The sequence below is a fragment of the Pterocles gutturalis genome, unplaced genomic scaffold (genome assembly GCF_000699245.1).
Source record: "Pterocles gutturalis isolate BGI_N339 unplaced genomic scaffold, ASM69924v1 scaffold24596, whole genome shotgun sequence".
NCBI lineage: Eukaryota > Metazoa > Chordata > Aves > Pterocliformes > Pteroclidae > Pterocles > Pterocles gutturalis.
Genome location: NW_010106356.1, coordinates 1 through 54,880, shown reverse-complemented (window position 1 = coordinate 54,880; position 54,880 = coordinate 1). Strand labels below are relative to the sequence as shown.

The 54,880-nt window shown below is 36.0% G+C and overlaps 1 protein-coding gene across 1 annotated transcript; it reads right to left on the bottom strand.

Moving 5' to 3' along the window:
* Positions 1-6,989: 6,989 nt before the first annotated feature.
* AEBP2 (AE binding protein 2) lies at positions 6,990-37,856 on the bottom strand. Its single transcript, XM_010087760.1, has 7 exons — positions 37,651-37,856; positions 34,361-34,468; positions 25,669-25,855; positions 19,472-19,596; positions 13,044-13,111; positions 9,189-9,302; positions 6,990-7,567 (listed from the first exon to the last, which is right to left on the bottom strand). The coding sequence occupies exons 1-7, from the start codon at positions 37,840-37,842 to the stop codon at positions 7,537-7,539; spliced, it is 825 nt and encodes a 274-aa protein (XP_010086062.1). The 5' UTR covers positions 37,843-37,856; the 3' UTR covers positions 6,990-7,536.
* Positions 37,857-54,880: the final 17,024 nt, after the last annotated feature.

Genomic DNA, 54,880 nt, shown 5'->3' with positions numbered 1-54,880 from the left:
CTGCTGAACTAACCTTCACTGAAAGATAACGGACTGACACTCCTGACATCACTGAATGGACAAGTCTTGTCCATATTGCTCAACAGTCATCTGGAAGGTTCACACCCCCTCAAATTCAGCCCTTTTCCTACGACTATCACCAAATAATGCCAAATTCAAGCCACCTAAAGACAAAGACAACTATTCACTCTCTGGTGTTTCTTGCTGTCTCTTGGAGTGTTAACTTCTAGGCCTGACGAGAGGATAATGTACTGAAGATACCACTTCCTGGAAAAATAGGGTGAGGGTTTGCTCACTTTTATTTCTAAATAATCTCTGAATATGGTCCTTCTATTCACTTGCAGTCAATTCCAGAAGCTATGTTCCCTTTTCTGCTTTTATCTTCTCTGGGTTACCCATGAATAATCAACTAAGTGTTAACTTACACTGTCTCATGTCATCTTAACAGGAAGGGATTTTTAGATCTCCAATGTACCACATGCTCTCATGTGCATTTTACAAATGCAAATGGCTTTCACAAAAACCTTGCAAAAATGCTGTGCTTGGGTCTATGCTTTTTCTAACAGAAAATAGCTTCCTGAGCCCCAGCAATTAATGATGCAGCAGTTTAAATGTTTGTGCCCTCCTTCCTCCCAGAAAGCACCTGTACCACCAGGGGCAGATACCACTGCTATATTGATGTGGCTACAAAAGTAATATTGGCTTTTTAAGCAACATGTTGCTTAAAAATCATGCATAGAAGCTAAGATGCAACAGTCACCTCAGTGGGTCCTAGGACAATTTGATTTGAAATTTGCATGCTATCTTCTCAAATGAAGTTCTCCACAAATAGCTTAATCCTATACCATAATGATTTCATGAACTTGAATTTACCCATAACTGGCTGTCAACAAACAGCCCCCTTTTAGTATGCAATCAATACAATTTAACTGTCTTCACACTTAGAACTACATTTCTTTATTCTGCTGTAAGTTACACCGTGACAACAGACACCTTGATTTTAACTGTTCTGTAGAAAAGAACTAGAGATGGAAGTGCAAGTATGTACCTGGAAAAGAAGGGGAAATAAACATGAGAAACCTGATGTACAGCTGACAGCAAAACAGCACTGGACCAGAACAACAGCCTAGTCCAGAATGTTGCTGGGCTTTGTTTGTTTGGTTTTTGCTTTGGGGTTTTTTTGGGGGGGTTTCTTTTGTTTTTTCTTGTTTTTTTTTTCCTTAAAATATCAGAAAACAGAAAAGAAAAAAAATAAACATAGTATTTTTAGAAGAGATATCTAGACCACAGTTCCTTCCAGCCTAGAGCTGAGCACAGTATTACTAGCTCTCAGTCTTCAACAGCTACCAAACTCACAACTAGTATCTCCTTTTCCCCCTATTGTTCCAAGTCTACATGAAAGATAGCATCCACTACTGGTCTGAGTTACTTTATTAGCTCCGACAGGAGAGCTCAGCACAGCAAGCCTTCTGGATATCAACAGGTAACTCCCAATTCTGCTATCACCTCTGAAAATGATGGTAAGATGCTATATACTGGAATTGGAATACATTTTTAAATCATTTAAGAATTACAAGAAAAGTGCTTCAAGATGGAGTTGCAAGACAAGTTTTAAAATATTAGGGCATGCCAGGATTATGTTTTTTTTTACTTTGGTCCACCTCTGTACTTGTAGTACTGTGTGCTATAATATAGTGTAAATGGATTAGCATGGAAAGTACTGGACAGAAAACATAAGCAAGTTGGTTAAATTTTAAGGATTACAAGATGCAGACAACAGTATTCCAACTATACATTTCATTTAAACAAAGAAAAAAACAAAGCAGTGATTACAGAGGATTTTGATAAAATTACATCAAAACCCAAACATACATACTCCGTAGATTACTGTACAGAGTACTGTATACTGTAGTATGAAAATTAAGTCACCTTGGATATATACTCTGGGGAGATTTTTCCACTGTGAAGACAGCTGCTGTAATACAGCAGTAAAGCAAATTCTCAGTATTGCCATTTCCAGTCAAAAGCAAAAAATACAGGTTGCAACACTGGTCCACACTCACCAGCACAGTTTCTTACCCAGAAAGGGTAAACTCACAGCTCTTGTCTCCTGGAACCAATGCTCTGCTTTAAACACAAAACATTAATCTCTGTTTCTCTTCCCCCTCCGGGACATAACCCAAGATTTGAGAGCATATCTAAACCTATTTGTTTTTTCTAGTTTGTCAGCTATATTCAGACAAACATAACAGAACATATGTTTGAAAAAAATCCTAATCTTCTATGAGTATGAGGTTTTATTGTTGGTCAGATTTTAATTTATCCTGCATTAGAAAAAATATTACAACACATATTACAACAGTGAAGCTCTTCAGCATTGTAATAATTCTTCTCATAAATATACTTTGAGAGATTCACCTCTAGTATTTATACCTGATTTTCTTCATTATAAACACTAAGGGATTACTGGTGCGTAATATTAAGTGTTCGCTCCTTGTACTCCCAATTTGGTTTATATAATTGCAAGCACACAATTTCAGAAGAAATGGCCTTATTGAAAAAGCATGAACGAATGGATATTCTTGATTTTAAAATATATTTCCCATTGCACTGCTTAAAACAGTAGTGCAGGTGGGGATTTTTTTCCCCCCAAAATACGTAATTCGGAAATTTTTATTAAAAGTTGAAGCAACATAGTTTACCAAAGAGTATTCCTTGCTGGGAATAAGTAAACACCAGGATAACTAACAGGTCTAAGGGCATCTTTACTTGACCAAGAAAATCCATGGGATGTTACGACCATCTTCTGCTGCTGTAATGTTTTGTTTAGAATATCTTGTTTTAGGGATCAAACTGTTTATTTTACTTTCACAACCATGTGCATATATATAAGAGTCATTCACAGAATGGCTACTTAACGAATTACAGAAAATGAAGAAACCATAAATTCAGGTGCTTTTTTAAAAGCCAGCTTTCCTGATTATTCTTTTTCTGTTATACTTGTTATACATTAATGTGACAAGAGAAATACTTACAACAGACTCGTATGCCAGTTTAAAATGCCAAGGCAAGAAAGCATTAAGTGAGGACATATCATCAATTTTAGACTGGAGTATTAAATCAGACTGGTTTTCTATGATAATCAATGCACATGCTGCATTGAAAAGCTGAACAGAACAGAAATCAACCACTTAAATTCCTATTATTAGAAACAATGTGTTGCTCCCAAATGAAGCTTGTCCAGATTTATTATGTAATCTAAACCTGAAACTACTGATATAATTATTTCATAAAGTCAAGAAAAATATACAGTGTTGCATATTATGCATTTTCGCCAAAATCTGCAAAAGTCGCAGTAACTTCAGAGAAACTTACATGCCACTTAAGTATTAGAAAAGAACTGATGTGTTTCTGCTCCATCTATTAAAACACTTTAGTAGATATAATGAGATCTAGTATCAAACAATCAGCTGCATGCTATGCCCAAATGCTAGGAATTCTTCCCAGACAAGAATTTCCATTCACTTAAGCAAAAGGCAGATATGTTCTTCATTTCCAAAACAGCACTCCTCACTCAAAACTCCTGTTACTCAGCTTTAGAAAACTGTAAAATTCAAGCCAACACATTCCAAAAGGACTGTTGACTTTGGCCACAGATGTTTGGGTGCACTGCAACTCCAGAAAAGTGTGACTATCAAAGAGCTTGATTCGGCACTTCCCCTTTAAAGGTATCCCCAAAGTAAGATAACCCAAGACACTCAGAAACACATTTGAGATTTCTGAAATCCCTTGCTGGTGTCACCTGACAGTGAAGGTGTGAACATTCCATCCCATGCCCTTTTCTGACCCACATTCTCAAGCATCAGCATTTGCCTTAAGGTGATAGTGCCAGTGTAGTTCAAGTGTACAGTAGGCCAAAACAAACATAGACTAAAGCCCCAGACCCAAGTTACTGCCATGGATGGTCAGTTTTCAACTTAAACAGCTCCAATTCTAGCCATGATCATCGAACATACGAACAGCTGGCTAATGGGATCTAAACATAGCTGATGTCTTCCTGAGCACGCAGGCTGGAAGAGAAAGCCTACAAAGTCCAGAATCACAGAAACACAGAATAATTCATGTTGGGAGGGACCTCCAAGGAAGCACCTGGTTCAATCTCCTGCTCAGCACAATACTAACAACTCTGAATCCAGACCAGGTTGTTCAGGGACTTGTCTGGATCTTGAAAACTGTCAAGGACAAAGACTTCTGGGATCTCTGGGAGTAATCTGTTCCACTGCATGACTATCCCCACAGTGGAAAAAAAAAAAAAAACCTCCCATTTCAATTTATGACTACTAACTCTCATCCTCCTGCTGTGCAGTTTTAAGTGAACTTGGCTCCACCTTCCTGGTAACTTCCTAGGTACTGGAAAGCTGCTGTTAGGTTCCCCCAAAGCCTTCTCTTTTCCAGGCTGAAACCTGTCCAACTCCCTCAGCTTCTCCTCAAGGAGTACACACTCCAGTGTATTTTGCCACAATTTAACTTTAAACTGTAAAATTAGTAATTTTCTTTTGCTCACCTTGTGTAATGTGTTAAAGATAATACAAAACCTCTAAGCAAAAATGTATAAAATTAGGATATTTATATAGTTACTCTTTAAAGCAGCCTGCAACAGACTGCAACAAAGGGTAAAATAACTACAGGTTTGTCTTGGTGACAGTTGTCTACACAGAAAATAAACACTCCAGCTGGGAGAGAGTGCATTCTGTAGGTATTTGGAAAATCTATTTAAAAAAAAAATATTCTCGAGAAAGACAGGAAGAAACCTCTTTATGTTACATCCTGAAAGAAAACACATGGAACAACTCCAAAGAGGCAGGGCCAAGTATTTAACTAACACTTTTCTAACACTAAGAGCAATAAGATTTTTTTCAGAACAAAGTGATTAATGCCTCCCAGCACAAAGTGTCTGTTCCATGTATCTGGTACTCTAACAAATCTGAAATTCATCCAGGTACACACACAAAAACTGAAGCAGAGTTTTAGAGAGACCTGACTGTCATTTGAAACATAAAACATTACCAAGTAATTACACAATTTGTAGAACACAACTTTTAAGCAAAAATACTTTTAGCAATTCACCTTAATAACTTCAAGGCAAAAAGCTCATTAAAAATCCACTTACCTTTTGACTACTATGGAAAGTTTAATTACTTCCAATGTATCCACTTGTTCACAAATGTTTTAAATTTTAACTGATTTTTCCTTCCAAGGCAGAAGCTGTACCATGAGATCATCAGACAATATTTTTCTCAAATCCAAGAAAAGATAGTCACAGTTTACATGAACAATAGATGACTTGAACCCATGAATGCCCAGTTGTGTAGAAGTACGAATGTTACTACTTACAGGGGAAACAGCAATATTTTTATATTTATCTTTGAAAACTTCATTGAAATCTTACAATTTTGAAGCTGACAAGGTTTGTTTGCTTTGTTTTATTAGAAAAAATACTCAGGCAAGGTCTACAATCATCTGTCAATTATAAATGACTTACAAGAAACTCATGAAGCAATAAAATTAAAAAAATACAAATACAAACTATATCTGAAACACTTCTATTTGGCAATTTTATAACAAATCCAAAAAAGAAACAAAGATTACGGATTACTTTATAGGTACAGAAAAAGCAGTAGATGAAGTGCTCAAGCAAAAAAAACAAAAAACAAAAAAAAAAACACAAAAAACCAAAACACTGCATTTTTTTCAAAAATAAAGTCACATCACTACAGATTTTATGAATAATACCCTTATTAAACAACCATTCCAGAACATCTTATATTAGCAGTGCTTTTAATCTGCACTTCATTTTGTTTGATAAGATTTTTTTTGTGTGTGTATATAAGTAACATTTTTAACCCATCGGAGCTAAGCAAGACTCTCATGTCAGTACCAATGCAGAATGCATTTGTATTATATTAGGATATGCTCACTTCTGCAGCCAAAGGGTTACTTTAAGTTTTATTCTATTTAATAAAAATTTAGTGTAAAAACTGCTGGTTATTAGTTTCACTGTAGTAAATTCCTCCCCAAGAAGGAGGACTAACTCTGCAGTTTGACTGCATATATCCATACAAATTTTACATATTAGTTCCTTCCAATAGTAAGGAAAAAACTAATTTCATGTTCACTATTAGAAAGGAGCGCCATGAATTAATTATGGGTACTATTCATCCCTCTAAGATTTCTGGGAAGGATGTTCAACGTATTTTTGTTCTTACAACAGATATTAACAGTAGTATATAGAACCTTAGGTATGTAAAAGAAGGGGTTTTTATTGTTAAGGAAGGTGCTTTTTTTAAACAATTCTTCTGGCAGCACTAGTGAATTACAATATCCTTCAATATTATTTCTACCGTAATATATACATTTTAATTTTCATGCCTCTAGAAAAACATCTACAGTACATTTCATAATATAAAAATATATTACAAATCTGCTGAAATATTTACAAGCAATGTCCTATTATCTATATGCAACATTTTTGTCTCCATACAAAGACTAACAGGTTAGACACATCTCTATTTGTCAGTTAAAAAAATCCATGGCTTCTTACTTATTAAGCAAGAAAATGATTTTACTTTCCTTTTCAAAGCCAACTTTGGTGCATAAAGGATTGATTTTCTAGATTATTTTTTTTTAAAAATACCATTTTCTTTACATCTAGAAAACATTAGGCCAAATAAAAAAGTATACTTTACAAGCAAATGGGGATCCTAAAGGGTCAAAAAAAGTAAAATAAAACACCAGTAACACTAACTGCTTAAGTAGAGGTTTTTCAAAAACCGTCCATTGATATGGATCACATAAAAGCAGATCTCATTAACATACTACACTAATCCTGAAAAGGGGGTCAGACAAACTGCAACACTCTTAACATCTTTAAACCGTACTATATGTATTCATAATTGATTGGAAAAGACAAGCATTCCATCAACATTTGTTTAAACATTAAAATCCAACATATTTTAGGGATCTGCAAAAGGACACGAGATAACAAATGACGAATGATTACTATCCACCATACTCAAAGGGCAACAGGATAATCCCTTGGTAGCTGTTTTATTGTCTGGCATGTGTTATATTTAGTTAACATTTACAAGAAGCCTAATAGCTTGTTAACAGTTCTCCTGGAAATGGTGAGTAAATGGTGATGGTTACTTTTTCTTTTCATCAGATATAAACTATTGTATTCACTAAAGAAAAAAGCAGCTTAAAGAAGCAAGCATGCAAAGCCTTTTAGTTGTTCCACTAAGTTGCCAGAAGAGTGTTTGCTCAGTCTCCCACTGTACCATTCCATGAAAATGTGGATATACAGTAATATATTAATATATTCCACAGAAGCATCAACTTCATTCACAGAATGTTTACACTAAGCATAAATATTTATCTAAGAAAAAAAAAAAAGGATGGGATTTGACTAATGTGCAACTTTATTTCTAAATCCATTGTCAGTGACTAAGACTGCAGGTGTCCCCATTTGCTTGATTTTTACCTCTTCAACCTCTTCTGGGGCATCGTTCTGTAAAAGATGATGAAGACCCTCAGATGTACATTCAAGTCAGCTAGAGTATACTATGAAATAATGACTACGTAAGATCTACTTTAACTTAATTAAAACTGAAAGCCATTTTAGATGATGCCATAGTAGTGTACACTTCAGATAATTATTTCAAACTTTCTATTGAAGTCATCATTTTAGCATGATATTAATAGTTGTCACTGAACTCCCTTAACCACTTTTTTTCCCTTGCAAAATTTTGGTCTTCAACTTTATTTCTTTGATCTCCCACAGTTTGTCCCAAAGCTCTTTTTAACCACACACTGATCCATACTGCTAAAAATCTAGTACAACATTATGTGAGAGGACCTTAATTTTATTTGGGAGCGGTAGAAAGAGTTGCTCATTTTTCTCCAAGGACTTAATCTCAAAGATCATCACATTTTTATTTTACAACATTATTTTTTCCTTTTCAAATCAAACTGATACATTAAGTTCTGGAAAGGTAATCAATATGAAGATGATTAACACCTAAATTAGGTTATAAAACAGGTACTGTGTTAAGCAGTTTTAAAACACACAACTCAATTTCCTCATAATATTTTTATGATAAACAGTTAACGTCAGTAATTTATATACTAAAGTAAGTATTTTAAATACTTACAAGGATAGCAGATATACTATGATGATTTATTTTCATATTGTAAACCCAAGTTTTCATTATTTTGATTAGTGAAATGCACTGAATATTAAAGGTGAACTGAAAGGCTTATTGCATATCAAGACCTCAGATTAGTGTTCTGTTTAGACACTAGGTCATTGAATATTAAGGAAGAAACACAGGAACACTGAACTTTGGTTATGATAGAAAAAACGTTTTGATTTTTTTTTTTCTCCCGACCCATTTTTACAAATTTTTAATATAAGCCCATAATCATCAATCTTTGGACGTTTAAAAACTTGAAGTTCACTAAGCATTTCAGATTACCTTTAAAAACTGTACACACACAGAACTGTGGGTACTGACAATTACGTAAGCACACTAATAAAAAGGGGGAGAAAAAAAAATCAGGAAATTATTAGAAACAAGATGGATTAAAAGCTAACCTGAAGTCCTAAAAACACAAATGTGAATGCAGCTTAAAGACAAGTAACATGTACTGTCCCCTTCTGTACCCCTCTAAAGAATCTTGTATTAAAAAATAATAGTACTTGCATACAAGTACAGATTTCAAGGTAATACTGCATGTATTACAGTTGAATATAAAATATGTAAGGATAAATTTGGACTTTAAAAAAATTGGTATACAAACCAGTATGTGATCTTAACAGAAGTGATCTTTCAGGATTCCACTGTATGTACCTCCTTTACTAGATTTTCTGTACACCAAGCACAAAAAAGTAAAATACACTTGGTAAATACACACATTCCCCGTTTCTCAGTAACTAGAGTTCAGTTCAAGAAGTTAAGTAATTCTGAAACAACTTAAGACCTCAGGACTTAACTCCTGGACGCTGGCAGGATCAAGGCTCCCTGCTCTGGTGTATAATGCATTACCAATCCTGATTTTCCAACGTCTAAAAGTTAAGTGAGGCTTAAGACTATATTTAAGTAAAGAAAGTTTCAAAACTAGGACATTACCTGTATATGTTTGGGTCCAGAAGCAAGGCAGTATCTTTTGGTAGTTTTGATAAATGAACTACTTTAGTTTTTAACTGATGTCGCTCACTTTCATTTACCCACACATCAGGCAGACTATGAATAAATAAAATAAAAATATTCAAAAAAGATCAACTGTTTTGCTTACCATAAAGTTATGCGGTAAACTAGTACATATTTAAAGTTATCTTCACATTTCACTGGTTAAAAAGCATCTTCACTGGAGTGAGGAAAAGACAGCCAATCCTTACACATTATACCTCCAAATTTTTTAAATTCTCAGTGTGAAAAGGATACTCAATATAATATAGATTATTCCAGAAAAATACTAAAGCAAATATACAATGATAATGGCACTACATTCTCCATTTTAACAATTTAATGGGAAAATGGGCAGCAAGAAAAAGCCAGACATTCTTAAAAAGACTTTGTTTTACCAGGCATAAAGTTCTGTGATGATGTCAAAAAAGTAAGTAAAGGCCAGCACGTACTGCAGGCACTGAACTTCAAGTTACACAAATTTGCTGGCTCCAAGTTCAAAGTTCTCAATATCGAAATGCTCCAACTTTGCTGATGTTAATTGTTTGATTATCTTCCGAGGAAATACAGGCAATCACCACAAAATATTCTGACTATGTAAAGTTTCAACTGTGAGATAGAATAAAACTTGGTCTTTATACATTAAAGGGAATTAATTGTTGCTTCAGGGCCACTTGCAGTGAAACTTGGGGAAGATGGCTGGATGTAACATACACAACTGATCTATGTTTTGTACGTAAATTCTTTGAAACCAAACACGCCTACTTCAGAGTGGCTCATTGTATTATTGCGTCTTTTACTGAAAGCACATTGGGTTTTTAAGGCCCTGCTGAGGCTTTCAGGTAACATATTGTTAAGAGAGGCACTGGGCTTGCAGAGGTCAATGTCTTCCTGAAAAGCCACTTTTCTGTCTCCTTCCAAAAGTTAGCATTGACCAAGGTTGTGCAGAACAAACAAGTGATCCATTTTGCTTCCACTACTGGGCGGGGAGGGGGGAAGAAAAAAGCCTCCCTGCTCCTTCCCCCCCTCCCCCCCCCAAAAAAAAGAAAAAACCCACAACCCCCTGAGTTCTTTCTCTGACCAAAACTATATGCAATTTTACAGACTTCTGAAAATTATTAAACTGAATCTCTATTTTTCAGCAATGAAAGTTAGCTGTAGCTCAAATTAATTTATTTGGGCAAGCCATTCAAAAAATTAAATTAAACTGATAACTTCTATCCCAGTAGGAAAAGGAGTTTCTCCAATGATACTCTTCCCTTTTCAGAAGAAGGTAGAAGAAAAAAGACAAAAAAGGGAGGGGGCACATCCAGGGGGCAACCCATATATCTACTAAGGTTTAATACAGATCATGACAGGTGAAAAAACATCATAAGACTTTTTTTTAAAATAAAGTCAAAATCTGTTTTTCTGACAAGCAACATTTGGAAGACGTTCCTAGTAGAAGCTATATGCTGAAGATGCAAATTGATACAAACAGCAAATAAAACTTTACACATGCAAAGACTATCTGAAATATACATAAAGACAACAACTCAGTAAGCTAAGAAGTACTGGCACAAAGTATAAACTCCTGCTCTAAAAAAAAATTAAAAGTTATTTTCCTCTTGTATACAAGTGGGTTAAAGATTAGTATTTACCTTTCCTGAAAAAATACTTAATGTATAGAGAACCTGGAACAGTTTAACTGTTTCTCAAGATGACTCAGAGTAGAAAAAGTTAAATCATTACTATCTCCATATGAAAGGCTGATGAACAGCTCAGCACAACAGAAAGTAATCATTATTGCTTTCAACTTTTCTAAAGTGAGTAGATCCGCTGTAAGACAGATGGATGATATCAGCCATGACACCTTGCATTTCCTGCTCTTAACTGTAATAATCAAGATGAAATTGAACCTATTGAATACTCAATAATTCTCAAGTACCCTATTCTAAATATATGCTCTAACCCAACAAAATGCAAAAAATATCAATATAAAACACCTTATTCCTTTCACCCAACCAACCAAATCTACATTCTGTCAGGGATGTCTTAACATTACTGAATAATTTGTCTTCTCTAATGCAGAGATTCTAATATTGTACTCATCTACATAAGCAAAAAACTCATTTGACTCTATCAGAAAAAAGTACTCTGATTTTTTTTATACTTACTTTCCACATTCTCAGTGTATTCTATGCTTTTTTATCTTTAAATTGAATTAACTGTCTTTACATGTAATATTTTAATAAGAATATTTTCAGAATGCTATTATAGTATTACCAGCTGTCCTGAAAGGAAGTCAAAACTACACTTTTTACTAGAACATTTTTGTTATTTTCTCTCAAGTTAAAACAAAACTTGACATCTACAGGTGCTACAATGAGCAACAAAAGCTACAGACACTTTAGAAACGCACTAAAATGCCAAACATTGCTGTGGATAACTTACCAGCAAGCCTAGTCCTCTCCAAATAAAAGCTGTAATAGATTCACACTCCCAAGTTCACACTACTGCATGTGACTAATTTGGGACATACAAAACTGAGTAATTTAAAACACTTCACCACAGCAAAGGTAAATTTCTGTTATGCTAAGGCTTTGCATCACCATCCCACTCAATCACTTAAAAGCAGCACTGAATCTAAAAGATCCCCTTGTTCTAAAAGTTAATTGCACAATTTATTATTATTTCATCTGAAACTTACTTATACTTACCAAATGAATTCTATCAATTTAGAGATAACTTCCTGGTAAAACTGAAGTTCCTTTTAAGAAAGAGAATCTAAACTTGCATGTCCTACCTAATTATACAGTATCTTAGTGTGAAATAAATGTCTCAGTAACTTCCCTCTTAATGTGAGCTAAATGTCCCAGTAACTTCATTTGAATGCAGGACTATGGATCCAGGAATTGGTATGCAGGAGTATGGATCCAAGAAATAAATTCTATTACAATTCTTACCTTTAACAGGAAAAGTAGTTAATAGCCTTAAAACTTGTGGTAAACATGGAGCATACAGCTACTACCTCTCCTAAAACTACTCTGCCTACTGCTCTCCTACAGGCCAGTGGAAGCCAAACATTTATTGTACTTTTCCATATAATTAAGATTAAAATATTTACATGTAAATTATTTTTTTCTGTCGGAGAAAAGAGCTGAGATCTCAGCTATTTCAAATAAGTAGATAAAGTATTTCTAAAGTACACTTCGTATGTCCCAAGCCTACCTGAGGACAGCACCTTCACCCTGCACTACACACACAGCTATTCATTTGGAACAAGGCAAACTTTGAAAAACCAAGAGAAAAAAGCAGCCAAACATGCTGGAAGATTATTCCAGTCTTCAGTGGGAGAATCAAGAGAAGCAGCAATACGAGATGGATATCTGAAAGGGCCAACTGTGGTTATTATACTTTTAAATTGTGGCACCTAGGCAAAGATTCTTGTGGTTCTACTGTTACACTGATGACTGTACATTTTTCATTACCTAAAAGTATTTTAGGATCATAATGATTCAGTGGGTAAAACAAAGTTGTCTCACTGATAAGTTTCCTTCAGTATATGGCTTGAACTCCCCATTCAATAATTAGAGGACCTTATTATTAATACCCATAGTAACAAAATGAATCAAAAATACAGCTTCAAATTTATCTAAATTGGTGTTAGAGTCTAAAGACTAAAGCATGTTTTTAAAACATTAACTTGAATTTGAAAATTGAAAGGCATAACATAATTTAGTGACAGATAGTTCATTTACCCCACTGTAAATCCTTCCCCATTTAAATCCTACATCGTATCACCAGCAGCATACTCACATGTCCTCTGGTGTCCAATGAAGCAAGAGTTTTATCTTTCCAGAATCTTCTTTTCTTTTAGCTATTACCTGATAATAATTACATAAATCATAATTAAAACCAAAGCTGAAGATCTTTTGCTCAGAAACTGTTGTTTGTGTTCAACTGGACACTCATAAAAGGCAAACTGTTTTACTGTCTGAAAGTTGTATTAATTCTATATAAAGGTGGAATCTACATATCATTACTGAAGCCATTCTTTGCAAGCATTAATACTTTCCTTTAACATTTGCCTACTGGTCCCAAAAAAAAAAAACAAAAAAAAACCAAAAACAAACACACAAACAAAACCCAAAAAAACCCAACAAACCAAACATCCTATAAGTAGTCTTAATTCTTTTAAAATAGTTCACATTTTTAAGCAGCTGCTCCAAAAGGTTTGAGGAACATCCATTCCCATACCCATATGCCCATGTTGATCCATACAACATCTATAGAACATGTGAGAAACCGACACAGCTCAAAGTTTAATTATAGCATGGCATAAGAATAAAATCTTTTTGCACAAGTGCACTGACATCTGGATACGTCATATATATAACTTCCTACGTAACCTCTACTCATTCCTTTTCAATACCTAAACCAAGCACTGAATGAGGCAAGGACAAAGGCTACTTGGAAAAACTCACAAGCTTACAGAGTTTGTTTAATGCATACTTAATGGAAACCTTAACACTGTAGAAAGTACACTTGCTACTATTGTTATATGAATGACAAATCAAAGGACATGTCAAAGACCTGTTGACAACTGATAGAGTTTAAGCAGAACATATGTACTCCACCAGTAAGGTCCCACACAAGAAGTGAGAACTCCTTTCTCATAGTTTCTCATACTAGCTCACAGTAGACCAATGTATAAGATATTCTCAGAGAATAATGTTTTCAGGTGCAGGACCCTGAAGCTAGACTCCCATGTTCATACAAGATAAAGTTAGAAATACACATACAGAAAGAAAAAAAAAAAGTCTGTTCATTCAGGTACAAATATATTATTTTAACACCAGCATTCAAAAGGTATCCCAAACATTTACAGTATCCAGAAAAACAGGGAAGAACTGTTTGCTTCCTCTTCTCTTACTCTCAGCTTCTCCTTTGCTACACGTCACAATACTTCACACAGATTTTCCTGTTTGTTTCAAACACCAATTCTCCCACCTTCTGCACCTCTAAGCAAAAAGTGCTTATTAAATCTTTGAAAGATTCTATACATAGTCACTGCAGATACTGTGAACTCCAAAAAGTTTACTAGAGAACCCTCAAAGCACAGAAATACAGAAGGGTGACAAGTGATCTTTATGGAAAATGCTAAACTAAAATGTAGCATACTGAATTTAAATACTGAAGTCCATAATCTGCATCAGCTACAGCGAGTTCCCACAACTGAATACCATGGTAAATTAAACTTAGTCATGGCATTTCAAGGAATTCACATATTTGTTTAAAGTTTTATTTATACAAATAAGCAGTGATCTTCTAAACAAAAATCACGCAGAGACAAGTGCTCATGGATTTAACAAACAGATTATTAATACAGATATATTTGAGATATCTGAAGGTATCAATATGCTTGTAGATTAGAAGAGAAACATTGGGTTTACACGGCAAAGTTTTGGTAGCAGGAGGGGTTACAAGGGTGGCTTCTGCTAGAAGCTCCTAGAAGCTTCCCCCATGTCCAACAGAGCCAATACCAGGCAGCTCTAAGATGTACCCACCACTGGCCAAGGCCAAACAAGTCAGCGACAGTGGTAGTGTCTCTGGGCTAATATTTAAGAAGGGGAAAAAAACTGCTGTGCAACAGCAGCTGGAAGAGAGGAATGAGAATATGTGAGAGAAACAACTCTGGAGACATCAAGGTCAATGAAGAAGGAGGAGGAGGCGGCACTCCAGGCTGCAGAGCAGATTTCCCTGCAGACCACGGTGAAGACCACAGCGGGGCAGGCTGTGCCGCTGCAGCCCATGGAGGTTAATGGTGGAGCAGACAGTCACCTGCAGCCCCCACCTGGAGGACCCTACACAAGAGGAAGTGATTACACACAAAGGAGGCTGTGACTCTATCAGAAGCCTGTGCAGGAGCAGGCTCCTGGCAGGACCTGCAGACCTGTAGAGAGAGAGGAGCCCATGCTGAAGCAGGTTTGCTGGCAGGACTTATGACCCCATGGGGAACCCATGCTGGAGCAGTCTCTTCCTGAAGGACTGCACCCTGCAGAAGGGACCCACACTGGAGCAGTTTGTGAAGAACTGACACGTGTGAGAAGGGCCCCCCTATTATCATTATCATCATCATTATTTTCAATGCTACTGTAGTTTAGTTATTAAATTGTTCTTATCTCAACCTGCAAGTCTCTTTTCCCCTTACTCCTTTAATTCTCTCCCCCATCCCCAGTAGGGGGGAGAGTGAGTGGTTGTTGTGGTGTTTTAGTGCCAGACAGGTCAAACTACGATAACAATACGCTTTCTTGGACAGTCCAGTTCATTTTCAAATTAACCTTCAGGTTTTAAGGAGACATATGTTCTCTCAGTAATGCAAGCACCATGGATATCACATACTGAAAAGTTTGCAGGTGACACTTCAGGATATCAGCATTTGAATGCAGCAAACTAGTTAGACCCAAGTTAGAAGGACAAGTTATCCTCCACAAACTGCTCTTCATCCTACCTAAAACTTGAAGAATATGAACTAGGAAACCATGCAGAATAGAAAAGTCACAGATACATATTACACCTAAGTACTAGTTAAAGCTGGAGTTGCTGTCTGTCTATCAAATGATTAATAGCACTGCTTCTATGAGAATTCACAGTATAATACATCGTGACTCCAGAACCTCACAGATCTCTGCAAAAACCACTGAATACCATTGCCTGAATTCTCCAACAGGAAAAAAAATACGGAAACTCTGATACTAACAATTTCTCGTTCTCAGGAACATGCAGTACAAAATTTAGGACTCTGCTGTCTTACCATCACCACACTGAAAAGCTATATTAGTAAAAACTCAAAAAAGAAACACTGATGTGTAAAGGAGATTCAGGGTACAAAATTTAGGGCAATTCAAGTACTGCCTAAATTATACCACTGCAAGTGGTATAAATTCTAGAGCCCTAGTAACATCTTCAATCAATCAGTGCTAAACTAAGGGCTTGAACCAGCTTTCACACACACACAGAAGTTTAATAGGAAGAGAAAGTAACTTTTAGCAGCAGAAAATAATTTTTCATAACAAAAGAGATAACCATACATAATACATGAAAGCTATGGAAGTTATAGCTAGATGCTTTCACACGGAGAGATCTACTTGTATAGAATGTGAATTTTGTGGACTTCTTCCCCATATTGTTGAATTACCTTGTCCCTACTAAATAATCAATATTCAAAATCTGAGAAATTCACTTGTTTTTCACTGGGATGCAAAGATCCTCTCTCCACATATGGAACAAGCCTATTTTTGTTTAAAGCAGTATGGTAGCTTTCTGTTCAGAGACAAGAGAAATCTGGCATCTATAGCTGTCATTGCTTTTTCCTACATATATCTTGCAATTAGTGCAATGAAAATTTTACCATATCCTGGGCAAACTAGAGTCAGAAACACAGGTATGACGCAGACAAATGCAAAATTGCAAGAATTTTGCAAAAAAGCAACTGAAAAAATGATTTGCTATTTTGACACTAGTAATCAGAGCTTTAGAGTCAAGTCTACAGAAGTTACAACTGAAATGGAAGAAATCTAGCATGTCTGCAGTAATAATGCTCTGAAGACCTAAAACTGTTTTGTAAACAAATTAAGTCAGTTTCAGTTTTTCATTTAAAAATATAATTCAGCCAGTAGATGTATGCTCAATACAGCTTTATGTGAAAAAAGTCTTACTATCTTTTCTAAATTTCATGCATTGTCCTAGAAACAAGAGGGAAATTTTCATGTATCTCTCTGAAGAAAACATGGATCAAAGTTGTCTCAAATCAGAAATAGAGTTCTGCTGACCTCTTCTGGAAAAAGAAAAAAATTTCGCCCTATAAATTAGTATGCATCTTACTTGACCTCACTTACTGAGTTTCAAAGTTTTAAGATTTCAAAACACACGTAACTAATATCAATACATTTCACCGCTGAACTACCTAAAAAAGCTAAAACAGTGAAAAACCGTTTAGTATTCAAATATTTTAGAGAATTCATTCTAGCCATTTCAAAAAGTTGGGGAGGGGGAGCAGCAAAGGACAGGGTAACCTATAAGCTGCATTTTTTTTAATCATGTAATATCTGCTCTTTAGGTCAAATGGAAATGCTTGACTTTTTCCATCTGACAGTTCAGAGAATCAAAGTACCAAGAATTTGACTCCAATAAAAAAATCTAAGCAGAAAAAAAAAATTCACAGTGAAGTCAAGGGTGAACTCTGCATGGCAAAAATATTTCCTCCAAAAGGCTTTGTTTATGACTGCGTTTTACAGCTTTCCATATCTATAAAGAAAAAGACAACTTTAAAAATATATATAAAATAAAAGGAGTGCCTTTTCATAGGAGGTGAAAGGTATCTACAGTGACTGCTTAGAAATTCTTCACATTCGTCATTTTTCCCTAGGATATTCATCCTGTAAAATATTGCATTATGCTGACATTATTCTTATGCTGCATGAAAAAAATAAATCTGTATAACTTATGTCAGTTTTCAGACAGCAAGCCAATTTTACCTTCATATTTTCCACCTTTCAGGTTAATGCCCCTGATAATTACACATTTTTTAATCATCTGAAAGTGGACCACACAAACTATATTATGCTATTTAGCCAGTCAGCATTCAAATTCAGTGCCCTAATGCTTATAAGTTAGGCAAAATGTGTTTGCGTCTGAGGTGACCATTAGCTCAGCATAACAGTGTACACCCACAAGACTACTTCTATTCTACCTTTTCTTTTTAAAGCAGATTTTAGGCTGAGTCTCATCAATATAGCTGATGTCCAGCACAAGCCCGCACAACTCTGGCAGCACACTAAAACAGAGTAACAAAGGGCACCATAGGGCAGGAATCTTAGAACAGTTCTGCCACTGGTAAAACCTCTGCCACAACTGAGGCCTAAGCAATTTCAGATCTGAACAGCCCCCTACCATCTTGAGTGATGAGTGAACAGACAAGCTAAAAGGGTTTTCAACACTTCCTCCAAGTTGATTCAAAGCAGTTTTAGGGCACATTCCTCCCTCTAATTCCTCTATTATTTATGCAAAGAGACTGACAGTTCCATAGTTTGAATCATGTGTTAAGGTTAAACCATAGCTGAAGACACAGCAGTCAGCACTACCCCCTTGGACTGCAGTTCATCTTACACTAGCCTGCCAATCTACCCAACTACCCCCCATCGTTTTGTCCCATCTCTTAATTCTTTTCTTCATTCGAGTCTCTACTTTTTATGTACTCGTACCTCCCAATTTGGTTAAGAAAACCTAAGGTTATATAGCTTTTTGAGCATCTGATCCCTATATCCCAATTCAGTACTTTTTCTCCCCCATTTTGAACTTTTCTAAATTAATACTGATGTCTATCCTATCGACCGACAACTGAAATTAACAAAATAGGATATGGAAACAGGACTAAAGGCCAGTTCCCCACCTGGTACTTGCCTCCTTACAGCAATTCACTGACATTTTGATTGTAAGTTTATTAAAAGAAAAAAAGGAGGATGATACATTTATTCAGGATTATTTATTTAAACTGGAAAAAAAGGAATAAACACAAATTTCAGATCAGCATCTTTAAATATTCAGTTATACAATTACTCTCAAAATATTCCTTGTGATAAACTAGCACTACCACTCATAACTATGAATATGCCATCCAAATTGCATTCTTATTTAGAAGATAAAACCGAATTTTTCTGCAACACATACTTGCTGTTAGATATTTCCCCAAGTGTATCAGAAAATCATAGAATCATAGAATAGAGTAGAATCATAGAATCATTAAGGTTGGAAAAGACCTCAAGGATCATCAAGTTCAACCGTCAACCCAACACCACCTAACTCACTAAACCATGTCCCTAAGCACCACATCTACACGTTTCTTGAACACCTCCAGGGATGGTGACTCCACCACTTCCCTGGGCAGCCTGTTCCAATGCCTGATCACTCTTTCAGTGAAGAAATTTTTTCTAATATCCAGCCTAAACCTCCCCTGGCGCAACTTGAGGCCATTTCCTCCTGCAAGCTATTCAAAGTGTGAGCTAGAACAACTATCACTACTTTTAAAAAGTTGATATACTAATAGAAATGCATAAACTTTGTAAAATACCCACTGTCACTTATTTCTCATTAAATGCGTACATCAGTAAGAGAAGAACAGAAATCTAAGTACTCGATTTTTCAGACACATAGATAAACAAACAATGCATAATATATATACTTACAGTACTATGAAATACAACACTGTGGCCTTTTCCTAAACTTTCTATATGTGCTGAGAGGTTAAAGCAGATGGCTCGATGTCTTATAGCATCCAGTGTCTGCGCATCAAAGAAGTCATGAGGTCTTGCTAGAAAAAAAGAAAAAAGATCCTTAACGTTCCACATATTGAAAGCATTCAAACACATTCAAGCATGTAAATAAGTCTGAAGTGTCATTAGTAAATCATTTATCATTATGGCAGTAGCACTACCTTGTCAAAGAGTTGTGAACATTAATTTAACTGAAAGGAAGAAATTACTCCAAGAGGGGTACAATCGATTTGAGTTTGGTCAAACCATATTCCTTGTAGACAAAAAAAGCTATTTTGACTAACTGAATTACACTTGCTCATTATTTTTTTTTTACGTTTCAATTTAATTCTAATCTTTCTTAAACTTCAAAATTAAGAATTCATTAACTTTGCTGAGTACCTCTGGGAACATCCATTGCTATAACATTAAAAAAAAAAAAAAAGATAGAAAAAAAAGAAGTCCCAGTACAAATAAACTAAACCCAGAACTCATTAATAAATGTGAGTTCTAATTTAATGCAAAAACAGCTCAGTTAGGCTGTAATGTTTAACTGTCCAACTCACCCTCACAGCACAGTCAATAGCTTCAATGTCAATGCTGTGAGTTCTTAAAAAATAGTATTAAAGTACTTCAAAACATGATAGTGCATATAATCAACATGTTAAAAGCAAAATTATACCCATACCTTATTTCTTAACTTTATTAAAAACAATCTGCTCTGATGTAATTTATAACCACTAAAAAACCCAGCTACTTCCAGTGAATACTGGCATTCTGCAAAGAGATTAACAATGCCACTGAAAACAAAACTGCTTAGTATTGTAGTAGAGCACAAAGCAAAGAATTAAGAATTATTGTGAATATACAGACAATACTAGCTCATCAATAATTTTTTGATCTCCAAGGAGTAATAATGCTGAGTAGTCATATGAAGAACTCCACACTGCTAGATGTTTCTTTTGATGTAAAAGTTGTAATTCCATGTTCTTTGATTATTAGTAAACAGATTATTTTCTAGACAAGCAGCACCAACTCCATAACATACTACACTGCAATTTATAATGACCAAAGTGCAATTAACATCCACCTGATATTTTTATAAGTAGTCTAAAACCAGCATGCACTAATAAAGCCAAAGCCCTCTCCCTTTCAGAAAAGGACTTTCATAGTTAAGTTTTTCTTGAACAGTAAAAAATAATTTAATTCTGATTTGGAGTGTAAAGAAGGTCCATCAGTTCCACACTACAAGTATCTTATCTAAAAAATAACTGCTACTAGGCCCATATTTGCATATGGTTAGAAATACTTCACAAAAAATTTTTTAAATGTACCATATATTATAGTAAAATTACACAAGGAAATACAGTATCAAAGTATTCAGAGTTTTTAAGCCTTATTTGAGAGCAATTATTCTCTTTATAAATACACTGAAATTAAAACTAAGAATAGGATTTGATATTATATTATCAACTATATATCATCCTGTAATCTGCAAAAACAGTGATACAAAGTTCTGTCATCTTCATTTAAAACAATTTCTCTATCTCTTTCCACCAAGATTATCTATCCATTATTTCAAAACAAACTATAAATCCCACTTAAAGCTAGTATTTGCTACACTCCTGGGACTAATTGTCGTTAAGCATTCATCTGTACATTATGTTCTGTCCTTACTCTTATCTCAGCTGGATACTGCCAATTAGGCAATCATCCCACTGAAATGTTTTCTCACTCTAAGTGGCAACATAGAACCTCGGCTCATGTTGCAGGTGGTCAGTGATGCAAGCATATAAATATTTTATAAATAAATATGAAGGAGGAAGGAAAGGAGGGTGGAAAGGAAAAGACAACCGCAATTTTTTGGTTCTGGTTTCACACAGGAAATCTCTTCAGGATTTACCACTGGATAACATTCAACAGAAGGGAAACAATTTATCAAAGGCATATGAATAGTTTTATCTATTTCTTACCAAGCGTTAATGCCCTATCTTCTACGCATCTTAAATCTATTCCCTCAATACCATTTTCAAAGTGTCTCCCTTCCTGCTCAATACAAGTTCTAAGTACTCACTAGTTAATTAAGTCCAATAAATTAGAATCTTCATACCAGTAGCCTACTAAATTAAATTCCAAGTCTCATGTAACTAACATTCTTATTGTAAATTCCATGAACAGTAAGTTTCCTTATCTCGCTTACATTTCTCCAGTGAACTCAATTGTCATACTTGTTAATAACTATAGCATCATCTTTGCTATTGGGAAAGCAAGTGACAATATTGTGAATATCAACACCATAGATTCTGCAAAACTCTGAGGTGGCTTCAGAATAGCAATACTATGACTTACTTTATAGAGACACACTTTCAATACGTTTGGCTCTATACCTCTAAATGACAGACTACATGGAACAGTGAATAAGTTTAAGGCTATCCAGAAGAGAAAGCAAGCTACTGACTGTAATCCTGAATTACTCTGCAATATTAAAATTTATGAGACAAATCAGACTGTCTTTACAGCACCACTAATGTAACCAGCTATAAGGGTGCCTATAGTAGAACAAACTTTCATTATAAAAGTACTAATTTCCAAACTTAAAAGAACACATACTGTTTACAGACAGGAAAAAAAAAAGAAATGCAAATTGGCAAAAAGAAAGAAAAAAAAATCAACTAACATTAAGAATTCTCTTTCTAGTCTAAGTTAGAAGATCACGTTCTTGTCACATAAAGCTACAGTAAAGTCTCCTTTTTTATTTATGCGTTAATGTCTCTCAGAAGGGTGTTAACCTTCAGATATAAAATAAGTATATATAGAGGAAGCAAATTTATCGATTTGCTGCATTTAAACTGATAAGAATTTATACACAAGGATGCTTCAACAGCATCATGTATTGGCAATTGGTTGCCAATAAATATTTAGTAAGCCACTTACATCTTGCAAAAAAAGTCAGTCTAATCAAACCACGAGGAGGCATAAGGAACACGTTGACAACACTTTTTTCAGAAGAAAAATTGTTTTGTGATGCAAACACATGATGCATCAAACAAATATTTGTGAGCGATTTAAACAGATTGTACACTATCAAATAGCATCTTGGTCTACAGCCACTTACTGTAATTTCTTGTAACCTAACTTGCAGAGAAACTAGTACATACGTTCAGTACCTCTCCTTTTGGACACTTTTAAAGTATCTAAATACAAACCTACATTCATAGCTCTACATACTCTGGGCTGAAAATACTTTATGCTGTTATTTTGGCTTCTCAGATAAGGGGCCTCGCCCTCCCCCTTTCTTCTTTTAAAGACAAAATATACAAACTTGCACACCTCACTAACTAAAACTGAACTAAGAAACAGAAAGACAAGCAAAATTATATCAGCCCTTTATCAAGTTCACCTAATCAACAATAACCACACGAAGTTTTAAAGAAAAGCTACCACTGCTTAGCATTTTCAGAAAATGCCACCAAATTTGGAAACATTTCTGGGTCACTTACCCTCTGGAGAAATACATTACACTAGTCAGTTCCCAACTCAGTTGCAGATGATTTTTGCCTTAAGGCAAAACTCTACAGCCAGCGTTGCATTTGTCTCAGAAGGCAAGAAGATAAAAAATTGCTCAAGCAGCTGTCATTTTTCCTCCTGTGCAACACTTGATCAAGACAGCAGACCATCGAAGTACTACAGTTTGGTATTTGGTATTAACATTTCCATATTTACTAATTACATTCTTTGCCATAGATTCACTCAAGAATTCTGCAATAAATTCTTATTACGACTAGAACATCTTAGCATATAATTTAAAGTTTTAATTACAAAGCTCTGATTTGAAATTTGTGAGTCAGTAACATTCATCAAATACTAATAAAATGCCAACCTGAAAAACTACTTCTGCATATACTGGGGGAAAAACAGAATTAATATGCATTAAATCAGCCACGTAACTAAATCAACATGGAGAAGCAAGCCAAGATACAACTCAGGAGTCTCTGAAAGTGAAAATTTTGAAGTGACAAAATTTAAGATATCTATATTTTGTTTGGGTAACACGGTCAACAAAGCAAGATAATCCTTTAGGAACCTGCAACTATTTCAGCTAAGTCTCTCTCACTACATAAGATGAACTAAAAGGATACTGCAAAACGACCTATTAGCCTTCCCTTCTTGAACCTTCTGATTTACATAGATCGCTACAGCAAAAGGGAAAGCTCTTTGGAGCTAAGCGCAAACCCCATTCTCCAACCCCCTGCGCTGCTGGGGGTGAGGAGGTTGAGAAATCAGGAGCAAAGGTGAGCCCAGGAAGACGGAAGGGGTGGGGGAAAGGTTTTTTAAGATTTGATTTTATTTCTCATTATCCTACTCTGATTTCATAGGTAACAAATTAAATTGATTCTTTTACACCAAGTCAAGTCTGTTTTGCCCATGACCATAATTGGTGAGTGATCCCTCCCTGTCCTTGTCTCAACCCACAAGGTTTTACCTTTGTTTTCTTACGATTCTCCTCCCCATCCCACCAAGGGAAGGGAGGAGTGAGCGAGTGGCCACATGATGCTCATTGCTGGCTGGGCCTAAACCACAACAAAGTCAAATTCTGAAAAGAACAAAAATAGCTTTCTACCTTCTTTGAATGTTGAATCACTGTCAAAATTAGAGGAATTTTTCAAGTTTACACTTTCAAGATGTGTTAAATGTTATAATTTGCTCACATATATGTCAAGAACACCCAAGCATTTCCCCCTGCCCCAAAAAAGGCAAAAGAACCACGAATAAACTTAATAACGGTTCTTCTAGCACTGAATTGTGTAGTTATCACACAGTGCGGAAGACAGACACAGGGAATATACTTTTCAGAATTCTTGGTGATACTGTAACTTTTCAGGACAGAGTTTTTAGCATTCAAGGTAGAAACATGACCACTGCTTCATAAATTTCAGTTCCTTAAAACACAAGTTACCGCATTTCTTCACAGGAAAAGAAAAATAACACAGTGAAGTGTTCTGCCACAAAAGAGTTCTGGAAAAAAAAGACTAATTTCTGACTGAGTGAAGCAACACAAGTTCTCCAGCACTCCATCACTAAAATCCTACCGCCAGCCAGGAGACAAGACGAAAATAACTGCCTCCTTATGAACAGAGCCCCATTTGTGTGTACACTATGAGATATAACAGGTCCAGTGGTTCTTAAAAAAAAATATCTTGCACTTCTCTCCAATACTGTACACCACAGGTAAAAATTAATGGAAGTTTTTTCTTCAGCTGTTGACATACTATCAGAAAAAAAAAAAATCTAAATGGGTTTTTACATGTCTGTACTGTAAAATGTAGCCGCATCTAGTAACAGTTTAAAGTTAGTATATAATCAGTTCAGTGCTGGAGATTTACATCCAAAGCAATTATAAAACAAAGCTAATTTTTTTAACAATTGCCTGGTCTTAGACACTTCTGTACATTAGAATCTCTAAATAAATCTGACATGGTTATTAGTCTGATGCTACGACAACTCAGGAATCAAACAACTGGATCAAAATGGACTAGAAAAGGTACTGGGTAAATTATTATTACTTGCTAGAGGAAACAATTCTCACTTTAAATGATAAATCACACTTCTCAACACATTGGTTTCCATAAATTTAATGAACATAACTGTGTGGAGAAAGATTAAAAAGATCTTGGTTATGCTCATAAAACTGTCATTAAGCTAATGAAATGTTGTGCTCAAAAGAGAGCTTATATAATATGCCTTCATCTCTGATTCATATGAATTTGCAATCTCTGTCTGCAGTACTGAACTTCAGATCTCATAATCACTAAACAGAACATCTTCCAACAGTAATGTAGTTAGTAAACGAAAAGTGACACTAAAGTGAAAAGTCTCTTCAAATTGTAAACTCAAACTGTTGCTCTCAGAAAACTGATCTTTTTTACTGTATGCATAGATCCTTTAGCCTAAAAATGAACAAAAACAGAATCAGGAATTGGTTTACTCCCATGACAAGGGATACCAACACCCTAATACTTAAAAATCACCAACCCTACCAGACCTACATTGGCAGAGAAACATCCATGTTGAAGAGAAGGTTCCTATCCAAGACAAAACTTTCAAGAACTTCTATCTGTGGAAATACTTACGTAACGATCGTCGTCTCTTGTTCTTTAACTTTCTTCTTTTATTCATTCCAGCTTTAGATGGAGATTCCTCTTTGGCCTTTGGCTGGCTGGCAACTTTTGAAGAGTTCTGCTGGCTGAAGTGTGTGGGCACATGACGGGCAAGTCCTCCCTGAGATGCAAAGCTGGCATTGCACCCACCAACTACACACTAATAAGAAAAAAACATAACTTTATCAGTGTGCTATATGGCACTCATTTACAGGAGTTTGACAGATCTTTCACTTTGGCTTTTCTGGCTCAGGCTCCAAAACACTAAAAGGAAGACAAATTCTCAGTGACCATGCAATTCTTAAAAAGAAAACCAGAAGCATAATCTGAGAGAACTTTCTATCTGAACTTTATAACTCTCAATAATAATTCCACGGTATAATCATCTTTTTCTATGCTATATTGTATTCTATAATATTGTATAGCATAAAACCAATCTCAAACAATGTACTGACAAAATCTTCCCACAGGAAATAAATACTCCTGAAGAACTTTCCCCTTTACAGACTAACACCCTTTGTCTTTCAAAATATTGCATTGTTATTCTGCATTTCTTAACAGCTCTCCAATCTTCTGTGTTTGATAACAGTAACATTCTCTAACATCTTCCTTCCTTGTCACAAGGCAGAAGTAAAAACAAAAAAATCCTCACCCATATTAAATCTGAAACAGCCTAACGTTTTTTGTAAATGCTATAAAAACTCAATAAATAGCTATCTTGTAGTTCTGTCTAAAAATCTAAGTTCAGTAACTTGGAAGCTGTATTAACAATTATTTATACATTTTGTTTGGGATGCTACTATTACTTCAGAAGTATTTAAGAAAGTTCTTATTCAAAGAAAATGGCTTCATCTTTCTCAAACAGAAAAATAATAAGAAGTCCAACAATAATTAAGCAGAAACACAGAAACCACAAGACACATGCAACTAAGCTAGTACTGGCTACAATTATTATTGGTAATTTTATAGTTATTTGGTTTATACTTACAATTATTTCATTTGCAAAATGAGTATTTAAACTGTACTGTTGGGGAGGGAGGCACAAAGCTTTTCTGTTGTGCTCTGAGCTTACAAGGGCAATAGAAAAGTGATTTTAAGATATGCATTCCATCATTGGCTGCAATGAATTGTGTATCCACATGATCAATTTTTCTTCTGGTCCAGAGAATAGTAGTCGGGCAAATGAGTTGATGAGCCAGAAGCAAGAAACCACTCTGCACCACTGGAAAGTTCTCCTTCTTCTACATTTGTTCTGTTCTTCCCTCTCCTTTCCCTCTTTCTCAGCTCTTTCACCTGTACCTCTCTTCTCTAGCACTTCCTTCACAGCAAACTGATGAGGCAGCTCCGACATGAGTCTGGGAATAAGTAATGCTGCAACTATTTACATGGTCCTAAATTTTCTCTGAAGATTAAGGGTGAATTTGCAAGCTCTTAAATTATGTGCCCCAAGCCTGCACATTTGATTGAAAGAGGAAAAAAAAACAGCAGTAGAACACCATTCAGCATGTTCTGTCCCTAAAACCCAACCGTGTTGTTTTACAGCTGTGGCTGCAGAATTGAAATCTACTTCCACATCAGACCTAGCAAATGCTTTTCCATCATCATCATCATAAAACAATACAGTGCCCATGAAGAGAAAAACCTGTGTTACCCCCAAGGACTTAATACTTGCCATAGGGTTAAAAATACATATATATATTACCCCCAAGGACTTAATACTTGCCATAGGGTTAAAAATACATATATATATTTATGACAGAAAAAGCCAAAAAAATAGAAAGACTTTTTCACATTTTTATTTCTCTTTTCTGTTTTTGTTTCTGTTTGTTTGAAGGGAACAAAAAAGAAAACTTCAAAAAACGTTCCCTAACTTCCTCTAAGTACTGAGCTAACCACAAACATCTAATTCCCTGACATAAAGCTTTAGGATCCTTCACACTGTTCCTCCTGTCACCCCCACTAATAAGTATCTTAAGAATTGTGAAGATTTTTACCAAAAACCTGCCTACACCTTTTATCTTGCTCTATAATCTACCATGCTAAAACAATAGCAATATTGTATATTTACACTGCAGTGGTCTACAATGTAAGAAATCCCAGCACATCTATGAAATTCAAAACACTCAAGATCTTGACGTCATTTACACTATGGTAAGCTCAATGCAATAGTTATTACTTCAAATTAACACTGAAGATTAAAATTTACACTTACAGAATCATGGAATGGATTCAGTTGGAAGGGACCTTTAAAAATCATCCAGTTCCAACCCCCCAACCATGGATAGGGACATCTACTAGACTAGGTTGCTCAAAGCCCCATCCAACCTCACCTTGAATCTGACCCACTTGGTTGTATTAAAGATGATCAAACTCACAGTCAACAGATACGGGTAAAATACACACATGCATTAGTTCAAATAATTGATTCTCCAGTTTTTAGGTCCTTAAAATAGCTGTGTCACCCATAAAAGCAGTTTCATTAAACTAAACTAAGCAACAAATCTAAACTTAGGTTTAACTTTCATTAAGGTGCTCCTGACTTCAGCTTCTAGCTCTTTGTAATCCTACAACTACAAACACTGACAGAAAAAAGAAATGACTGCAAAAAGAAAACCTCCACATCCTGAAGTTCAATCACACTAAGAAATTAAGATTTCAGTCTTGACAGTGCCTGCTAGAGGTCAAAAATAACCTAAAGTCTTGACAGTGGATGTATTACCATATTCCAAGTTTATTGAAGTATAATACCAAAAGGCAATACCTTCTGAAAATAACACATCAACTTTGTGTCAGGCATATTTTTAAAACTTTTTAAAACAGAAGCTCATAATAATTGTATGAATTGTATTTCTTGTCAGATGGGAAACAGTTTTACGACAAACTGCAGTATGACTTACAGTGTCATACCTTGACTTTTGTCATGTACAAATGTACACGTACAAATAAAACAATCACAGGTATTCTAGATCATCTACAGAAGCTAATACTTAACTTTTCTTGCTCTACTTGAATTTTACTTTCAAAAGCCCTGAACTAGCATCCTTAAATCTTCGACATATGTAACTTGAAACTGGAAATTATCTTTTTCCAGAAACCCTATTTATAGCCTGCAACCACAGTATGAAATATTTGCAGAAGCCATTACGTTCAAGATATTGTGTAGTTTGACACTACCTGATCATGTCATCAAATAATCAACATCTGATACATCAAAGATGACACAGAATGCCTTTGTAGTAGACAGGAAATAGTAGAAGAGGAGAAAAATCTTACCTGTTTTTTTTCTTTTTTTTTCTCTCTAAAATAATATATCCAGCAATCCGTTACTAATGGGTTAAGTCTCTTCTCTCCAAAGATAAAGGAGCAGTTCAGGCTGTCACTTCAGGATCTCTGGACGGTAAGTCACACCAAATCAGCTTCCCACCAAATAATTATACAGCTCTAGAGGACTTCTAATAAATCAAACTCAACTATTATGCACAACTTTAAACCAATCTCTTCATTTTCCCCCCAAAACCTAAATCTCAAAATTTGGCACTCAGTTTTAAATAACATAGATTGGGTCCGGATTGGTGGATATGTTACTTCAAGAGAAAATAAGTCAACAAGTAATAAATTTAATTTCTCCAGTGTAGCCATACCCACCATTATTAATGGGCAGTAATCAGCAGTGACTTTAACAAACAGGATTAAGAACATCTAGCAAGATATGGGTTTTTTCTGTTAAATTCAAAATAATCAAATCTCTTCTTAGACTATTCAATGTGTATTTTTCCCAATGAATCTAACAGTAATTTTTTAGACATCTGGATAAGTCTTCTCACTGTCTCATCATCTAAATGTTCAGGCAGAATGCCTTTACCTTTTCTATCTGCATCTGCAATGCTCTAAGGGTAGAAGATATTCTGCTAAAAGAGTAACAGACATGAATTCCAAATGAGAACTGAAGCTGCTTGGCTGTCTTCTAGATTTCAACAAGTGTTACTCTACTGAGAGTCATACCAAATGCAGTCACGCCTTAAGGAATTCTGGAAGTTACACATGGTAGAATGAGCACCAAATTTCATTTTATTATTACTTTCTTCCCTGCTTTTAAACAAAATATTAAAGCCTCCAATGAACCTGCATATTGTCATGCATTATTGAAAGCATTCAACCCACATGAGCAAACCTTTCATGACCCATCTTAAACATGAAGAGCATACCCACTGGAATCAGTATATGAAAGCAGTTGGTAGCATACCCACACATAACCTTATATTTACAGAAAACTGCTATATATAATTATTTGCATAAAAACTCCCACTGTTTTGTACTCATTCAACCCTTTGTCCTTTCATTGTGCCTAACATGATCTATTCAGTCACCTAGACTACATTTTAAGAGTTCATTTGAGATGTCTTCAAGTAACTTTCAATGCCTTGGACAGAAACAAGGCCTGGCAAGGAGTACTTAGAGTACTTATTGAGTACCAGAAACCATGCTGGAAAATGCAGGCTGTCACAGCACACTAACTATTCAAATACTTAATATTTGTAAAAGCCAAGTTTAGGAAAAGAAAGATAAAGTGAATGAAAAAATTGTTTCTCAGCTTGCCAAAGACAGTTACCAGCACTAGTTTTCTAACTCAGCAGATTGCTCCTCTAGATCCACCTGCCTACATGTTCTGAAAGCCTGAAAGTTTTTAAGTTTCTGAACCCTCGACAAGACCACCACTACCTGTTGATGACACTCCACAACATTCCACTAGTTTCTATAAAGCTGCAAAAACTACGTAATAAGAGAACTAAAAAAGAATGTTTTTTCTCTTTCAACTCTGGATGTAAAATCATACATAAACATGAACACACTGTAAGTCTTCAGAGAGAGAGAATACCTATATTAAATGAATGACTACAATAAAAAAAAAAAAAAGATGTAAGGATGGCTAGAATCAGACTGCAATAAGCAAAGAGAAAACTTCAAGTAGCACAAGAGCAGTGAACTTCAGGTATTAAGTGCAACAGCATAACTTCAAAAATACCCAGTAGTGGGCCAAAGAAGGCTGGTAAATTCTCAACCAGAAAGATATTCTGAAAGACCAGTTTGTTTGCTCCTCTTGACAAGAAAAACGCATCTAGGAAACGGTGTTCAGCCAAAGTAGGATTGGGAAAGCATGCTGCTTTACAGACATCACATTTGACTACAGACTGAGACCTAGCTGCAGTGAATGTCTCATTTAATGGACACTTTTTCTTTAGTGGAGGGATTGGCAGCTGCCCTAGGAAAAGATACTTTTCAACAATGAAACTTACTGATTATAGTCTCAAAAAAAAAAAAAAACAAAACCAAAAAACAAACAAACAAAAAACCACCAACCAAAAAAAAATCCATTCATGCCTTCCACATGAAACCCAAGGTCATCAGTATTAAGAACTTAGAAGTAAGGGGAGGGAATAAACATAAAAGCAGTCTGACGACTGAAGGGGAACTGAGGTCCTAAATTCTGCCCAAACATCTAGGGTATCTTTTTTTTTTTTTTTCCTTAGTTCAGCAGATGACTCAGATATAAAATGTCTCCTCCTTATGAGCTGGACATACACTCCCAGGAAATTGCCCCACAAAAACGGAGAGACCATAACAAAGGTCTCAAAAAAAGGTACTCACAAATTTACCCTTCCTGTGACACAAGTATTGCAATATTAACGCTGAGTGGACACACTAAACCACACAAACAGAAGAAACAGGAGAAACTTATGAAAATATGAAACATTTTGCCTTTGTAATTTAGAAGTGGGTTCATTTCTGTGACAAATTACACAGTCACGTATTTTATGTGAATGCACGGAAAGGGCAGGTAAATCCACAAAGACCTTTTCATATGAAAGCACAGCAGCTAATTTACAGCTGATAGAGCTTTTAATCAAAGGACACCACCACATGTATCACAAAAATAGAAAATTAAATCCAAAATGGACAACTACATAAAGTCCATTTACAAACAAAAGGGTGACAAGACAGGGATGTATCCTTCAACAGAGTAGTTCCAATGCAAAGGAGAGCTTTATGCCCAAGACAGTCCCCAGCTGTCTCTCAACTTCACAATACGCTTTTGTCTCTTTTTTGGACTAGAAATACAGCAACCTGCCATGTATTTATCACTCTCCTCTGTTTGTTAAAGGATTATAGTGTTCTTTTACCTTTACAGAAGTAAATTTTTCACAGTGTTAATTGCCACTTTCTTAGCTAACATTCTCTGCTTTTCTTAAAAACATAATGAACGCCAGTTCTTCAGACAACAGCATATAGCTGTACTATTTGCATCACTGCCTTTTATGGCTTTCCTCAAAAATCCTATCTTTAATTGTTTATTTCTTTTTAAAATAAAACACTGAATGACTAGGTGTTTTCAGCAAGTTCTCTAAGTGACAGATTCCTTTTTTTAAGATAGAACCCAAGAGCATTCTCAGGAGGCAACAGCAATTTCATCTGTAATTTAGGTTTTGGAAGAGACTTTGGCTGCCATAATCATCAAGAACAAGAGCTCCTTAATCTTAACTTGAAAAAAAAAAAATCGGCTTTTCCTAAAAGGTGAGCAATTAAAATTTGTAAGAACAGCTAAATGCACCAAATGGAAACATTTGCTGTTTCGGAATGACTGTGTGAAACAATAAGTAATGGCTGCTCTTGCACCAATCAAGACTAATATCCAACACTAAGTGTTTTTGTATCACAGTAGATTTCAAAAGCTTGAGAAAGAAGCAAGCAAAGGGGTCTAGTTAATTAATAGGTTGCTATCACAGACACTTAAAATACTTGGCTACCTCATGTGAGCCCTGAAGCCTATATTCATAGTAAATGACAGGGGAACAAAAGATGTTGCAAAATTCTACTCAGACCGCAATTATCCTCCATTCAAAGCCCCCGGGAACAGATTGAGAAATACAGAGGTAAAAAAAACAAACAGAGGGACTGAAGACAACTGTAGGAAAAAAATGCTACACTGACACACACTGAGCCATGATGATTAACTACTGGAATCCTAACCTGTGTTTTGTTCTTTCCCTTAGCATGGTCAGAAAGTACAGAAAATCAGCTGGTGAAACAACACATTTAACACAAAATAATTACTATCGGAATCAATTATTTTAAATTTTAGGGCTTCAGCTGTAACCAGCCTAGCCAAAAAAAATGGGATACCAACTTTTACTGACTTTGCTAGGTAACTGTGACACACTCAAAAGTACTGGTATTTCTAAGCTATGCCCACCTCCTTTAAACCTGATGTCTCTAAAATTGAGCTGCTTTGATCTAGACCAAGTAAATACACAAACTACCCCAACTGAAAGACTTTCTCTCAAGACCAAAGCTTGCCATTATACTTCAATGTACATAAAATATTTAATTCCAAACCGAGAAGACCAAAGGTAGCTGCTGAAACAATCATATCTGCACTTTCAGGGATCTATGATCCTTATGCTATGTTTCCAAAAGCATGCTAACCTTATTCCTTTGAATAAAGGATATGATAACCTTAAGAGCAAATTTCCTGTTGTTATTCACTCTCTTGGTCAGAAATTTTCAGACTAAACTACACAGTTCAGTATGGAAAAAGTCTAACCTTTATTAAAAAAACATTTTCACCAGCAACACACTATTTTTACTCTAGATTTTGAGTTTAGTTTTGTTTTCCATCACAACTACTGTTATAAGCTGTGCAGAAGTAGTAACTTCTGGAAGACATCACTGTAACAGAAAAGTCTTTTTAGTAATAAAACTGCCTTAAAAAAAAAAAAAAAAAAAAAAAACAAAAAACAACAGAGGATATTACCTGAGAAGAAAGATAGGAGAGGGAAGTGGAAAAACAGTGACTAAAATTTGGTGGGGTAGGGGGTGAGGGAGAGGAAGGCATCAAATGCTACCTACACCTAATAAAAAAAAACACCCCAATTCATTTTCATATCCTACATGGAAGGAGAACTTCAGTCTGAAGTAGTGTGGGTGGGACTTACCATCAAGTGATCCAGGACTGACAGCTATGAACTGCCCCAACTGTATCCATAAGAGGATGAAGCAACTCATTAATAACGGATTGGTGGATATGGGAATGATAAACACTACTATACCTAGAATTGCAGGTACAGATTAGGGGGAGAAAGAAAGAGAAAGTTAGAAAATACTACGCAGGAAATACTCAGCTAAACGGTCCTGCATTCCTGACTTCCTTATTATTCTCAGAGAGGTTAACCATAAACAGTCACTGACTTTGTTTCAACTGAATTTTGTTAACCAGCTCTTAGTCAAGCACAGAATGTGCACCATCAGGCACAATCCAAAGTTTAATGTGAAAGTGTAAGGCATGCATATTTCATTGTTACAGAGTAAGCAGCTCAACTGGAAAATGCACAAAAAATTCAACTTCATCACTACGTAAGTTTTAGACTCCCCTACCACTTACAGATTAAAAGAAACAGGGACAGAGAAGCAATAAAGGTATCTTCACCTCTTTTCATAACAGAACAGGACCTTTGGGCACAATTATTGCAAAGACGAAGGCTCAGCTCACGGGATACTTTTTAAGAAATCCTCCTGTGACGGCATCGTTCAATTAAATATAATGTATCAGGAAAAATAAATAGGATCACTCTTCAAAATAAGGGATTATATATCTTAAAATGAACCTTACCTTGAAAGGTTTGTCCCCACTGTGTGTCAGCATATGCCTCTGCAACCAACTTTGACTTGTTGAAGGTGTATTATACACTTTGCAACCTTTCCACAAGCAAACAAACACCTAATAAGAGTAAAAATGTGGTAAGTCTACACAAGACAAAGAAATCAGTAAAAAAAAAAAAAAAAAATCAGATTAGCAAAGAAGCTTATTTTCACAATACAAAGTACTTCAAAAAAATTTTGAACAATAAAAATTTATTTTGCAACACACTTCCTATATCTCACCAAGGAAAAAATAATTCCAAACAAAAGCATTCAGAAAAGCAGGTCACTGGAATAAAGTATCAAAAAACAGATGCCCCTGCAGATAAACACAAATTGAGAGCCACAGCATCCAATATAAAGAGTTTGTACTTGCACTCGATATCTGTATACACCAGATATTAAGACAGAACATTTCTAAATGACAAATTTACATTTTCTGGGTAGCAGATATAGAAATAAAATAATTTACTCTCTTAAGCAAGTAATAACTTTATTCTTTGAGCATGAAAAAGTAAAAACTTTTAATAACAATACAGTTGTTTAGATACCAGGGCTGTATATTAGGGAATACTGGATATCACTAGTTAGGGCCTTATACTCAATTCCTGATGAAGAAAGTTACAATTTCTCAGAGGATTAAAAGTCTATGGGCATTTTGTGATTCCAGTGTACAGATCAGTTACATGCACAACAGTGCATTAAGGGCAGAACTTACTCATGCTGCTTTTCTCTCTCCTTTCATTGTGTCCATCTACAACTGAGAGAATAAAAAGGCTCAATGAACTTGCCTTTCATTAGAATTTCCTCAACAGGTCTGCGCGTGAAGGGATGTACAGCCCTAATTTGTAGCAGCAAAATACAGTCCCGAGGAATAGTATTGTCCATAACACAGGTTTTTCAGAACTGCGGGAAACTAATTGGATTTGAGTTTCTTGTTCTCTTTTGGAGATTAAAAATCTCCATCTCCACAAGACTGCGTTTTCAAAACAAAAAAGTAGCCATAGGAGTGCTATGTACTTGCTGTATAATATACAGATAACCCAGCTTACTAATACAAAGCTGGAAGACACTGCATGTCTGATCCAGACCTACTGACACATAAGGCCCAGCCCCCTAAACCTTTGATGTCTGTTGCTCCTCAGTTTTGAGATCTCCCTGAAGCCACAGAATTGGCATTGCCGAGATTCCTGGCTCTGCAACAGCTATAAGTTTCTAAATGTTTTCATCAGCAACTGCTGACTGCAGGGGACTCAAACAAGTAGTACTACTACAAAGTCACAGATTGTAGAAATGCAATCCCTCCAAGAAAGAAGCATTTGGTTTCACAACAACCCACCAGAAGTCCAGGTAAAGCTTCTTGGGAACCCTTGTCAAAAGGCTGAATCCAAAATATTTCTGAAAAAAATCTTTGGGAGATAAAACTATTTTGTCAAAACCTTCCTGGGCTCTTCATGGTTCTACCTGGTTTGGTTTGGAGGCATTATCTCACTATTAGCTTGAAAATACATATTTTACCATACAAGGATGCTTATCACACTGCTTTTAAATTCTCAGTAAGCAGTTACTACTCCCATTTTTCTTCAAATTTATTCACTGTATTTGAGTAATATCTGAAATCCAATCAAAACCACAAGAATATAACTTCTAATACCACTTAAACACCTTGCCAGCAGGTGGCAGCCAAAGCCTTGAAACAAAACAGCCAGGATCACTCCCCTTCCATAGCTTGAAGTTGAATATCTTTTCAAAAACTAAACCAACTCCAGTAGGGGGATAAAAAGTGTGAACTGAATGCAACAGTTATTAGACACCTGGTGCTTCCAACAAGCTCTTCTTTCAGAAAGACAAATACAGTCCAATATTTTCTAAATAAAAATATCCACAAATCATGTCACATGGAATGTAAGTGAACAGAAATACTATCAAAAAAAAAAAAAACAAAACACCAAAAACCTTGGAAAAAATCTTCCAGTTCTTTTTTAAGAAATCAAAAGGGATCATGGATGGGATAACAAAGATCCCTGGAGATGTAGTTCTGTGAAAGCCCACAGGATACCAACACACCTCATCCATTTCATTGTTTCATCCAGGATTCATGTAACACTTTTATAAACCTATGAAGTGAACTAGAGAGATCATCTCACAGGTGGGTAAAAAGCCAGCTCACTGGATGGATGATTCCTGCTTAGAGCTTGGAATGAAAAAAAAAATAATCACCAAATATGAACCTGAAAGTTCAATCATACCAAAAAATAGTAAAACACAACCGGAGTCACAGCTGTATCAGTGATACAATTACACAATAAATTAATTAAGGTAATGCAAATTAGCATTTTATTTAAGTCTCCTCATTCACTCAAAGTGAAATGGCCTAACATTTTAGATCTGGAGAAGTGACAGGACAAAAAGTCAAAAGATAATGACTATTCTAGGTTAAGATTTGATATTAGGTCTCCAAGAAATTAAAGAGCTGCAACTCTGCTTGTGTTTGATGTAGTTTACATGACATATCCCAGGCATCAAAGGTAATTTGGGAGGTTGGGAAGGGGCAGGTACTTAAGTACAGAGTGGAAAGTACACTAATGGAAGATGTTTTGAAACATTAAAATTGTGAGACCAATAGAAATTGCATCATTTGACCAGGGATTAGTCTGAAATATACATGATTATGCACAAATCTCAATTTAAAAAAAAATAATAGATGCAATTATATTGAAGGTACACTTGCCATCAGTACTACAGACAGAGCTGTTCTGGTAAGACTTTATACTCTCAAGCCAACGAGTCTTACATCTTCCCTATGATACATTTTGTATATATTTTACCTCTAAAGAGACTTAAAACTTTATTTCGTAAAAATAATCAAGATACGACTTCACCTATGTTCACATGCGGTAACATGTATACTAGTACTTTTAAGAAAATGAATTCCAAATATAAGCACTTAAAGATATACCAGCAGCTTCAGAATATTTAGAAGTCAGCATATCTATCAAAAACCTGAAAGCTTCAAACCATTTATTAAAAAGAACTTACTACATTCCTAAAGTTATGCATTCAATTAAAGACACAGAACACAAAATCAAGTGAACTATGCAAAAGACACAGCCGAATATCTAATATGAAACTCCTGAAGGCCCAACTTTAGTTGGCACTAGCTATGGAACTGATACTTTAAGACATAAAATTTACTTCTGTCATTCAAGTGTAAAATATTGACAACCAAGAAAGAGGGAGAAAACAAGAAGTAACACCAACCCCTCCTCGTTGACCATCCACATGTATGGAGCGAATGTGATCTGCCAAATCCGGGCTGGAGCTAAAGCAAGCGTGGCAATGGTCCCAACAACAGTTATAAGCAATGCTTTTTGCAGAGGAGGCAGGAACTCCTTGTCCGTTCATCATAACTGGAGTTGAACGCCCACTGGAAATTGTGCTGTCTACATCCATAATAGTGCTGCTTATGCTGTAAGACCAAAAAAAAAAAAAAAAAGAGAAAGTTCGTATTCGTTGCACATTAACAGAACGAATAAAAATTGCAGCTCTTGGGGGTTTTGTTTCAGATACATTTAGACAGGCTGAAAATAAAATCTTACACAAACTCACTATTTATTCTGGTTTATTACCTTAAGTATAACAAATGTATAGTCAGGAAACAGCTAGTTTTACTTGGCAGTATAACTTCTTCTGGACACTGGCAACAAAAGGTAGAGATGGAAAATTCTCCCATTCACTGAATTGTCAGAAAATTAACTCTCATGATTAACACCATCATTTTTAAGATACATTAAACAGTCATTTATTATTTTTATTTCGCAGGAGAGAAAAGGAAAAAAAGGCAAAAAAAAAAAAAAAGATACGCTGGGTCAGACCAGAGATGTATCTAGCCCAGCATCCACCGCTAACACTAGATCCGTAAAAAGAATACAGCAGTGAAGTTCTACTGAAGGTTTAAGGTACTCCTAACACTTGTCCCAGCATGGTGTCCATTACATGAACGGTCTAAACTAATGTTTTTTGTTTTGTTTGGTTGGTTGGTTTGGGCTGAGGGTTTTTGTTTTTGTTTTTTTAAACTTTCCAGAGAAGCCAGCAGCAGCAGTGGGAACACGTGGCCAGCAAGGGTCATTTTCCTCAACCATTCTCCTCTCTATCTTGGCAGATACAAAGCGAAGTATCAAACTGGACCAGAAAAAAAATTGCAGTGTGCGCTCTTTCCATATAAAGTAAGGAGACAGATGAATGTTCTTCCTGGATAAACATTAAATAGCTACTGATGTACCTTTTTTTACCTTGTGAACCTGTTCGCTGCCTTTCAGGATCTTTATGGTTTTGTCTTCCACAAAGCCACTGCATTACAGAACAGCTCATCTTTGAAAGGACCTCAGAATATCAGGTGGCCAAATCTCCTGTTCAAACAGGAGCCAGTGAGATCAGATTGCTTGTGGTCTTGTTCAGCTGAGTTATTAATGAGTGTTTTTAAAGGCTGGAGTTTCTAAACAGCTTTCCCAATGTATGATTAACCTCATTGTGGAGGAGGCAGAAAATTTACTGACATCTCATTAGAATTTCCAGTGTTGTGACTTCTTGTCTGTTGCCTTTCATCCTTTGCAGCTGTAGGGTCGAGATGACTCTGGCTCCTCCGCTCCTCCTTTGCTAAACCTCTCTAACAGGCCACTGAAAACAGCAATAACCCTGCCCTTATCATCCTAAAACTGAAGAAAACCCATCCCTCAGCCGCTCCATGTATAGCCTTTGCTTCAGCCTTCTAGCCACCTTGAAGACCCTCCACCAGATCCTCTCCAGTACGTATCTGGAATGAGTCCCAAACTGGGCACAGTAATCCGAACAGAGTCTTAATGGTGCCAAGAAGAGGTAAAGAATCACTTCTGATGACTGTATAGATACACCTCTGCTAACACAGCCCAGTATGCAGTAGTAGTTCTTAGATGGGTATCTTTACATGTTCTTTGGAGCAAAGCACAAGGAAAAAAAAATTGCTTTAAAGAAAGAAAATAATAATTTCTTATTCAGCTCTACATAGTATTGATAATTTAACTTCTATCATATCCCTTTTCTACCCTACCTCTTGTATATAACTACTATGCTAAAGCATTCTGGTATAGGTGCTGTTCCATATTTTTGACCATCACTGTTTACATACCCATTATTGTTCTATTTTGCATTTTGAGAGGGATGAAACAAAAACTACACCATTATTCAAAATTTGATTATACCATTAGCATGTTTGCTCTTTTGCTCTAAAAGCTTTTACTAGCAATTTCTCACATTATCTGTATCGGTTTTTTTAATTGCTACTGTGCTAGCAGTTCCTTCCTGTGATAGATTTTGAAATCCTCATAGATACTTACCTTGTTTAGATTTCCACCCCTCACCCACCATGTGGATTCCACTGCATTGATCAATATAAAAAGTCTTGCCTTAGTCAAAATAACAGATTCCCTTCAGCAATGCTTTCCAGTTAAGCTTTACTTTTAACTACCACAAGTAATTTGGTTTCATGAGCAAATTCTGATCTGAGAGATACCAACAAAGTAACATTTATGGAAATGCTGACTACCATATCCCAAGCACAGATCCCTTAAAAATCTTCTTCCAATCCCTTAGTCTCCTCCTATTATTAAAACTGAACAATCATTCTTAGGCTTTCCTATTCCAAGTTAAAAAAAGTTTTAGATACCTTCTCAACAGGTTTTTTGCTTTAATACTTCCTAAATGCTACATACTTCTCCCCCACCCCCACATAATTTAAAAAAAGATCTAACAATTTACAAGGCATGACTTCTACCCATGAAAGTCACACGGCCTCTTTGCTCCTACATGGCATTTTTCCATGGGCCCACTATTTTTACTTTCTTCCCTTTTCTATACCTTGAATACACACAACTTTGCATGATCCCACCCGACCTCCCCGTTCCTCACACCCCCAAGTACTCCCAGCTCCTTTCATGACATACAAACTCACAATCCACAACTAGCAAATAAAGAAAAGGTGGCCAACAAAAGCCTACAGGTGTAGTTTGGAATCTGTTCCATATTGCTTTCTTTCACAAAAAGCTTGTTTTATATTCAATAGAAACTTCCAAGAAAATGCAACTAGCACTGCGCTTAAGCTACCAGTTCCAACAGCATTAACAGCCACTAGCTACAACTGCTAGTAATAGTAGTTTAGGATTCCTCTAGGAAATTGTCAGAAGTTGTAAGTGCAAAACATGTTGCAATCAATTCCAAGTTTTCCACCATGCCAGGCCCACAAAAGATGCAACTAGGGGACTGACATCCCCTCCTTCCTCAGCCGATGCCTAAGCCAAAAATTATCCCCAAAAGTGAAACCTGTAAAACTGTTTTAGAAAAGTATAGTTTACCAACAGGCTGATAGGAAAATTGAATAAATAAAATTGAATAATTAAATATGACACCCCACACACCTGAGTTTGAGTTATGCAAATACAATTTTCTAAAAATCAGTACTTAGAATTACGTTTGAATGTATATAAGATGGCACATAACGTGACCACTTCTGTTGCATAGTCATGTTACATAGATTGGTGGTTCCAACAGGAAGCTGCTTAACCAAGGATGGCAAAGCACTGCAGATACAGCATTAATGCAATAGCTGCCTCAGACCATTTCATGTGGATAAGTAACCCTAACTTTGTCAAAGTTGAAAGGTACAAAAGTACAGTACTTAAGTAGGAGCTCAAACTTCCAAGGTATTTACAGTCAGTCTGACTTTCTATGTCCACTGATAGCATTAGTACCATTCTCAAAAACCCCACAAACAGGCATAAACAAACTTCCAACTAGGAAGAGCTACAGTGCTGGTGACCACAAGGACAGACTAAGAAGGGGTATATTAGCATAGTTCTCTCAAGCATTCCATGTTTTTACAGCCTGGTCTTAAGCAGGAAAGCAATGACAAAACATAAACCAGAACAAGTTCTGTGAAAGAAGTGGTGGGGGGAGGGTGGGGGAGTGGGCATAAGTGCGCACTCATGCACATGTGTGTGGTTTCTCTGGTTCACAGGCATGCAACCTGATTAATTTTTCTAAGCAGAGATGGAAAACCTCAACTGATGAACCTGTAGCATGAGAGTGTATTTTATATTGCAAATGCATTGTGACATACCTTGACCACCTTCATACAAAAATCACAGGTCTCTAATTTTGCAGCCTAAAGAATGCAAATACCTGGGGAGGGGGCGTATTTGGTTGGTTGGGGTTTTTTTACATGCTATTCTACCTGTAGAAAATTACTCTTGTTTCTGGTGAAAATTATGTAAGTCAGCTAGTAATACTGATCCAGCAAAAGATATTCTGATAAGTAAGGTCATTAATGACATGAGAAACCAATAGCACTTAGAAAGCTGATTTAGTTACAATAGTTCAAATGTTTGCTTGTTTGGTTCTAATAGCCTAAGTGTTTGCTAAGGGCTAACAGATTAGAGTTGCATACACAATATCAAAATTTAGTATCAGAGGAACTGGAATAAAAAAAGGTTGCCCATAGCACTTAGACCAAGTAGTAGCATATAGAATTTCCTGGAAATTGAGGATGAAGTGCTACATTGAAGTATGATTCTATAATCTATTCAAGATACAGTCTAAAAATGGAAAAAAAATATAAGTCAAATCCAGGTGAGTGATTAGAGATCCGTATTTTATTTAACAGGGAACACCTTCCTTTCTTCTAGCTTGAAGAACTTTGTCCAAGACATTAAAGAGTACAGAGAAATATTCCTGTAACAGGACCTACTAGAGAAATAGCTAAACTGCTTATAAAACAAAATGGCCGGGAGTCACACAACAAGAGATCACTGTTTTCTGACCGTTCTCTTGATAGGCTCTGACAAAATGCAACAAACTCAGTGCCCCAACACATTCCTTCTCTAGAAATAACTCATTAAATAAAAATTTAAAATGATTTTTTTTGTTTTCTCTTCTGTGTCTCCAGAAACATGTTTCAGATGATTAGGTGTCTCACACAACTGAGAGCCTACAATTAGTTTCTCTCTTTCTCATGTAGCAAGTTCTGTGTCTCCCAGGAAAGAGGTAAAGGCTGCAAAAAGAATCTGTGAAAGATGAGGAACATCTTTCCTCTATGTCACAGTGCCCTGGGCAGCTCAAGCATGTGTATGTTTTCTCTAGTCTTCCATATACTAAGAAAACATCAGGAAGCTTTTCAGAGAAAAGTTTGTACTAGTATAAGAGAAGACACTGACTTTGGAGGTCTCTTGCCCTTCCTTGACCTGCCATTTCAAGATGAAGAAGAAAGATGATGGTAAGTTTTACAGTCAGACCTCTGGCTGCTGCCAAGTCTGCAAAGACTTAACTGCCAACACTGTTTTTGTTAGACCTGCTGATGCACCCACTTTTTTGTTTCTTGGGATTTCAGAAAGGGTGCAAGGGCAGGACATACCAATGTGTAAGATGTGTGCACACACTCTTACCTAGTCCACTTGAGTCTTTTCCTGACCAAAAGAGTGGAAGTATGTCAACTCAGCCCAAGAAGGGCAGGTCTACTAAAATAGTGCTCTGTATATCTTTCAATCTAGGAATGGGGCTTTTCAATCCAATTTGACTTCCTATCTGCTTGGGATGATCCAAGAGAGGGAAAAGTTCCTTAACAAAGGAAAGGTAGTAATGGAAATTACATCCTTCTGCTTTCTCATCTGAAATCCACAAAGCCTGGAAGTGGTAAAGTGATAATGTATATCAATGAGGAGAAAACAGAACAAAGTAAGAAAAACAGACATTCTGGTAAACTACTGGTAACAAAACAAAGACACTGAAACAAATTTTCAGCTAAATAAGTTAAAGCAAGTTTTTCTGCCTTTTTCTAAGCCTTTTTTCCCCAGACAGACCTGTTTAAATCCTGACTTCCACTATCAAAGCAGAATGACACAAGTAGAACTTCAGCGCTTGTGGCATTCCCCTGTTGCTAGTGACAGACAGGTCTGGGTTTGCTCCCAAGCTGTAAGCAGGCTCCAGCTCCATTGTAATGGATCTACAGACCATAGCCTGATGAAGAACATTAGACATTTGAGTTTCAGAGAGTTCAACACGGGGGTCATCCCAAACAATAGAGCATCAAAAACAGTCACTGCAGGAGAAAGCCTGCATACACAATAGCTGGTTTTGAGAAGCACCATTCAAAAGACTAATTACTAAAATTTAAAACTGTTACAGCAAGCACAACATAGTCTTTGAGTTTACGTTATCCCTACTTTCATCCTAATCTGAGCACCAGAATCAACTTGAAGCAAAAATCACAGCTGTAGAGGCAAGAACTGAATGCCTTACTAAACCCACACCTCCTTTTACAAAGTCTACAAACACTAGCAAAAAACACCTTCCAAATGCAACAAGGTACAACTGAAAATACAGAATCTTCTCAGAAGAGTCACACTGTTTTCTCTCCTCCTACAATTTTTCCTTCTACCAAGAGATCAACAGCTTCAAAACGATACTGATATTTAAAGTGTGTTCATTAAGCAACAACATTAATGCAAACTTAAATAGAAGAATCTTTACCTCAAAGGCACTGGTTCAGGTCTTATTTTTACCTGTACCTAAAAATAATACATCTTATAATCAATATGATTAAGATTTTTTTAGCACCACTTCCATGTTAAAAGGTTAGTACCTACACAATCTATATATGCATGTGACCCAAACACATCTAGCTGGTTAAATTCTGTCCGAAATGTCCTGAAACTGAAACAAAAAATAATAGCTAAAAACTTATGAGAAGTTGCAAGTCATTGTTGCTTTACAGAGAACAAAAAAAGTTCTTCAAGCATTTTAAATCGTGGATTATTCTTTTCCTTTAAGGATCTGAGCAAAATTAAACCATTATTTGGGCCATGTAAATATTAATATTTTCTATAAGAAAAAAATCTCCAAATTATTCTCAATTTAAAAAGCACTAATTTCAAACATATAATTTACCACATGCGCATATGGGCACTAACTGTTGTGTACAGTTAAATGTGAATTAAAATATAACAAGCTTGTGATTTAATGCATTAAAGAAAACGGTGTATTGCACATCATTCCTGACACACGCTTGGCTCTCCAAGGAGAACAATTTCCTCAGTAGTGCAAGTAATCCCTTCCACTGAATTTAATGAATGGAACGTCCAAAATTTATTTCTTTCCCTTTTTGTGTTAATCTTTCAGATTAACAAACAGCAGGAGTCTAGAAGAAAAATCAATAAAAACAAAAGAAGAATGGCATAATTTCATTTTTGCTTTCCATGAACACCCATTAGCAACTGTCCACAAGAAGTAATAATAGAGCCAGGCACCAAACACATGCACAAAAGCCCAATCAATTTGCTATTATACTTTTAATGTCTGCTAAACCTAATCCCTCTAGACCTTAACTGAAGTAACCTTCCCTCAGGCAAAATTCAGACCTAACAGATGGGCCTTATACCATGCCCTTGAGGGTCAACAAGCACTACTTCAGTCTGATCAACAGGAGCTCACTTCAGAGTTATAGTACCTCCACTGAGAATGCTTAGCTTCCAGTGCCCATGTGTTCTGTAGGTAAGCAAATAACCCAGCTGATTTCAGCTAACACCAAGGGAAACAATTGTGACAGATCCTATAATAAATAACTTTGTCTTGTAATGCAAACTAAAAACAGAGATTTTCAGTGAACACACATTGCAGGGTCACTAAAACCAACACTACTGAGCAGCCATCAAGCTGCACACTACAGTAATGCAAGTGAAGACTCTTCAGAAACAGCTTCTTCTAAAGTATACAGTGATAATCCAGTCATGAAGCATCAAATCCACACAAGATTACCACCGACTAGATGAAAAGAATTATTAACATTCGATAACCTAAATACTACAAACCTCACTGGAAGTAGGTGAACATTTTAAGGACAAAAAAATACCGTTAGTTTCTTCAGCTTTTACTAGAGAGTTAATTTAAACAACCTGTCATTTCTGCATGGATCGTCAGCTACATTGTTCCAATCCATACAAGGGAATATTCCTTTCCTTAAGAAAGGAAGCTTAACTATAATGATCGGATAAAAACAAAAATATCAGAGTAATAGAAACACTGCGAATGACAGTCATTTGCTATAGCAACTTCCAGGGTTAAAACCTAGAATACAACACAAAAGCTTACAATATGGAAGACCAAATCACAGATAGGTACTAATCAAAAAGAAAACAGCATCAATCACAATCATTCAATTACAAATGCCAAGTCAAAACAGAACAAAAACTGAAAGGAAAAAAAAACAAACATACCTTAGGACCTCATTATTTTCATTTCACCAGGAAAAGTGAAGAGCCAAAAAAAAAAAACTTCACAAGTTTCCCCATTACTCCTTTTTAAGACAAGTGGTGGAAAACTCTGGTGTACAGCTCTGGCCAATGGACTAGTTCCACAAAAACAACAGACCACCTATCAGTTTTACACTTTTTTGAGGCCACCAAATTCAAAGTGATGTACCCTCACTACTTCCTAATACAATCAATGGTCAAAGATAAATCCTCACACAGCTTGAAAATTATCAAATTATCAACCTTGAGCTCCCATCATCGATAGGAAGCTTCTCCATCTGTCCTAGAAAGACATCTGCTTTTGCAGTTCCTATCCACAAAGACTCCTGATATTAGACAGCACAACTCCCCTCTCTTCAGAGGTAAGGGAGGAAAAAGAGGATAGGCAAAAATTGCATATGTCAGTAAAGCTACTTTGTAAAAGTGAGGGATACTAAAAATACTAAAATACAATACTAAAAAGTGAAGAGGGATAGAAAAGGAAAACATCAGTGTTTGGTGGTCTAGCGTTTTCCAGAAGCAGCTTCAGGTTCTTGATACCTTTAAATAAGTAAAAACAACATTAAGGCAACTTCTAGATACAGGAAAAGACCATGATTTCCAGGACTGCATGATTTAAGAGAGCACCTACTCACTTGGAAGCACTTGTGCTTCTGAATCATTTAGGCATTTTTTTGGAATCCAAACCTGTGCTGCATACAGATTAAGTCACTCTAACAAAAAACTCTCAAAATGAAGAAGATTCAGAAAGTACTCATAAATCAATCTTAAAAACAAGTCTGCAAAACTTTATATATGTATATTTATGACTATCTATATGACTATCTATATACATATGACTAGTAAGAAACCAACATAGTGAAAAATAACACAGTCAAGGGAGAGAATTTTATACAGCGTGACAAGTCGCAACATTAGAAAACTTGTTTTGAAGTTCTTTTTGAAGCAGCAGCTTATTTTAGAGCTACATCTAGATTAGGTATAAATATCTAGAAAAGGGAGAAACACTGTAATTACTTCAGATTGATAATATAAAACCAGGGAAGTCAGAACAGCTCTTCAAGACAGAGAAATCGAAGGAACTTAAAATAACAAACATGCACAGGAAACAAAACAAGACTGAGAAAGTGTGTTATGAATCACCACTTCTCTAGAGCTGTTTCCACTCTCCTGGATCACTTACTTTGATTATTTAGATTGTTAGCCCTGGAATATCTGGGCTCATAATATTTACATAACAAAACCCCAGGTTATCGCCAGATTTGTAGCATACAGAGGAACAGGTAACACAATAAAGCAGCTTGGAATGCCAAAATATCAGAAGAGCAATGAGAGAGTAGAGCAGGTTAAACATGCATGCCCTGTGATATGAGAGCGCAAAGAATACATATGCAAAAGGATTACACAAATCAAGAAACTGTAAGTCATTCTGCCTTAAAGATACAAATAAAACTGACTTTTATTTCTGGGAACCACATTATCTTCAACTTGATAACTTCCTTGGAAAGTTAGGGAACGGCAACAAGTGGTTCATAATTTTCTATTTTTACTGATAAAACAGTATGTTTACTAGCACAGCTTAGGAGAAGCACAGAAGAAACACAGTCATTAAAGAACCATCAGAATTATTTTTTTTTTAACTGTGCTTTCCATTCCAAGAACCATAATCAATATGAATTAGTCTTATCAGCACTGGAAGTTAACAGCCTTTTCAGGCATGGTGTCAAGGAAATCCCCACCAACTGTAACTATTACCCTCCCATTCTCCCATCCTTGGGACACCTTCCCTCATCCTCAGAACACAAAACTGGGAAAACAAGCAGAAGACAAAAAGGCCAAAGAAAGATGCAAAATTCCCAGAGGAGGCCTAAAAAACCCCTCCAGTTTCAGTTACCATCATGTTAGGTTCAACTTAATAGAGAACAAAAACACATAGATAGGATCACATTTATGAAGTAGCAGCTTTGCCTACTCGTACCTCAGTGAGTAGTTGCTACTTCAAGTACTAACCAGGCATCAAAAGCAGGGAAACCCAGCAAAGTAAAACTCCACTAATTGACTCAATTCATAATAGAAAGGTCATAAATTAAGGTCCGATTCCTGTTCTGCTGGACACCAAATTAACTACTACTTGTACAAATGATCTACTTTACAACTTGGCATGCAAGTTAGTTTAAGAAAGTCTACTTAAAGACATGCTAAAAGTAGTTTTATTTCAAATTAAAAAAATATTTACATTTCTATGTTTACTGTGTATATAATGAAAATATTTTCTTTGCACCTTTAAGATTTCTTTGTATTTGGAATCTTAAGTTATGATTACAGCACAATAAACTATAAAAACCAAAATAAGGACTTTACTGCAATTTTACAAGGGAACTGGTTATTTGTACAAGATGCTGCACTAAACAACATTAAGTGGAATTTTTTATGCTATATTTCTTATTCAGATAAAGTATATTTAATACATGATACTACCACTATATGTGCCAATAATCTTGTCTTTTACACGTTTCTCTACTCAAACAACTTATGTTAATTTTCCTCAAAATTCCACAAGCTATTTGAACTACAACACTCTTCTATGGTGACTCAGGATGACAACAGGACTTTCAAGATCATAACAAATCTTTTGCTTTCCTATCACTATCAAATATCTTTGCATATACCTTAAGTAACTCTCTATTAAAGGAAGTATCCATTAAACATTAGCAACTTGGGTTTAGCAAAAGATATTTAAGATCTTATATTCTAGTACGGAGAAGAAAATTAGATATGGGAAAAGAAATCCCAGGTCTTGTCTTTTTTTTTTCTTTTTTTTTTTTTTTTGCATTTTACCACCACAAAAGGAAGAAAAGTACACCAATACCTTGAGTGAGAGACTTCAAATCTTTTCCCTGATTATCTGTTGGTTTTCAATTTTGAAAAATCACATCTGACAATTGTAAATGCTATCTTAGCACATCACAAAACCAATGATAAATAGGAAGCATAACATGGAATATTTATAGTTTTCTAAAACAAATTCATCTGAGCATTTTCTAAATGTGAACAACTCCAGAGAGAAAGCATATAAAGTCATAAAAAGGAACCCCTTAATTTAGATAACAAAACAAAGAAACCTCTATCTTGAAGAATCTTCTGAAACTTTTATTTTTTCCTGCAAGTCACACCACCATATTTTTTTTTAACAGCAACCAAGAGAGTAGATAAAACTCACTGTTCACACAAAGGAGTTTCTCACCCTCTTCTGATCCCTTCTCCTGCACAATTTAACTGGAGATTACATTCCCACCTATTTCAATGATTCCCTGCAATTATTTGGCTCTTTTACAGCAGGGACCAATTTTTCACTTCCTTTGTGTTAAGCTCTTGCTTTTTCTTCAGGTTATTAGGTATGTCTCATTCCCTAACATAAGTTTTGTGTTTCTCACATCCCCTCCTTGCCAGAAACCCATCTCAAATGCTCCGTCTGCTCCCTTCTATGCCACATCCCCACTTTCCTATCCTATAACAGATTGCTCTACAACTACCCCAACACAATGAGTTCTAGGTATACTTCCATACTGCTGTCTTCCATGACAGCTCTGCATACTGGTCATTCCCCTATAACTATTCTCTAACTGGATAGTGTTTTTCAAAAGAGATATAAATATATTAAAGCTATTGGAAAACTGCGGATTGGAGTAAGAGTGATTACGGTAGAACATTTCCACTGCATCATCCAAAAGTTAGTTTGATCTGTGACCAACTCCAGAAATGCATGATGTCACACTTTTGCCAAATGGATGTTCAGGCTGCACATAACACCCTGTTTAATGTAGCTGGAAAGCAGAAAAGGGACAAAAAAAAAAAAAAAAGACCAGCACAGTTCTTTCCACTATAGCCTACGAAATTCCTTGAAACAACCCACCAATCAAACCTCATATTCAGAAGTTACCAGACTTAATGACATTACAAACTTAAACAAAATGAACGTAGACCTCTGTGGACGTAGAAATCCAACATAAAAGCAATACCATTCATCTCTTATACTGAATAGGAAAATATTTTTCTCAAATTCTACGAAGTATATTTACATCTTACTACAATAACTATAAAAGCTCATTATACCAAGCTCTTTCATCTAGTTCACAAAAAGACTTCATGTTAACCACTCAATTATACGAACCAACAGCTTTAGCAATAAAGATACTTGCCATACAAAATATCTGGGCTGTTTTGTCTTCCCATCAAAAGCTATTTTCTTCAGTGCCAGAAAGGCCTGAACATAACCATTACAGAAACAAGGGGTTTATTTTGCAATTTGAAAACAAATAACAAACAGTAACAATAAATGCAGTCAGAAACACTGCAAATATAACTTTCAGCAGAATTTTGGAATCTCAGGTAATTTTCTATATAGCCCACTCTGCCACGTCAATATTACACACATTCTAAAATAATTTAATGACTTAACCACCTTGCTGTAAATGCTAATGAATGATTCTTCACTTCCTGGATAGGAACAAGTGAGACTATACAGCAAAGAGAAGCCTGAAGCTCTTTTTAACCTGGTCACATGGATCCACAACACATACCTATTAGCACCATATGCCTTCCTGATTATATTTCAAATTTACTCTTCTGCCTTCATAAACATCACTCATAAAATTCACATGTTATAGTCATTGCCTAGCCAGCCTTGAAAAATCTTCATTTCTAAGAGTTTAAAAACTAGGTAAAATAACAACTATATTTAAACCTCTAAATAACTAATATTTTTAAATCAGCATACATATTAAAGCTTCAGAAGGCCTTCATTTTAAACAACATTAAAAAAACTCAGCCTAGGTCCTGGATTTTTCATGTCTAAATATCTTTATCTTTCAACCTGTTAGTTACACACTGTCTCATTTCACTCGATAAAATGAACGAACCTGACGATCTGAAGCAAAAAAAAAGGTTTACTATTGAAAAACTTTTCTGAAACATATGTTTTCAAAACTGCTCGTTTATTACACAGGAACAGAATAATAACATTTCTAGAAGTATTCTATAAGTCTAATATGGTTAAGATAGACAAAAGTTTCCTTGAGTATTATTGAGTATTCTTTGAGTCAGTCCCTCCCAATAACTGATTCTGTTGGTGAATAACAGTAAGCCTGAAAAGATCCCATCTTCGTCACCCCCTGCCCCCCCTCCTAAAAAAAAGGAAAGCAATCCTTACAAGTTACATGGAAATTGCCCGCTCTGTGAAAAGAATGGACATTAATTAGTGCTGTGCCTGAGGGAAAGATTACTACATAGGTCCAACGACAACCTGTTACATTTGGCCTACCAGTTAGTCAATCAGCACTTCTACACCAGTCAGCAAAACACCCTGTAGCTCCAGCTGAAACATTTTTTCAGTGCTTCCTCCTTAGTAAGAAGAGGGACCAAAGGATAAACTGCTAAAGAAGTTAGCAGTTAGAAGGGGGTAAGGGTAGAAGGGTAAAGACAGGGGTAACTTCTAGGTGAGAGTACAAGGATGCAAGACAAATTCACAACGGTGAACAAAAAAGCCCTTCATATAGCTTTACTACACATATTTCTGCTAAACAAATTATTACAATTGCAAGACCTTCCACTGTTCTCCAAATCAAACAAAATCTGATAAACTATTTCAGATTTATATATACTTCCATAATAAACTTTCCGGTAAACAGTATTTAAATTATTTCAGTAATCTAACACTTAGTGTTTCTAAGTAAATATTGTAGCTCAGCAATAACACATCAGCGAACTGCAGATGCTTCTTCACTGCATTCAGATCAGCTATTTATATCCAAACCCATGCATCTGCTTAGGTCTGGCTTCAGTACCTGTGTTTATAGTTAACAGAAGCTTTTTTTTTTCTTTTCAAGTCATATCAAATGTTTGTCAGCACTGTAATAAGAATAGCTGCTCCACAGAACTCTGGAGAAACACATCCATCCTTTCAGCACATGTCTGAAGACAGGGAAAGGCACAAGAAAATTACCAGCATTCACAGGCTGATAATAGTCTGTTCTAACTGTAAATCTGGAGGATAACTAGACTTGAATGCAGCTTATTATTATTGAGCCAGATGATTTGAGCTTGCTCAAAAGTCATAGACAAACTTTAGCACAGTAGTTGGAACTTAGCAAAATTTCCAGGAAAAACCTGGAATGATTACAGATCAATGAGATACCCTTCCAGTCCTAGAGTTATTGCACTCAATTCTCATTACTAATACCACTGAGCTGAAAATGCCACCTGGTTATACTAGGTGTCAGTTTGGGTTTTGCTTTTTGGTTTCTGGGTTTTTTTGGGGAAGACAAATATGTTTTAACAGAGTACCAAGTCTGTCTATGTGCATGGAAATAGCTGGTTAAAAGTCAACCTAAGTTTCAGCACATTGATATTCAACATTATATTTGCTTCTTGTGTTGTAATGCCCCAAATTAGCAGATACTCTCAAAATACACTCAAAATGTTAGTAATAGAAGTTGCTGAACAATATTTTGATCATATGCAAAATTTTCCTGTTCAGCTGTTTCATTTGTAGTTTGTTTTATGTTTGATACCACTAAAACAAAAATGAAAGAGATAACACATTGAAAATTGTGGAGAATGATTAAGATTTAAGAGGAATTTGATCACTCATGGAATTCAGGTGCTCTTAACACACCCTCTTATTTATTCAAATTTTCTAAAGAGGAAGCAAGAAAAAAAAAAATCCCAAGCCTAGGGGCACGATCTGAATGTTACCAAACCTGCCTACAGCAGGAGAATATTTACCAAGTATAATCTTCTACCAGTTTCCTTTCACTTAACCCAGGGACTGTAAATTCAAGCATGTTAGTTCAATCTCTCTCCTTCCTTTTCTCCCTCTTCCCTCCCCCAGGAAATCTTACTTTATGACACATTGTGAGACACCAAGTTCTTAGGCCTTCAGAGACACATGCAGCCAGCAAACGTCATGAAGTACTGTACAATATACTATTTCATATAAAACACCACTTAATATAGAATATTGTTCCCCAAAAGTTACATAACTTGTATTTTAAAGCAGAAGCGACCAAATTAATGAATGATTAAGTCATTAAGGATTTGAATATATTATCATGAACCTGTACCTCCACCTGTAAGTATAAACTGTTCCCAGCTCTTCCCTAGTATTTCACCATCCCACCTCATATACTCTTTAGCTCTTGAGTACATCCCCTACCTTTTGCAATGCTCCACTTGTCTGTCTGATCATCTAAAAGGCACAAGATTATGTTGTGACTGGCTTCCAAGCAGCAGCAATAATTTGTATCACTAGGTCAAGCAAGTGACTTGCTGGACTACATGTAGCAAAAATAATAATGCATTCTACCATGCTGCAGCAAAGAGTGCACACTAAATGAAATTTTTGACCATGAGGAATAACAAATAGCACTCCTGGAAGCACTGCTCTTTTTCTACTCAACTCAACAAGCAGGCTTTGAAATTACAAAACAAAATTCCCTCTCAGAGCCCCAAGTTTTCAGCCTGGAAGTTTAACATAAAACTCTGCAAAGATTAAAACAAGGCACAGTCCTTACTTAAACACTAAACGCAAAGAATACAACTCCCCCAACAGAGTTTGTACTAATGGCATTGGAAAGGAGCAACAATGAGAACACACGTAGATTGAACTGTGTGACTACAGCAAGAGAACCATGGAGAACAGTGACAGAGAAAGTAGCACACTAGTTCTGCAATGCAGAAGCAAGACATAACAACACTGTACTTCCAGAAAACCCCTGCATGTTATTTCTGTTATTTCCTCAACCCACAAGTTGACACACAGTCAGATAAGATCAGGATTGGATTTAGTTTTCAATTTGATGAAAAACAAGAAACAATTATCATAAAACTCCATTATGTACCTGTTGTTTTTCCAGAAGTCTACTCCCATACTTATGTGAAGTCACATAAAATCTCAGCTTTTGAAAAACCAAACCAAGAAACCCCCCAAGACAACCATCCCCCCCCCCCTTTCCATCTTGCACAAGTTTGTAAGAAACAAAACATCAGATGGAAACCAGAGAACTTAATTTTTTTCTCTTAAGACTTTTAGGCCAATTACATGGTTTTGGGGAACTGACTCACGAAGGGTTGGTTTGTTTGTTTTTAACAACTGAGGTCAGATCTAGTGATGCTCCACTTCTGAATTATGGGTATTTGTACAGTTACACAGAATTTGATGTAACATACATTCAAAGCACATCTCTGGACCAAACCACATAATTCTTCACAGTTAACAATAAAACTATCTTAAGAAAGTGCAAACAAAATTGCAGTTGTTACTTAACTGTAACTCTAACAAAGAAGTCTGATACTTTTTAATGCTAAATTGAGATTTAAAAATAGCCCAAGTTTCTTCAACTATTTGAAATGACTCATTAGCAAAGGGACCTACAGTACTTTAAGACTACTCTTTCTTCAGTTTGTCAATTAAACCGTTGCACACAACATCCAAGAAAGCTGCAGCATAAGCCATGTTCTTTGAAATGCTTGATGTAGTAGGCTAAAGCAGACCTGAAAGGTAGAATTTGTCCATGTGTGAGAATTTGGTTGCTCCCTTCCACAAGAATCCAGCTAAAGTCTTGGTAAAATGGGATGCATACCACTAACACACAAAAATCTAAGAAATAATCCTTACATTTACTATTACAGAACTCACCCAAAGGAGACTTTGAGCCTCAAACGACTGACGCTTGCTTAACACTGTGAATGCTTATTACCTGCACACACTTAACATGGAAAGGCTGGTCTCCTTTTTATTTTAGTTAACTAGATTTTTTTTTTCTTATGCTTGAAAAGGCTACCACTCAGCTTTCTGCCTCTAGTGCAGAGACCCTGGTGCGGGTGCAGGTAAAGCCACATCCACAGATCCACTTCCCATTCTGAAGCTTTGGCACACCCCGCCTAGACGTTAGTGCAAGATATAACCCAAAAGCACCTTCTGAAAAAAAATCACCAGCTTCTGAGAAAAGCGGCAACCGAGTATCGCCACCTGAACAGCCAGCGCCCCGAGCTCAGATCGCAGCGGGGGCCGCTCCGGGGCTCTCTGTGAAACGCCTAACGGTGATGGCCGCAGCTCCGGCAGCCCCACGCAGGGCCCCCTCCTCCCAAACGCAGCGGGC

Excerpts from the sequence above, each read along its gene's own strand:
- AEBP2 (XM_010087760.1), bottom strand. The coding sequence starts at position 37,842 with ATGGATGTAGACAGCACAATTTCCAGTGGGCGTTCAACTCCAGTTATG. Across the intron at positions 25,856-34,360 it reads GTGGGGACAAACCTTTCAAG|TGTGTAGTTGGTGGGTGCAA; the intron begins GTAAGGTTCATT and ends TTTTCTTATTAG. Across the intron at positions 9,303-13,043 it reads CATTGGACACCAGAGGACAT|TCTGCCTGATGTGTGGGTAA; the intron begins GTGAGTATGCTG and ends ATTTATTCATAG.